Source organism: Drosophila obscura, unplaced genomic scaffold (genome assembly GCF_018151105.1).
Source record: "Drosophila obscura isolate BZ-5 IFL unplaced genomic scaffold, ASM1815110v1 contig_195, whole genome shotgun sequence".
Lineage (NCBI taxonomy): Eukaryota > Metazoa > Arthropoda > Insecta > Diptera > Drosophilidae > Drosophila > Drosophila obscura.
Genome location: NW_024542784.1, coordinates 495,471 through 567,559, shown reverse-complemented (window position 1 = coordinate 567,559; position 72,089 = coordinate 495,471). Strand labels below are relative to the sequence as shown.

At 44.1% G+C, this 72,089-nt stretch overlaps 2 protein-coding genes across 2 annotated transcripts; one reads left to right on the top strand and one right to left on the bottom strand.

Annotated features, from left to right (window-relative positions):
* Positions 1–13,569: 13,569 nt before the first annotated feature.
* Positions 13,570–15,971, top strand: LOC121404382 (serine/arginine repetitive matrix protein 1-like). Its single transcript, XM_041593716.1, has 4 exons — positions 13,570–14,477; positions 14,530–14,802; positions 15,299–15,432; positions 15,775–15,971. Exons 1-4 carry the CDS (start codon positions 13,570–13,572, stop codon positions 15,969–15,971), a joined length of 1,512 nt encoding a protein of 503 aa, XP_041449650.1.
* Positions 15,972–52,927: 36,956 nt separating this feature from the next.
* LOC121404385 lies at positions 52,928–53,635 on the bottom strand. The gene is made up of 2 exons (XM_041593717.1): positions 53,401–53,635; positions 52,928–53,337 (listed from the first exon to the last, which is right to left on the bottom strand). The coding sequence occupies exons 1-2, from the start codon at positions 53,498–53,500 to the stop codon at positions 53,099–53,101; spliced, it is 339 nt and encodes a 112-aa protein (XP_041449651.1). The 5' UTR covers positions 53,501–53,635; the 3' UTR covers positions 52,928–53,098.
* Between the last annotated feature and the right edge of the window lie 18,454 nt (positions 53,636–72,089).

The following is a 72,089-nucleotide window of genomic DNA, read 5'->3' as shown; positions in this document are numbered from 1 at the left end:
GGTCGGAGAAGGAGTCGTCCTCTAAGACTCTCCAACTCTGCATAATGTCTGACAGTTTGTGAGACAATAGAGAGAGGTCAATAACCTCTGGACGGTTTTTTATAATGAATGTGGGGTCATTACCCCGATTACCAATAACTAGGTTGGAGTTTAAGATGAAGCTGAAAAGTGACTCACCCCTTACATTTGTATCCGAGCTCCCCCATTGGGTGTGGTGAGCGTTGGCATCGCAGCCTATTATTAGGCCTGTATCCGACCTTTCGCTGTCGCTGGCTATCTTGCGAACGAGGTCACTGGGAGGATCACTTTCCTCGTGAGCCATGTAGGACGACACCAGGTTCAGGCGTGTCCCCTGTAGCTCTAGGCTAGCCGCCGTGTTGTCGCCATTGCTAAAATTGTGGAGCAGAAAGATATTTAGGTGCTTTCTTGCTAGAATTCAGGTTCTAATTTTACCTTCAATTTGGGCTACAATCAGCTTGTAGTCCTTCGTCGCTAATCCACAGACCTAGCCTCTTTACAGTGGTGGAGATTTATCTGCAGAAGCCTCAGAGACTTCATTAGAGTTACTCTCCACCACTGTTATGTCGGCGTCAGAGTCGTCGAGAATCTCGTCACGACACAACGCCTCAAAATCGTGCATCAGCTCCGTCTCCGAGGAGTAGCTCTCCAGGGCCGGCTCCGGGTCTACGTCGGGTGCCTCGATCTCCGAGGCAACGTCCCGCTCAACTGGGTTGTTGACAGGGCGCGCCTCGGCCGCTGCATCCGACTTGTAGACCTTCATGGTCACCGAGCTTAACCCGAAGTTGAGCTCTCCCTTGGCTGCCTCGATCGGGGCCAGTAACTCCTTATTCAGGATTATCTCTGCCTGGTTAGTGGGGCCTTTCGATGCCTCCACTTTGACCACCTTCCAGTCTGTGGTTGGCAATGTTGGGTTGCATCTCTGCAACATCCTGAGGATCCGCTCGGGCTCCTTAAAAGTGGCCGGCACCAATATGCGAGCCCTTGGTCTACTGGGCACCTCGCTCCAGTCCACAGCGACGAGCTTCGCCCCAGCGTAGACTTCTCCGATTTGCGCTACCGCAGCTTTGTATAGCTTCACGGAGCGTTCATCTTCGCAGGCTACCACTTTGATGCTTCCCTGGAACCATCCCATGTATTTGCAGACTGGAGGTGGCCCGGGATCCTTCTCGAGAAGCTCAAAGCAGCGGTCGGCCAGTGCCGCTTCCACCCACTTCCATTGGCTTTTAGGTATTTTCCCCTCCGAAAGTTAATAGTTTGTGGATTAGAGTTACTTACTTTTCGTCGTAATCATATGCTGTTAAATTCAATCTACACTTTTGACATATACAGCTTGGTGCCCACTCTTCAACAAAACTTTCGGGTTTGATTTTAAAGTTTTCTTCACTCCTTTGAAGAGTTTCGGTAAAAGCGATTTTTATTTCGTTGATCATCATGTACTTACCACATATGTAGCAAAATGAGTCTGCTTGGAAAGCACATGAAAATGATCGGCCAGAGGTATCCATGACAATTGATTTTAATTATTTGTAAGCTGTGTAAACACACGACCGTATTCTGAGGGAAGTCAGAACTACACTAAGATACAGACACTATAGGCACAGAGTTATATATCCATGAATATGATTAGGTAGACGCGAAGAGATCCAATTTGTGAGAATATAAAGGAAACATTTGACCTGAATAGGTATCCTACCTCAGATAACGAAAAAAGTAACTGTCAACAACATTTCATACCAAAGGAACGCGATCAGGTACCAAATGTACAACCTTTTTTCGTTTGCTTTGTTCCCAATTGGCAGTTGGGCCTGCAACCTTCCGAAAGGTATTTTTTTTATAAATTTTTTAATTTTTTAGGTTTGGTTAACGAATTTTAGCTCCACAGTCTCTCCAAAGATTTTAATGAGCGATACCTTAAACGACGCCTAATAAATGCACTTATACATAACGAAATAGAGAACTGTAACGAACCATGGATCCCATGGTTCGTCACAAGCAGATGACGCAGCCAACGCTCCTCCCAGGTGAAGCGATCAACACCCAGCAAAAATGCAAACTCAGCACACGCCAAAAGACAGGAGACCAGCAGAAGGGGCTTACGCAATAAGTACCTAAAATAATATTAAATAAATAAATATTCCTAACAATATATATTCCCGAAGTGCCAACGAAATTCCTTTCCCACGGTACCGGTGCACACCGATCACCTTACCTGGGACATTGGACACTTGTTGGGAGGCGATTGCTTAGGTAACCCTCGATTACCGGGCAAAACCGCCACATGCGCAAGCCAGTCAGCAGTCTCCGACTCTCCTTACCGGGGATATTGGACACTGACTGCAGGGCTAATGATTAGGTAACCTTCTGTTACCGATCAGCCCGTCTGCACGCGCAGACTATAATTCGGCAATATATATTTATGTAAGAACCCTTCCCACATTCTGGAGTAGAAATAAGATATCTGTAAGACATTCATGGGAAAATCGAAGGCCGGCCGATCTATAAAAGGCACTGCCTTGCATGAAGAAAGGGGCAGTCCACCAGCCATCGTCGGAGGCAGTCCACCAGCCATCGTCGAAGTCAGTCAATCAGCCATCGCGAGAGGCAGTCAAAATCACCATCCGCGTCGTAGTACAAGTAAAACCTAACATAACCGGGTAGAATAATCATACGGAAGAATACGGAAGAATAAAGAAAACTATTAAAATTAAAAGAACCAAAAAGTGTTGTGATTTCTATTTCAGTTTTCTGGCAAAGTTCCTGGTTTCCCGATAAAGTCCTCGTGAATTATAAATATCTTGTAATTCAGGACCCTGGACAGACTGATGCATACCTCAGCCTGAAATAGGACATTACAAGTGGCGCCCGAGCAGGGACTTTAAAGGATTTTTCGTGGAAACTTCAAGAAAACCGAAATCAGGGACTTCGTGGATTAAAGACCCACTGCCATCAAAAAAGGAAATTGAATCGATAACAAGTCCGCGCACTTACATAATCCGGGCGCGAAAACAAACGCGAAAGTATACGCAGTGCCGATCCTAAAAGTGCCGTTCAACAGTGACTCAGTGCCAAAAATCAACAGAAATCAACATGGAACATCACGACGATGAACAACCAGAGGAGGTATACCCTGCGGGACACTTTTCCAACCCAGGGGTCAGCACCGGCTGGATCCACAAACTCCGTCGGGACGAACTAGAAGTCCTCGCCGAAGAATTCGGATTCGGCAGCGAAGGAACGGTCGATGAACGCCGAAGGAAATTTGCCGCTCTAGTCGCCGGGCCACTCGCGCAAGAAGCCTGGGTCCGCCTAGGAGAGTTCGAGAGGCACTATGCCAAGCCAGCCTCACGCTCTCGTTCCAAGTCACCACGGCCCACTACTCCTGGACCATCCGACACTCTCCAAATGGATCCTAAGACCGGACTACGAGTCCCCGCAGCCACCGAATACCGCACTCCTGCTGCCCCGTTTCCAAGGCCCCTAGCTACAGAGACCCACCCAGCACCCGTGCCGGTGGAAGGGCACCACTACAACCACGCTGCACCAATGGCGGAACGCATCCGAAAGTGGGGAATCCAGTTTGACGGCCAAGATGACCCTCTATCATTCATCGAACTGCTCGAAGAACGCGCGCTCTCGTATGGGGTGGACACAAACCATCTGCCGCGGGCCATGGCCGAACTTCTCACAGACCGTGCCAGTCGTTGGTTCCGCACCAGCCGCCTACAAAGTTCCTCATGGGAAAATTTCCGCCAGGAATTCTTAACGTTCTTCTTGCCACCACGGTACTTTGAACAATTAGAAGACCGGATCCGAGCCCGAAAGCAATTGGCTGGGGAACTGTTCAAAGATTTCCTCATCGAGATACGTCTACTTATGCACCACGCTGGGTACGACGCAACCAAGGAGCTAACCAGGATCTACGACAACGCCCTCCCAGCCTACCAGATGTACGTGCGCCGCCACGAACTGCAGGACTTGTCACAGCTAACACTGCTGGCCACAGAGTTTGAGAGTATTCAAGAGCGGACCATCCCGAGCACTCTCGCACCACCACGACACACGCCCAGATACGCACGGCCTACGACAGATCAGAGGAGCGACGATTCCAATCGGACACCATTCCGGAAGCCTCATTGGAACTCGGCAGACTCACCAAGAAGACAGCCATCCAACCCAGTGAGTACGGCAAAGCCCGAGGTAGCACATCGCATGATTACGACCCCCATCGCCAACCCACGCGCAGCCTGTCGCCGGTGTGGTGAAGCAGGGCATGCGGCATATGAATGCCAAAATCCCTCGATCCTGTTCTGTTGGGAATGTGGCAAGCGCGGCACCCGGACCATCGATTGCTGTCGCCAGAACACGTCGGGAAACGACTCGCGTCCTCGACTGACACGGGATCAGCCGGGAACGACGTCTGCCCGACCCACGAATAAAAACCCCGCTACACATGAACGAGAACCGCATAGTGGCAATGGTAACCATAGGAGGACAGGCAACGGAAGCCACCGTCGACACAGGGGCATCCCGAAGCTTTATCAGTGCAAACCTCGCCCGACAACTAGACAACAACACCAACCTACAAGATGCATGCGTCCGCATACGCCTGGCCGACGGCTCGGTCAGAGAGATCACCCAAATTCTACTGGCGCACATCAGACTGGATCAAAGAGAAGTTCAAATACCCCTCCTGGTCCTACCAAACATGTTGGATCAAGTTATCGTCGGCATGGACTTCCTATGCGCCATTGAAACAACGATCCAGTGCGGTACCACACTTCTACAATTACGAGATCAGTGCCACACACCACATATCCACACCGTTCCGACCAACAGAGTACAAGGCAACGAACCCCGACACCAGAAACTGAAGCCAACGGCGGCCGTCATACGTCCGCAACCTATCCCAACAATTTCGGCACCCAGCCACGCCAACATGACACCCATACAAACCTCAGCGAACACACGACCACGACCTACCCCAATGAACAAAACGACCCAGATCGCCACGAAGAACACGACACCCAGCCCAGCCCCAGCAGAGGCAAAGCGCCGGCCCACGAACATGAAGCCGAAACCAACAACACGAAACAACAATCAAGCAAACGGGAAAACGAGTCCCACGGTCACTACGGAGCAACCGCGTCCTAGGCCAACCACAGGGGACACATACCCCAAAGAAACTACGAGAATCTCACCCACGAGACAAGCACTAACGCACTGGAACCCGGCGCTCGACACAGGAAGCCCAGGTCCAAGTCCAGCAACAGAGCATGTAAGTACCCTCTCCTCCCAGGAGAAGTGAACATAGAAACACCCTCAGAGACGACAATCAGCCCTGAACCAAGACAACAACATCGACACCGACAACGGCAGCAACAGATCAACAGCCCAGCAACAAGGGAAACAGCCACGCTGACCCCACCCTGGTCGGGGCCCATAATTGAACTGATATCCACAGAGCCCCTCAACGCGGGCCCGGAAACCAGTACGATGGCCCCACGATACACCGACCGCAGCCCTGTCGTACCCACGGCCGACGCCACACCGATCCTCGCCCACACAATGGAGTACCTTCCGCGTACTGACATGATTTTTAGCGTCATGCACCGAGCCATGCCTGAGCCATGTCCGAGATCTTCGTCGCCCATACAAGTCGTTGTTGTGATACCAGAGGCGTCATCGCGACTCACCTGTTCACGTACCTGTCTGGCTGTAGTATAACACGAGTACTACACCCGGCGTGCCAAAACATCATACCCATGGTCGACACCACACCCATCGTCGCCCACATAAGCGACTACCAACGGAGGATCGAAACGCACAGCTCCTTCGACACAACCCTCTTACCCGAAGACCCCAGCCAGCCATTTGACTCCGAAGCCGCCGATCGAACCGAACATGAGCCCGAACCAGTCCCGGAGCCGTGGCCGCCGGACTTGGCCCCACAGACCCAAGCATTCGTCGCCCAAACAAGCCATTGGTCCAACAAGAGAGACATCGTCGAGACCAGCCAGTTCATCCACCAGTCTGGACACAATACCACCCAAGTGTTCCGCCAGAGCTACAAAACAACTCTACCCACGTCCAACGCCTCCCCGATCATCGCCCACATAAGCGATTACCACCGGAGCATCGATCCGTCAAGCACATTTGACAAACCCATCCTTCCGGAAAACCCGAATCAAACCTTTGACCCCGGAGCCACCGAACCCACCGAAGACGACCCAGAACTACCGACGGATCCTTGGCCACCCGACATAGCCCCGCAGATTCGAGAATGCCTGGACAAATAACGACCAAAGAAAACCGCCGAGAAAACCATCGTCATATGGGATAATCGACCCACCAAGCACCAACTACACCAACCACAAAGCACCAACTACACCAACCACAAAGCACCCAGAACAGCAGAAAGGCCACGATCACAACAGCAGTAGAAAATATAACGTTACCGACGCCACGCTAAAGTGACGAGACTAACAGCGACGAATCCGGAGACTCGGCACAAGCCAAAGGACAGGATAACCCGGAAAAAGGCGAACCTCAGCACCCGCCAAGCGACGCCACAAATCTCTCCATCACCCACCCGGAAGAAGGGGGGGTGTAACGAACCATGGATCCCATGGTTCGTCACAGCAGATGACGCAGCCAACGCTACTCCCAGGTGAAGCGATCAACACCCAGCAAAAATGCAAACTCAGCACACGCCAAAAGACAGGAGACCAGCAGAAGGGGCTTACGCAATAAGTACCTAAAATAATATTAAATAAATAAATATTCCTAACAATATATATTCCCGAAGTGCCAACGAAATTCCTTTCCCACGGTACCGGTGCACACCGATCACCTTACCTGGGACATTGGACACTGTTGGGAGGCGATTGCTTAGGTAACCCTCGATTACCGGGCAAAACCGCCACATGCGCAAGCCAGTCAGCAGTCTCCGACTCTCCTTACCGGGGATATTGGACACTGACTGCAGGGCTAATGATTAGGTAACCTTCTGTTACCGATCAGCCCGTCTGCACGCGCAGACTATAATTCGGCAATATATATTTATGTAAGAACCCTTCCCACATTCTGGAGTAGAAATAAGATATCTGTAAGACATTCATGGGAAAATCGAAGGCCGGCCGATCTATAAAAGGCACTGCCTTGCATGAAGAAAGGGGAGTCCACCAGCCATCGTCGGAGGCAGTCCACCAGCCATCGTCGAAGTCAGTCAATCAGCCATCGCGAGAGGCAGTCAAAATCACCATCCGCGTCGTAGTACAAGTAAAACCTAACATAACCGGGTAGAATAATCATACGGAGAATCGGAAGAATAAAGAAAACTATTAAAATTAAAGAACCAAAAAGTGTTGTGATTTCTATTTCAGTTTTCTGGCAAAGTTCCTGGTTTCCCGATAAAGTCCTCGTGAATTTAAATATCTTGTAATTCAGGACCCTGGACAGACTGATGCATACCTCAGCCTGAAATAGGACATTACAGAACACAGGCTTTTTTTCGACGTTTCCTGAGTTTTTAAAGTCAAAATTTCGTAAAAAATACCGCACAAAAATCATAATATTTGGTCCATCCCAACCACCACCACCTACCTCAACCCCTCACCGGTCTCAGCTCCCCACCTACCTCACCCACACGTCATCTTTTATAATTAGTTGTATATTCTCATTATTTTTAGTTCTAAGCCGTCCATATTAAATAGCCATACAAATTTAAATATAGCGCCTATCCTTTATTGAGGGACCAGAACCCTCACCCTGAACAGAACCGGTACCAGAACCAGCACATCGGAACCAGCATAGGAACCAGCACATCGGAACAAGCATAGAAACCAGCACATCGGAACCCGCACATCGGAACCAGCACATCGAAACCAGCACATCGGTACCAGCCCAATAGAACCAGCGCCGGAACCACCACCGCGAGCGAAGAGAAAGATATTAAGAGCAACGACAACGGCACAAAAGAGAGCCAAACCACCTGCCCACCCACATCACCGAGCTTGGACCGCTGCTCACGCCGTAGCGCAAGCGCACGCAACAATGAGTAGGGGAGAAACGCGCAGACTCTCAGCCACAAGCGCGACAGCGACCCACGCCACATGGAGAGACTCACCGACTCCCGTGAATAAGAGCGGAGAGAGCGGAGAGAGCCGAAGAGCCGAAGCGCCAGCAGAGGCTAGCGGCAGAGAAACACAGATTTGGGAGCCAAGGAAGGCACGCACCAAACAGAGGATCGGGCCGGTTGCAAGCGGAAAAAGAAAAAGTGAAAGTGGAAGCAGAAGACGAGGAGCGGAACAGGAGCCAACAGAAGTGGAACAGGACAGGACAGTGGACAGGAGCGGAGCAGGAAGGAGAGGGATAAGCTGGACTCACGTAGATGAGAAGGAGAAGAGAGATAGGTGCGATCGTAGGGATTAGGGACACACACACACTCACACAGACACTAAGCTAGTAGGCAGGAAATAAAGACAACTATTAAAACCTACACACATCTTTTTTATACATACATGGAAATTTGTAGCTTTGTAGTTTCCGTTCCTCTGCCCCGCTACTCAAGCGTGGAGCCGTAATCAACTACCTTCCCGTCCCCCCCCCTCGCATGTTTGGGAAGCCAGCCAGTGGTGTCGTACGCGGATGCCCCGGCATCCACGAACTGGTCTTCCCTCTCCCTCTTTCCTAACCTCTTCCACCCCGATTGAGCATTTGTTGACTCCGTTCCTCCGCCCCGCTACCCAAGCTACCCAAGCGTGGAGCCGTAGTTCGCTACCTTCCCGTCCCCTCCCCATTCCCCCTCGCCTACCCTCCTTCCTCCCGGAGACGCCAGCTAAGTGAGACAGTACGCGGATGCCCCGTCTTCACGAACCGGGCTCTTTCCCCTTCCCTTTTGCCTATCCTCCTACATACCCAATCGAACCCAAGCGCGGCGAGGCGTCCCACTTCGACGGGGTCTACGTCCCACTGGGCGTGCCCTATGTCCTATCGACCAGACGGCCCGTCACCGTGGCCCATAACTCTGGGCCAACGCCGCCCTACGTTTACGTCCTACCCAAGCGGCACCTCGCACCGCCTATATGCCTCCCCGACCCCATCTCTATGGTCTTCAATAAAAATCTTGCTGTATTGAAGGCCGGGCCCTGGACAGACTGAGAGGCTGTACCTGGGCTGGGAAACGCACAGTGGGGACGCACTTTTGATGGCCACGCTGACCCATTGGCATTCATCGAGCGGCTGGAGGAGCGTGTAGAATCCTACGGAGGGAGCACCGAGCAGCTACCACGTGCCATCTCAGGCCTCTTAACTGGCAAAGCTGAGGGATGGTTCCGCACCTTCCAGATGCAAGGACAAAACTGGACTGATTTCCGCAAGGAATTCCTGGATTTCTTCCTGCCCCCCAGATACTTCCAGCGCTTGGAAGACACCGTCCGGAGTCGTGACCAGGAGCCCAAAGAATCATTCAGGGATTACATGATTGAACTTCGGCTGATGATGCAGCGCGCCCGGTACACCCGTGAGCAAGAACTAGACAGGATCCATGAGAATCTTAGACCGGAATATCAACTGTACACGTGCAGGCATGATTTTCGCGCACTCACCGAATTAACGCAGCTCATCGCCGCCTACGAAACGGCCCGGGACCGAGACGCCCTTCGCACCAATGGATCCGGACAGTCAAACCGACCCCGGGCCACGTACTCCGGCAACGGCACGACGGCTCAACGGAGCACCTCAAACGATGCCAACGGAACATCGAACGTCGCCAATCGGGTTATCACCCAGGAGGAACGCCCACTCGATGTGCGACGAGCGTGCCGAAACTGCGGAGAAGAAGGACACTTCAGCAGTGCATGCGCCAATCCACAGAAATTATTCTGTTGGGAATGTGGCCGCCGAGGTGTCAGGACGAACAACTGCTTCCGGAAGACCGAGTCGGGAAACGGATCGGGTCTCCGTTCCAACGGGACACGGACGGAGATACACACCCAGGATCAGGAGCAATCCACCCGTTAAGAATGATAGGAGGAAGGATCGCAGGGCTGGTCACCATCGATGGGAAAGCCTTCGAAGCTACGCTTGACACTAGAGCCACGCGATCCTTCATCAGTCAGCGAATGGCCGAAGAGATCGGGACAGCGATGAACAAACGCGAGGTGAGGACCAGGATCAGCCTGGCAGATGGGTCAAGCAAGGAGATCACTCAGGCGATAAGGTGAAGGTGCGCCTCGACCAGCAGGAAACCCAAGTATCGCTTTTGGTCTTGCCCACAGTGCTGGGCGACCTAATCATAGGCCTTGACTTCTTGGGTGGAGTTCGAGCCAGAATCCACTGCGGACGAGCAAATCTCCAGCTGAACCCATGCCCGGATCCCACCCAACGACAACCAGAAAATGCCATGCTGCCGCACACCCGGACAGTAACCTTCGCCAACCCTCTGGTGACCCCAAGTCACCCAGCAGCCACCCCGATTCCCCAAGCCACAACCGACACCACCGAAACTACGCCCCGTGCCAAGCAAATCAGCTCCAACAAACAACACAGGAAAACAACCCCGCCAACCAACCCGGACCGGCACCCGTCTACGAACCAAGATTTGGCAGAGGTAGCTGTATCAAGCGGGCCAAACCAGGAGTCAACCCCGAAGCAACGGTCACGGACAGAGACTTTGGCAGCGGTAGCCACACCCAGTGTGCCAAACCAGGAGCCTCATGCCCAGACACCTTCACAGGCAGAAACTTTGGTGGAGACGGCCATCAACGGCATGTCGAACCAGAATCCACCAGCAAGAAAACGACAACGAACCAAGACTTGGACAGAGACGGCGACAACCAGCCCAAGCAAAGCAGAAGCCGACTCCAAGAAAACCCAAGGAAAACCCCAGCACTCGCACCAAACGGACAACATCGATACCGAGCCCCGCGCCCGACGCGGCCGGAGAGGCTCCGGAACAACAGGACGCCGGCAACAAGAACCAAAACGTGGACTACAACCTGGAGCCACTGGCCGACGCCAAAGCAGGCCGGGCGAGGAATCCGTTCCGCACCACCGATCGGGACGACTACGACCAATCAATCTTGGCCGCGGTCACAGCCATGGAATTGGAGGACCTCTCTCCCTGGCCACCAGCCCCCGACCACGTAGAGCCTCCCACAGCAGAGGCAGCCAAATTCTTGGAGGAGGAATTGGCCAAATTCGACGGGATGACCGGAATTTCACAGATCGCAGAGCATACTATCACCATGCGGGACGACAAGCCCGTGAAGCAGCGGTATTTCCCCAAAAATCCAGCCATGCAAAAGATAATCGACGCCCAGGTTACAGAATTACTACACGACGGACGAATCGAGCCATCCCGAAGCCCCCACAGCGCACCAATCGTACTGGTGGGGAAGAAGACTGGCGAAATGCGGATGTGTGTGTACTATCGGCAGTTAAACGCCCGATCTGTGCCCGACGCATACCCACTACTACGCATAACTCATATTCTGGAGAGACTCCGGAACGCCTGCTACATTTCCACGCTGGACCTCAAAAACGGATACTGGCAGATCCCGGTGGCCGAAGGAAGCCGAGCTGCACAGCATTCACCGTTCATGGTACAGGCCTCTTCCAATGGAAGGTCATGCCATTTGATAACCTCAAAGAAAAGTTGACCCAGGCGCCAGTCTTGGCGTGTCCCGATTTCAATGAACGATTTGTATTACAAACAGACTACGGCCTCGGAGCAGTGTTGACGGTGCAGATCGCCGGAGAAGAGCGGGTCATTGCCTACGCTAGCCGTCGCCTCCTCCAGGCAGAGGAAAATTACTCTGCCACAGAGGAGGAATGTCTGGCCATCGTCTGGGCCGTCAGGAAGATGCGCTGCTACCTCGAAGGCTACCATTTTGACGTCATTACCGACCACCTCGCGTTGAAATGGCTCAACACGATCGACAACCCGACTGGACGCATCGCACGCTGGGCACTGGAACTCCAACAGTTCCGGTTTGACATCCACTACCGACGTGGAAGCCAAAACGTGGTAGCAGATGAACTGTCTCGGCAACCGGTGGAAACACTCCAACGAACAGAGGAAGACCGACCCACCTGTCCATGGATGCAACGGTTACTCAGGCGAATACAGACACAGCCAGAAAAGCACGCAGAGATCCTCATCAAGAACGGGCAAATTTATAAGCAAACAGTGAGACGATCAGCTGACGAGGACCCCATCCAATGGAAGCTCTGCGTCACTAAGGATCATCGGCGACGAGTTCTAGAGGAATGTCACGATCACCCAGCGGCAGGACATCTAGGAATCCGCAAAACCGCAACGCGGGTGACGCAGCGCTATTACTGGCCCGGACTCCATCGGGATGTCGCACGATACGTGCAACAATGCACAAGTTGCCAGAGATTTAAGGTGAGCCAGATAAAGCCTGCAGGACAGATGCACACCCGCCAAGCCCAGGGACCCCTGGACATACTTTGCGCGGACTTCGTGGGGTCACTTCCCCGATCCAAACATGGCAACACCATGCTATTAGTCTTCATGGACTCCTTCAGTAAATGGGTGGAGCTGGTACCGCTTCGCAAAGCCACAACGGCACTGCTGGAGAAGGCATTCCGAGAACGCATTTTTAGCCACTTCGGGACGCCCAGGAAGTTTGTATGCGACAACGGTACCCAGTTTACGAGCCCCTTCTTCAGAAACTTCTGTAAAATGGCCGGGATGGAATTGCAACACACTGCCCCGTATACCCCCCAGCAGAATCCAACCGAGAGGGCCAACAGGACGATCAAGACAATGATGGCTCAATACGTGGAACAGGACCAACGAACCTGGGATGAACTTCTGCCAGAACTAAGTCTGGCCGAGAATAGCAGCACCTCAGACACGACGGCTTTCAGCCCCGCCTTTCTGATGCATGGACGAGAGCCACGCCTATCCGGAGCACTGTACGACGAGGTGACGCTAGGGCCAAGCCAGACCAGCGAGGACCCACAGGACATGTCATCCAGACTCAGCGAAATCTTCCGAGTGGTACGAGAGAACACCCAGCGTGCTTCTCAAGAGCAAAGCCGAAATTATAATTTTCGGAGGCGCGGGTGGCAACCCGTGATTGGAACTCTGGTCATGCTTCGCCAACACCAACTATCCAAGGCCGCCGACAACTTCCCCGCAAAACTGGCCCAAAAGATTGAGGGACCGTATCGGGTCATCAAGTTCATCTCCCCGACCATAGTACGGCTACAACAACACCCTGGACGGCAGCGGCGAACCGCCGGACTGGCGGATCTAAAAATGTTCCACGACCACAACGACGACAGAAGTGACCAACATGAAGACATCGCAGACGAAGAAGACCAGAACAAAGCAGCCACCTCCCACGCGAGTTCATGAGGGCCAGGGCAGTGCGCTGCCCTAACGTCCTTGCTCCGAAAGGAGCGACCGCGGCAATGCCACAGTAAGCTACGTATAACTCCCCTTATGGGACTAATCATAAGTCATAGAACCAAATGTAAATCGCACCAATAGGCAGGTCAGGGCATATAGACAAAATGGCTAGGCAGATTTTCACCTATCAAGGTTTCTTCCTTAGCAAAACAGCAATGAGTAACACGGGCGCGGACGACGCCCAGCCTTTGGGAGAAGACGGCAGTCAGCCCCAGGACACGGCGCCCAACGCCTCAATCCATAGAGCAACAACGCCCGGCTCACCACGGGCCAACAGTGGGGTAGCTGTCACCGGTCTCCCACCGGTCCAGGCAGCACCACCCCACGCCTTCACCGGGGAACACAGCACCCAGAATGCCGATCTCGGAGGCATCCCATCGCACGTGGCCGTGCACCCACTACAGGAGCTCGCCGAAGGCCCATCCACCTCACGGGTGGCTCTACGACGACTCGCCATCGCCGGCGACGCAACTGTGGCCGCCATCCAGGGAGGACGGCCACACGAAAACATCGGGGAACTCCAGCTCCTACGACGGGAGAACGCAGCCCTCCGAAGCGAGCTGAAGCGTCTGCGACAGCGGGAGCAGGAGCGACGACCCCCTACGGGTGCGTTGAAAGGCGAGCCACGACACCACCAAAGATGGAAGTCACCCCCACCACCACTAGCGGTACAAAAACGCCTCGGCTCCTGGCCTCCTCCGCCAGGCACAGCCCGGAGGACAGTCCGTAAAAAGAGGGACCCAGCACCGCACAGCAGCACCGATAGCGAGGCAGAGGTCTTGCGGGATGGATGCTTTGGAAAGGCCCGGCTCTCCATGGCAACGCGACACCCAGCCACCGAAAGCAGCCACCAGCCCCGACTAAGGGAAGCTTGCCCCTCAGCTGGCAGTGGACATGGTCACGGCCTCGGACGGTGGGCAGTGAGAGAGGAGACGGAGCTGAGCGAGAAGACGGAGCCGAGCGAGGAGGAGGGACCAGGCGAGTCCGAAACTCTGGCCGACAGCGGGAAAGGGTCCGGAAACAACAAGCGAGACCGAAAGTATGGTCCCCAGCCCATTTCCCAGTCGGGGTGACGACGAAAGTACGGAGGAATACCCGCGGACGGAGTCGGGCATCGACGACGGGCGAGACACTCCACCATCAGACCCACGGGGAGACACTCCGCTTCCCGAACCACGACCAGCCACGCCGCCACCAGAACTGCGGGCAGACACTCCGCCTTCACAGCCACGGGCAGCCACCCCGCCACCAGAGCTGCGGGCGGACACTCCGCCACCAGACCCACGGGTGACCAGTAGTAGCAATGCCCAGGAAGAGGAAGACGACCTCTCGATCGGGTTATCCGGCCCAGGAAGCGGAGGAGCTACAAAACCTGTTCCGGGAGCTGCCAGCGCTGGATGATATATAAGAGGAGCGGGATTGGGTGGAGGCACCGGCTGGGTGGCGTGTAGAGACACCCGGTCGACGAATCCCGGCCACCCTGAGGGAAAGTGCGAGCCAGCGGGCGCTAATAATAGGACCCCGGACCCGGGAAATCGAGATCCACGACGGGCAGACCTTCCGCGTGTCGGTAAACCGAGGAGGGGAGGTCTTCATCTCGGTACGTCCCCCGAAGTAGGAAGGGAGTGTGAAGGAACCCTTCCCAACCACCACCACCTACCTCAACCCCTCACCGGTCTCAGCTCCCCACCTACCTCACCCACACGTCATCTTTTATAATTAGTTGTATATTCTCATTATTTTTAGTTCTAAGCCGTCCATATTAAATAGCCATACAAATTTAAATATAGCGCCTATCCTGTATTGAGGGACCAGAACCCTCACCCTGAACAGAACCGGTACCAGAACCAGCACATCGGAACCAGCACATCTGAACCAGCATAGGAACCAGCACATCGGAACCATCATTGGAACCAGCACATCGGTACCAGCCCACCAGAACCAGCGCCGGAACCACCACCGCGAGCGTAGAGAAAGAGATTAAGAGCAACGACAACGGCACAAAAGAGAGCCGAACCACCTGCCCACCCACAAGGGGAGAAACGCGCAGACTCTCAGCCACAAGAGCGACCGAAAGAACTCCCACCCACCCACAGAGCCGAGCGAGGACCGCTGCCCACGCCACATGGAGAGACTCACCGACTCCCGTGAAGAAGAGCGGAGAGAGCCGAAAAGCCGAAGCGCCAGCAAAGGCTAGCGGCAGAGAGGGGTAAGCTGGCATCAGCTAAGTGAGACAGTACGCGGATGCCCCTGTCTTCACGAACCGGGCTCTTTCCCCTTCCCTTTTGCCTATCCTCCTACATTCCCAGGGTCAGCCAGCACCTCGTACCCTGCCCTCGAACCCAAGCGCGGCGAGGCGTCCCACTTCGACGGGGTCTACGTCCCACTGGGCGTGCCCTATGTCCTATCGACCAGACGGCCCGCCGCCCTACGTTTACGTCCTACCCAAGCGGCACCGCGCACCGCCTATATGCCTCCCCGACCCCGTCTCTATGGTCTTCAATAAAAATCTTGCTGTATTGAAGGCCGGGCCCTGGACAGACTGAGAGGCTATACCTTGGCTGGGAAACAATACCTTACAATTTCAATGCTTTTTATTTCCCAGACGGTAAGCTGAAATCACAAAGTGTTTCAGCTTAACTTCTGGCTGTTTTAATTATCTTTTCAAAATAGCAAAGTTCTTTACAACCAGACGTAAGATACTAGAGTTATGTGGAAAAAACAAGCGCTACCTCTGAAAAAAGCTAAAAAAAATACCAGTTTTCAAAAATTCTTTAAAATAAAAGTTCTGCCATAGAAAAAAAAAAATATCATCAAACCATTTCTAAGCCCCAAATCTTTAAGAAAAAGTTGGTTTTGTTCCTTGAGGAAAAATCGTGTCGGGTAGTGTTATCAATCTTTCTTTTTTTTCTACCCTATGTTCCTTTCCTACATCCCTTAACAGTTTTATTGTAATATATTTAAATGTATTGAGCTATGAAATATAAAAAATATAATTTAAAAAAAAAACGCACACATTTAAACATGTAAACAGAGAGCCAAAAAAAATCGGCAATAGGAAAAAGAGAAAAAAACGAACCACCGACCCCAGATTATTGGGTTTTCGCCTTCCTCGCATTCTTCCTCAATTTACTAATATCACCCTAGGAAAGAAAATAAATAAACAATTTATTTAAGACAGGCCTTGAACCGAGGACTCACTACACATAAAAAAGATTTGTTTAAGAAATTTTAAGAATTTTACTTAGTTCTGGTGGGAAGATCGAAAATCAGTACTTTGGCGGAAATCATTGGCCTCACAAATTTGTATACAAAGGCAGGCTCCGGCTTTCACATTCGCAAAAAATTTCCGAGTTACTTTTCAAAACGGATATTTAGGCACTCCCGCATTCGTTAAACGCAAAAATTTTCCGTTTTCAAAACGGCATCAAATTCCTCGCCGAAATTAAAAGTAATCGGTATGCATCAAAACTAATCTTAATTTGCAAAATGACCAAAATAGATTGCTGATAGATGCATTGACATGGATTTGACATCATAACCAGTGCAATTGAGTTTATGCGTGGGTATAACAGCAGTAAATTTTGCGCTTAACAGTACAGGAAGAAATAAACATTACATTTGCAAATGTCAGAGCACCTTGAAATGAAAAGTATGACTTTTGGATGAAAACGTAAAACGCAAAAGTAAGTGAAATCCAGAGCCTGCCTGATAAATTAAAAAAAAATTTATTCAGGTTTTTTGTATTTTAATTTTTATTCGGTTACTGTTGCCGACGAAATTTAAACCTAAAAGAGTAGCGGTGAAATTTAAACCATAACAGCCACGTAGACGCAAATGGCAACGCCACCATGCATAAGCACCACCATTCGGCAACTCTAAAACAGAGAAACAATTGAGGATAAACCAGCGAAGCAAGGACACAAAGTTTTTTAAAGCTTTCTCTTATTATTATTATTAAGCTCACATAATACATTGGAATGCTATATAAATTTGTCTACCATTTATTGCTTGAAATATTCAACACCCGTGCCTCAGCAGGACCAATGACAACAGCTTTCGCTATTGTGATTGAGCTGAGCTTTTGGCGGCTGCTGTAGTTCGGAACGCTGATAGAATTAGTGCAGCTCTGACCACAAACAGAATACACTACTAGACAAAATCAAACTTTTTTTTCCTCAAGGATCCAAACCGACATTTTCTGATAGATAGGTAGGTTAGGTTAGGTTAGCTTAAGGCGGTTGTCGGGATCGCCAGGAACCCGACACACTTGGGCCGGTTATGGACCGTTGTGATGCCGCGTGGATCATGTACTCTTCCCTTGTGAGACACTATGTCAGCAGTTGTCCCATCCGGATGCCCTTATGAAGTTTGCGATCCTTCTTGGACTCATATTAGACATGTCCGATACGTCGTTCATAAAAGGCATTCCCAGGTATTGTAGCCTCCTTCTACTGAGAGCCGGACAGGAGCAGAATAGGCGTTCCACCGTTTCTTCCTAGTCCTCATCTCTACAGCTACGACAGAAGTCGTTGTAGGGGGCACACATCCTGTTAGCATGGGTGCCTATTAGCCAATGTCCTGTGAGGGAGCGTATGATTGAGCTGCACCTTTTTCTGCTGAGCTTTCAGAGCTCATTGGTGCGCTTCTTTGTGATACTAGGCCATGTTTGCCGAGCTATGCGACATTGCGGTACAGTTTGCCACCTATTGTCTGTTAATAGCTTGAAGTTCTCTTTTATAATCATTTGGTGTGGTGCGTAGGGCTCCACTGATAAATAGGGCGGCAGTTCGTTGTACTTTGCCCAGTTGTTTAGTGATGGTCTTTTTTGATAGGGCAGGCCACCACACTGCGACTCCGTAGAGTAGTATTGGCCTAACTATTGCTTGGGTTCATGCCCCATTTCAAGCCAATTGCCTTTTTGCAAGTGTATAGAGCTATCATGGCCTTCTTCACTCCATCTTTGATATTCAGGTTCCAACACAGCTTCTTGTCAATTACCAACCCTAAATATCTGGCATTGCCAGATGCCAACACGTTCTATTTTAGCCTTAAGCCAGGCGTGAGGAATTTTTCCCACTACCGGTATCTTCCTGAAGATGCATTGCAACCAGTTACAGGCTGTGTCTCCGGCTTATTGTAATTCAGCGGGAATGACCTGGTCGGGACCAGGTGATTCGAAGGAACTAAAGCTATTTATTGTCCAGCTAATATTCCGTTTTGTGAGGATGTGCGCCATCGATGTTGCCGGCTCGATGGTTGTGCACCCTGGAAAATGTGTCTTTAGTAGAATATGTAGGGATTCCTCACTAGAGTTAGTCCACGTACCATCCATTCTTTTGAGGTACCCCACCGAGGGGGCTGTTTTTGAGAGGATCTTACGGAGCCTTGCGGCTTCCGACGTCTCCTCAATGTCAGAGCAGAATTTCTGCCAAGAGGCTCTTTTTGCTCTCCTAGTTTCCCTCTTATATGGGGCTCGCTTACTCTTGTAGTTTGCCCAGTGTTCCTCCTCGTTGTGGCTTTTAGCTCTATTGAAAAGAGTCCTGCAGCTTTTACGTAGGATATCTATTTACTCTGACCACCAGGGTTTCTTTTTCCCCCTAGGTTTGGTTGAGGGGCATGCTGCCGTGAAGGCTTTTTTGCATGCTTTTTTGCTTCCGTGAAATTGTCCACTAGACGATTAAGATCATCTTGAGTGTCCGGGCATTTTGGTGCTAAAGGGGGAAGCAGTTCTTTCATTTTTGAACCATATATATCCCAGTTGGCTTTCCAGGGGTTTATGTAGTCAGTGGGCTTAGGGTTTTCGAGAGATAGGACTGTCTCAATATACCTATGATCAGGGAAGGAGTGGTCCTCTAGGACTTTCCAACTCTTAATTATGTCTGACAGTTTGTGAGACACTAAAGTGAGGTCGATAACCTCCTGCCGGTTTTTTATAATGAAGGTGGGATCGCTCCCCCGATTAAAAATAACCAGATTCGATATTAGGATGAAGCTGAAAAGCCCCTTGCATTTGTGTGCGAGCTCCCCCATTGAGTGTGGTGAGCGTTGGCATGAGGCCTGTATCCGACCTCTCGCTGTCGCTGGCTATCTTGCGACCGAGGTCACTTGGAGGATCGATTTCCTCGTGGGCCATGTAGGACGACATCAGTCTTGTCCCCTGTATCTCTAGGCTAGCACCGTGTTGTCGCTGTTGCTAAAATTATGGAGCAGAAAGATATTTAGGTGTCTCTTTGCAAGTATGCAAGGTACGAGTTTTACCTTCCTTTTGGGCTACGGTAGCTTGTAGTACTTCGTCGCTAATCCACAGACCTTGCCTCCAACCACCCAAGGCTCCTGGATTAGGACTACGTCGACTCCACTTGAAACCAAGTGGAGTATGAGAGCAGCAGATGCTGCTTTACAGTGGTGGAGATTGATCTTTAGAAGTCTTAGAGACATCGTTATGGTGGTGGAGATTGATCTTCAGAAGTCTTAGAGACATCGTTATGATCAATCTCCACCACTGTCGTGTCGGCGTCCGAGTCGTCGGACTGCCCGTCCTCGTAACACATAGCCTCGAACTCCTTCATGAGGGTCGAGTCCGTGAGGTAGCCATCCTGTTTCTGTTTCTGATAGATATGGGACTTTATAATTTTTTAAGGTATTATGGTTTTTTCCCATGTCAGAACTTTTTTTTGAAGAGTTTTTGAAAAGTGCTATTTTTTTGTAAGTTTTTTTCAGAGGTAGCGCATTTTATTCACATAACTCTAGTATCTTACGCCTGGTTGTAATTTTTTGCAATTTTGAAAAGATAATTAAAACAGCTAGAAGTAAAGCTCAAACACTTTGTGATTTCAGCTTACCGTCTGGGAAATAAAAAGCATTGAAATGCAAAAATGATGATTTTTGTGCGGTATTTTTTACGAAATTTTGACTTTAAAAACGCAGGAAACACCGAAAAAAAAATTATATCCTGTGTTCTCTATTTTTTTATGTATAAGTGCATTTATTAGGCGACTTTAAAGATAATGCTCATTCTTTACAACCAGAAGTAAGATAGTAGAGTTATATGAAAAAGTAGCGCTACCTCTGAAAAATACTTTACAAAAAATACCAGACTTCGAAAATTCTTTAGGTGTAGCTTACCGTCCGGGTAATTTTATCAAATGATCATGATCAAATATCGACCCTGTCTGAATATATTAAATTAATTCGAAATTGCGCAAATATGCGCTTAAGTTGTTAACTCTGTTTAAAAATACATACAATAACAGTCAGAAACAATCAAAATTTTGACAGGCTTAAACAGCCGACTTTAAAGGTCTACCAAAAAGCCACGGATGGGCCATAAAATTGTTTTTGATATTTTTACGCAGAATGGACATTTATTTAAAGGGAGTAATAATAAAACTATGATAATATTACAACTTAATTCTTGGGTTAATGCCAAAAAAAGGCATTTCCGCCCAATGTGCATTGGGTCATCTGCTGATAACTTTGAAATGACTGAAAAAATTTAATAATTGTGTGAAGCTCTGTTGCTGCTTCTCTGGAGTAAAACGGCCTCGCTTGTGAAAATACGCTTCAAATGTTGGACTGCATGAACTTCTGTAGGACCCCTGACAATTTCTACATCCTTGTGATTGCTGGTTTGATTTGAGTTTTTCAACAACGGATACCGACTGACTGTTGCAGTTTTTAATTACCAGATTATCTTTAGATTATGCTGTGCTGCTGTTTACAGAACCGGCTTCGTTTTTCTATACCGTAAAAGAACACCATCGGTTTTATAGGTTTATAACCTTAACCATGCATCATTGATGTACTCCTTTGAATTTCAATATTACTGATGACCAACAAAGTTTTTATACGTGTCCGATGGATAACAACACGAACCTTTTCGGTTTTCTTCGGGCATTCACGCAATGTATGTACGTTCTCATTATATTTAAAGCACTTTATGGGTTCCTTGCAGTCTTCCTTGCTCCGGCGAGCTACAGCTAGGTTAGTTTAGGTTAACCCGGGCGGCCCCAAACTGGGCTACCCATATGCCAATATGGCCCTTGGTTGTCCGGATGGGGATGTATGAACCTTCTTAAGTGTTGAGGCATCTTCCAGTAATGCCAGCACCGGGGCGCATAAGGTATCTTCTTCTTGCCCGTGAGAGAGCCGGGCAGTTACAGATGAGATTTCCTGCTATTTTTGGTGATGCCTAGTTTACCTGCATGTGCTGCAGCCAGACAGTGAGCTGTGAGTATTCCCATTCTTCCTATTCCCATTTATTCTGCAGTCCTTACGTGGTAGGTGCAGTAAGAAATGGCTGAGTTTTTGAGATTCTGGAGGTGGTGGTGCTCCTCCACCTACTTCTGGCGGTGTAGATGTTGAGGTTTTGAGTCTGGTTCCGACCCTTTTTCCAGTCGTCGGGTCCCATGAATGAATCATCTAAAACTGACCTAAAACTCGTTCAACAAGAATAGACGTGCAAGTGACACGCTCCGTCAACAAGTGCATTTTTCGGTGGAACCGGCAAACAACAACACAACAGCTGCTGGTCAATACAATTATAAGGTGCTTACCAACATCAGAGCACTGTCAGCAGATCACCACTGGCTGGCCCGTGGGCTTATTATTACTTTAAAAACTGGTCATCAAGTAACTCGAAAGTAACTCATACAAGGCAAGGGGGAAAGGAGGAAGCGGGAAACGAAATTTTCACTTAATACTGAGTGGTAAACGTGAGTACGAACGTAAAAACCGAAAGCAACATTGCTAGAGGTTACATTTCACAGCTGGTTGCGATCGATCTGCCACGCGCTCACCAATAGTGCACCAACATTCTGTATAGCCTCTGTTAAAGCTCACAAACAAAACAATGCAGCTTGTTTTAAAACGTCTGCGTGAAAATACTAGAACAAATCTCAAGGGGCCGCGGACATCAGAAACGCCTGCCCCAAAAATCTTCCCGACTCCATCGTTGACCCCCTCCATCATCATTTTCAAGCTGTAACGGGTGTGCGATAAAGCGGCATTACTGCGCAAAATCGTGTAACGAACCATGCCTGTAGCCATGGCTCGTCACAAACAGCGTAGTGTCAGCGCATCCACGCTGGTCGGCAACAATAACACTATTCAACAAAATTGAACTTTTTCTTTAGGCTGGGGACCAAAATGACTTTTTTGATGGATTTCGGGATTTACAAATTTTTGTAGTACTTTTTTTTTATGGTTTAATTTTTTTTTTAAAGAATTGGTATTTTTTTATTTTTTTTTTCAGAGGTAGTGCTTCTATTTTTTACATAACTTAAATATATTAAATCTGAAAAATACCGTCTGGTACATTGCTGGTCTAGTGCCAAAGGAAATGTTCAGGTACCAAAAATTCAACCCTTTTTCGTTTGCTTGTTCCCAATTGGCTGTTCGGCCCGCAACCTTCCAAAAAATATTTTTTTTGTCTACTTTTCAATATTTAGGTTTGGATAACAAATTTTAGGTCCACCGTCTCTCCATAGATTTTAATGAACAATATCTTAAACGACGCCTAATTAATGCGTCTATCTAAAACTAAAAATGCATGCCGACTTTTCTTGACTTTTTAAAGTCAAAATTTCGTGATAAAATACCGCAAAAAAATTATAGAATTTGAAAGCTCAATATCTTCTAGACGTTAAGTTGTAGCTACAAAGTGTGTGGGTCCGATTTATAGCAGCATTTGTCAGCTTTTCAAAACTGCAACCAGATATAAGATACTTAAGTTAAGTGAAAAGCAAAAGCACTACCTTTGAAAACTACCAGATTTTAAAACATTCTTTAAAAAAAATCTAAACCATAAAAAAAACCATAATTCGTTAAAAATGTATAAACCCCGAAATCTATAAGAAAAAATCATTTTGGGCCACAGCCTAATTGTCGTGTCGACTAGTGTTATATACAAAAACAAGAAAAAAACGAGAAGGAACGTGTGAGTCGCTTCTGGGGACGCGACTCTACTTATACCCGTACTCAGTCAGTATATACATTTTTGAGCTTATGATTTTTTAGAATTTAAAAATTAAAAAAAAAATTTTACAAGTTACATTTTTATGCTACATCTACAATGCATATTTCACATCTAACATGTAGATTGTACATGTACCATTTAGATTCCACATCTCCTCCGCTAGGGGTTGCTCGCCCACTGAACGCGGCAGAATGTGCGAGCGAGAAAGAGAATCAGTAGCTCTCTGGGTGAAGTAGACGGGGGAAGCAACTGAAAATTAATTTCTTTATTCTGGCTATAATTATGATCCGATCTAGTTAAGATTCGGCAATCTAGTAGATATGGTCAGTCTCTACGATACTGCGTTTTTAGTTTTATCGTATCTTTAAAAATGTGCCTGCCACAGATTTTCGTCTTTTGCGGTGGCGGAAGGGGGCGGGGCGAAATTTTGAAATACACTTGTAGCAGTGTGATATCACATAAGTCTGGAAACGAAATTTGGTTTCTCTCTTATAGTCCCTCAGATCTAGGCGCTCATCAAGACGGACAGGTGGACGGACGGACGGACAGACGGACGGACGGACAGACGGACATGGCTATATCGACTCGGCTTTTGATGCTGATCAAGAATATATACACTTTATGGGGTCGGAAACGTTTCCTTCTCTGCGTTGCACACATCCACTTTTACCGCAAATCTAATATACCCCTTAACTCTTTTTTGAGTACGGGTATAATAAACGAAACCATATTAAGACGTGTAGAAATGTCAAACACTCTAATTAGCTACATAGGGAAAACAACTAATGCAGGCTTTATACTAAGCAGTACTCTGTCGTGGGATTATCACGTGAGCTAAGCAGTTGGAAAAACTCATGGGATTCTAAGAGCACTTAGATGCATATAGCAAAAGCATACCTAGTACCTGTACTCACTTATGGGATTGCAAAAGTTGAGCGTGTGCTTTAATAATATAGCTAGATTCTAACGAACCATGGATCCAATAGATCCCATCCCATGCATGTGGCCCCGGGCTTTCCGTAGTTGTTAAATGATCCAGGACGACAGTGTTTATTATATTTAATGTTTTATTTGTATTATTTTTAGATATTTGCTCTGGTTACAATGGGTGTATGTTTAAAACGAGGTTATAATATTGGATATAATGGCATGTTTTCGAGAGAAACATTGGCACCGAACTGTCTGGCGTCGATCGTTGAACTCTTGTTCTCTTTATTCTTTCGACTGCCGCTTCTGGTCTCTCTATCTGTTACGGGTGCTGTTACCTTAACAGACTCTGCTGCTCTCTGTGGCTTCTCACCAAATCCCACATTCGGCCCTCCTGACGTTAAGTTCGACCCGAACTCCTTCATAAATTCCGTAACTGTAGAGGTTTTAAAAGGACCTTCTCCTTCTCCCACTTTCTCTACAACATACCGGCCAAGCTTGCGAATCTTGACCACCTTATAGGGCCCCAGAAACTTCCCCTTCAACTTCAAACCAACACCATATTGGGTACGCCTGATCGCAACTAAGTCGTTGATACTATATTCTTTTCATCATTTCTCTTTTTGTCAAAGGCTCGTTTTCTTCTATCGTTTTCTTTTATCTGCATGTTCCTGAACATTTCCTGCAGCACCTAATTTACTTTCTGATCTGAGAACAAAGGACGTGCTATCCCTTGTCACCTTCATGTCTACACTCTCTAAAAGAGTTCTACCCAAGATAGCATCAAAGGCCATATCTTCGTCCGCAATCATATGAAATTCTACTATTAAGTCAATATCATCAATCTGTACAGATATGGTGATGCATCACGAAGAATTTGAATTTCACCAATTCCTGTTAGACATTTTTCACGTCCTGCCAATCTTTCTTTACCGATCCTCAAAAACACACTTCTGCGTAATAGACACAAGTCGGCACCTGTATCGACTAGTCCTTTAAACGCTACTCTTCCATACCTTACCGATTTCAACTCTAATCCGGAAGACGTGAACGTGCTTGATGGCTTAGTCATACTTTTCTCCAGAACTAGATTGGTTGCCTTTTCCTGTCTAACTGTCATCTCGACCTTGCATTGAGCTGCCCTATGTCCCAACTGGTGGCACTTAAAACACCTGTTATATTTGTTTGGACAATCCCGTTTAATGTGCGAATCATCTCTGCAATTATAACCTTTTTTTAACTTTTCAGCACCTTTCACTAACTCTTTTTCTCCATTGTTGATGTGTGAGTCAAACTTCCCTTGCAGTCTCACTGACCCTGACATCTTCTAGTATGCCTCGATTTGCACCTTTAACTACCTCATACTCCTAGCCTGATACAGTAAAGCCTTATTTGCATTAGAATCTGGAATCCCATTAACAAAATATTCGATTAAGCTTTCGTCCTCCATATCGATCGGCTTTGCCAACTCCATCAGAGCGTACAGATACTCGTGCAACGTTTCGTTCTTTTTGTTCTGCCGTTTCCCTAGTCTACGATGTACCTCCGCTGATGACACCCTCACACCAAATTCGTCGATCAATGCACTCTTCAAACCATTCCAATCACGAATATCGCGCTGACTCCTTACAAACAACTTTGCTGCCCCACTGAGCAATTGTTTTGCATAAATAAACACCTGCAATTTGTTCCATTCCACCGTCAGCTCACACTCTTCAAGTTCTTCTATCCATTGATTTACGTCTGGCGAGCTTATACCTGAGAACTGCGACACACTGCCTTCTACATCTTTCAATGTAAACCAGGATCTACCTGAAATAACCATGTCTGCTTGACGCTTTGGACCCGATCCACTTGGATTTTCATCTCGCCTTTCCCTTCTACCCTGCTGTGCAGTATTCGAATCTGCCGTTGTAAAAGATAATCCTTCATTAACGTCATCTTGGATCTCTTCTTCATCACTCACTTCATCGTTATTCTGATTTTTCTGAATACCATAGTGAGCCAGCAGTCTGTCTTGCAACTCAGCTTTCCTTCCGTTTCTGTTTAAACCTATTTCGTCCAATTTCTCACGTAACCCTGCCACAGCCAATGCCAAAATCTTGCCTCTATTCATTTTTACAAACTTTTACAACAATATGAAAGAATAAGAAATGGATCTATGCCATTCGCTCGGCTAAATACAGTTTGAGAATCTCAGCGCTTCTTAGACCTTCATACTTAACAGGTTCCGTTCCTCAAACTTTATGTTAATTATTATGTTATGTTATTGAACATGCAAACTTAACACTATGTTAAATGACTCTGTTAAACAACAGCACAATTGCCAAATGCAATCTGTTATTCTTCCAATACAACAACAACATTTTTGCCTGTCTACTTTTCCAGGTTGTTTGTCGGTTCCTCTTTGTCAGTCGAAATTCGGGAACAGACTTTTCTCGCTTTGGAATATTCCGCTGCCACTCACCCTCACCAACCAATTCCAGAATTTTCGTCGTCCTCTCACCAACACAGCTCCAGAATTGTCGTCGCCACACCAATACAGCTCAGGAATTGTCGTTGGTCTCTGTCTCTCACCAACACCGCTCCAGACTTGTCGTCGCCGCACCAATACAGCTTTAGAATTTTCTCGTCTTCTTCTCGCTGAAATGATGCTCCTGAGTTTTCCAACGCTAAGCACTTGCGGTTTGCCAGCTACTTTCCCTGATCCACGCTTTCTGCTTTGTCCAGATGTCCACCGCCAACGATCCTGCCTGCACGTTGCTGGTCATCCACAAATGTTCGCGTTTCCTCCAGGTTGATTACTGCGTTCCTTTATCGCCCTCGCAGGTCTTGCAGACCTTTGGCCTTGACCAGCCGCCTTTGTCCAGCCCTTGCGATCCACCAGGTACCTTCACTGCTCCACGCCTTCCACTTTGTCCAGATGTCTACCGCCAACGCTCCTACCTAATGCACGCTGCTGAACATCCACAAAGTTTTACGTTGCCTCCAGCTTGGGTACTCGTTTATTTTTGTCGCCTTTTCTGCTGTTCCTCTCGTTCCTCCTGATTCGGTTTGCTTCGGTTTTTCTTCTCTTTGCCGTTGCTGCCTGCCGCCGTCTCGTCCACTCGCACGCTTTTCTGATATTTCTTTGCGCGCCGTAGAGTTTCGTTTGAAAATTTGTTTCCAGAATGTTCCAAGCAGCTCCGAAGCGATTCAATTAATGTTCCAATATATCTTTTTAAGCACACATTCTAGTTTGATGACTTCCCGATTGTAACTGTTCAAATCTCCGACTGAGCCTTCAATGGTTACAATGGGTGTATGTTTAAAACGAGGTTATAATATTGTTTATAATAGAATGCTGCGCTTTTGCTTCTTGCGTGTTTTCGAGAGAAACTTTGGCACCGAACTGTCTGGAGTCGATCGTTGAACTCTTGTTCTCTTTATTCTTTCGACTGCCGCTTCTGGTCTCTCTATCTGTTACGGGCGCTGTTAGCTTAACAGATTCTGCTGCTCTCTGTGGCTTCTCACCAAATCCCATGGATCCCATGGTTCGTCACAAGCTGTCGATGCAAACTACGCTAACCCCAGGTGAAGACATCAACACCAACGAAAGAATGAAGAGCGACAACTCAGCACACGCGCGGCCAATCGAAGGAAAGGGCGCTGACCAGGCTTATATAACCAACCTCCACCTCAGCAAAACAAAGTAACCAAAGCTCTTAAATGACGAGGTCAACACCCAACAAAATGAAAACTCAGGTCACGCACCACCAAAAATCCATGAAAATGGGAACAGCAAGAGACAAAATAAAGAAAAATAAATACTAACCCCAGCACAAGCGCAGCCGGCAGACAGGAAAACCGAGGACTCAGCACACGGGCCATCGAACGTCAAGAAAATACGATCACCCCACGCAGCAAAATACAACCAAGCATGGAAAAGTGCCGATCAACACGCTAAAACGAAACCCGAGCCCGGCTCGGAGCAATGTCCCATACATAGCAGCACCAGCCCTATCAAGAAAGGGAAAACGCTATATACAGTTGTGTTCAATGAAATAGTAGTGCAGCACCTCACTACATTCAAAACTCTTTTTGAGATATTTCTTGTCCTTCAAATTGAACAAGTGATACCTTTACGGAAAGCCTGGAATGTAAGCATTAGAAACTTGAAGAATTCCCGTTACATTTGCATTCCATCTTCTTGTGTTTCATGACTTAAGACAACTACCCATGATATCTGCTGTTCAATGAAATAGTAGTGCTGTGTTAAATTAATTTTTAAAAATGAATAAACAAGGCAAATTAATTTAAATAAGTCACCATCCGCAAGCTCAATTTAGATATGAGCGTTTTCGTTGCCGCGCTTGATCAAAACGGAGCGCCAAGTGACGCGCTACCCTGTTTTTTGAGGGTATATTTTTTTTCGGCTCTCCCATCATCAATGCCGACGGAGTCAGGCGGGATACTCCAAATCAAAACGTTTGATTCATTGCACGAGAGGGTAGGCAACGTGTACAAATTTGTCTTCCCAGGAAAAACAACGGCGTGAGGCAATGCTTTCACTGTTATGAGTTCGATCACAAAAAAAATTACTGCCTGAAGCGACAGGTATGTGTTAGGTGCTCAGGGGATCACTGGACAGGTGCCCCCAATTGCAATGCCAACACAGTTGACGACCTATGCTGCTCGACCTAAGGAGGGAAACATGCAGCATACGAAAGATCATGTAAAATCTACGTAATGATGCTGAAAAATCGCCAATAGACTGTGAATATTGCACCGCAGAACCAAGGAAACACACCAAAAATGGCAAGAAGGGCGATGAATGTCCCCTCGATGGCTGTCCAGCGAGGGATCTCGTTCGCGGATGCATCCAGGTTTAATCAGCACCAGCAAGCATTGCACCAAGAAGGCCAACAGCATTGCTCACAACTCCAATGAACTGACACTATTCTGGCGTGCTCACAATGTCGACGCGATGCTAGTCACAGAGACTCAGCTAATAGAGGGAAGGCATTTCACGATAGATGGCTGCGATGTATACAGACAGGATCACCCGAGCAACAGGGCCAAGAAGGAGCTGCCGTCCTCATAAAGAGTGCAATAAAGCACTACCACCTGCACGCGGTAAGACTAGGGCAGATTCAGCTAGCAGTTGTCATAGTGGACACCCAGCGTGGAGAAATACTGATCGCAGCCGCCTACCTATCACCATCGATCCCTTGGACCAGTGCGGAATTCGACAATTTGCTTAGCCAGCTTGGAAGCAGGTTCATCATTGGGGGCGACATCAATGCTAAGCACAGAATATGGGGCAGCTACAGAAGAGACCGCAGAGAAGCGGCACTGCACGACGCCCAAGTACTAGCGACGGGTAGCCTTACCTTTTATCAAAGTTTTCGCCGTTCCACGCCCTCATGCCTGGACTTTTTCGTCTACAAGTCGATCCCCAGTAACCTGCTCTCAGTCCGTGAGGACCACGGGTTAAGCTCTGACCACTTACCATTAGTCGCGAAACTAACGGCTACACTCCAGATGATCCCTGCCAAGATGAGAATACTCAAGACTGGAACAAACACAGCCCTGTTCAGAGAAATTCTGGAAGGCTCCCTTGACCTAAACACGGAGCTGAGGAAGGGGCCATTGATTCATTTTTGGCCAAGGTCTGCGAGGCTGCTGCAGCTGCTGCCCCACAAGGTCACCAAGTCACTCAACCATCGCGTACTGGAAGTCACAATAGCGTGACGTCGAGTGAAGTAGAAGGACTACAGCTTCTAAAAAAAAGGCTAAGGAAAGAACTCCTTCGCACCAATGACCGCAGGGTGGATAGACTCTTCAGGAGAGTAGCCAACAGACTGAGCAAAAAGCAGGCCTAGTCCGAAGCTACCGACAGCCCATCCGTAAATCGAGCTATCCCTAATCACCAATTTGGGTTCAGGCTGAGGCATGGTACTCCGAAACAACTGAATAGGGTGGTGGAGCATATCCTGGATGGCCTCACAGGAAGCAGTACGTTATAGCAGCGTACGTGGACATTCAGCAAGCATTCGACAGAGTTTGGCGCGACGGATTACTTGCGAAGATAAAACCCCTGATAAATCCCAGCTGTTCCTTATTACACTACTCGACAACAACAACTCTATAACACAACAAGATGCGTAACGAGGAAGAAAAAAATGTATGACAGCAGCACAATTTTAAAAGAAATCTAACTCCACACTTGCGTATGTGTGTGTGCGCTACACAAAATGTATTCTATTTTTAGGATTTCGTTGTTACTCTCGGGCATACACACACATATGTACATATGTATGTATGTGTGTGTTCTACAATTTTTGCCGTCTGAAATTCTGACTCTGAATCCAAATTTCGTATTTCGTCAAAGCTGCACAATTCTTAATGATGAAAACGAAATTAAGGTACTGCAACTGCTTAGGAAAAGAAATACGGACGGTGGTGCAGTGGTGAAAGGTGATGATTTTTTTTTTTTTGCGTTATCTTTATTTTAAAATCAAATATACTTCATAATGAATGCCATGAATAAAACAAAATTCCAAATAAAAACGAGAAGGAACGTGTGAGTCGCTTCTAGCGACGCGACTCTACTCATACCCGTACTCAGTCAGCATATAAATTGTTGAGCTTATGATTTTTTAGAATTTTAGAATTAAAAAAAAATAAAATTTTACATATTACATTTTATTTTGCTACATTTGCTATCTACATCTACATATACAATGTATATTCTACATCTAACATGTAGATTGTACATGTACCATTTAGATTACACATCTCCTCTGCTAGGGGTTGCTCGCGCACTGAACGCGGCAGAGTGTGCGAGCGAGAAGGAAAATGAGTTGTGTTGTTGTCGGCAGGAGGGGGCAGGGGAAGCAACAGAAAATTTCTTCATTCTGGATATAATTATGATCCGATCTGATTCAGATTTGGCAATCTGGTAGATATGGGCATTCTCTACGATACTGCGTTTATCGTATCTTTAAAATTGTGCCTGCCACAGATTTTCGTCCTTTGTGGGGGCGGGGCGAAATTTTGAAATACACTTGTAGCAGTGAGATATCACATGAGTCTGGTTTCTCTAGCTTTTATAGTCTCTGAGATCCAGGCGCTCATCAAGACGGACAGACGGACGGACACCCGGACATGGCTATATCGACTCGGCTCTTGATCAAGAATATATATACTTTATGGGGTCGGAAACGCTTCCTTCTCTGCGTTGCACACATCCACTTTTACCACAAATCTAATATACCCCTTAACTCTTTTTTGAGTACGGGTATAATAAACACGCTGAAAACATTAAAAAACATTTGTGTGTGTTAAATAAATTAAGTGATACTTATTACAATGCTGATATGCGGCCCATGGCCTATAGTTTCTCGTTGCTTTTCAGACTGTCGGAGTCATTGTCCAGCTCATTTACCGCAAGAAAATACCCCTTTTGTGAACTTGTGTTGTGATGATCCGTTGTAAATATAATTGTTATTATGCTACTGAAAGTGAACAAATGTGGATGGAAATGCAGTCGTCCGTAAGTAGGCGAGCTCTTTGTGGGTCATACGGTTCTTTATCTGCGAATAAATTGCTTTCAGCCAAATTCTAAACAATAGTTGTTTTATTTCGCCGAGCCTAACGTAGCGCCTAAGACGCGTCCTTTATTAGTAATCCTCTTTATGTTTAGCTCACTCTGCCCTGTGTTGCGTCTACTTACTCTTTTCTCTACCTTCTTGTTATCTTCTTGTCATCCACACACCGCACACACAAATCGCAGACGGAGTAATCAAGTTTATACACAGCCAAAAGAAGAACGCCCAGCTAGTGGAGGAGTACATTGAGATATGTACATCGAACCCAAAGATATCACAATACCTGAACAGCAGCAACATCAGCATCATGACAGCCAAAGATGGCAAGGAGTGCAAGCTGTTTCTGCCAGCCTCCGAGGCAACGCAAATCGAAACTGGCCGAGCCCGATGTTGTCGAAGAGGAGGAGGAGGAGCACCAGCAGCCCATCACTGAGCAAGTAGTGGAGGTCGTCAAGCCTCTGCAGCATCGTCATTAGCTCAAGATTAAGGCACTCTAGAAGCTAACGGAGCTCGTATTATTCTCGACATACTAGTTTAAGCCTCTTTTAAGATCTTTTGCATTCGCGTTCGTATTTAACCTTAGATTAAATTAAATCCGCAAAGATGGGCTAGTCCAGTCACTTCCGTCTTAAGCCACGATCCTTACTAATTATTCCCCATCCTCCCCATTGCTGGCCACCGACATACCACCATCTGCCACAGCCGCAAGAGCAACAAGGAGTACTATCGCTGTCACAACTACTCGAAGAAGAAACATGAACAGCGCAGTCGCTCACGCTGTGTCCTGGAAAATGAAAAGCTGAAGAACATTACGGGTGGCGGTCAGCGATGCGGGTACATTGGAGCTGACAGATATAAGCTGATGCACGCCTCAATGATGCTCATTCACGATTAAATTTGGTAGTTTAGCAGTCCACCTGGTCCCAGCAGTGCAATATAGTTACTAAGTAATTAAGTCAAATAAAGATACAAATCAATGTGAATCGACACCCGCCCATATCTTGTCCCAGACATATGTAAGTGTGACCCGTTCTATAGCTCACTAATGGGATTGTTTTCCTCTGTTTTGCAGTGTTCACCTTCACCTATCGAGGGCAGCTAGTCCACGAAGGTTACACCTACAGCTACACCTACACTCCAAGAAATTGGCCAAGTGCTTGACCTTTTATCGTTCTGCCATGTATAGGAGGCTACAATGTCCCTCACGATTGACCACCAAACAAAAGGGTAAAGTGGCACAGCATGGTGCACATAACCATGAGCCGCCCAGCTATGTCAAGACATTTGTGCCCAGGGTGTCCGATTCCAGTTTAATTCCATGAAGAACAAAGCTCTCGAGAGCCCTTAGAATAATTGAATTAAATAAACATTAAATTGAAAAACAGCTTCGACGAGTGCTTATATATTTTTTTATATTTGTAGCTATTATTTCGAATGTGAGTTAATCATTTTTCCATTGCAGCATCACCTTTGTCCACTCCTAAGAAGATGACTATGCGCCGCCCTTTTCTTGAAGCAGCAGTCCCGAAACGAAAAATAGCCTTTTATCTAGATGAACACCAAGGTATGTTACTTCGGTGGTTTGTGGAATGTTGATATTGTCCAGACATAATGGAGGGCAAGTTTGTCATTTGCATGTATCCGCCAGTCTGCTAGCCATTTTTCTAAGGCCACGAGATGAGATGATAAGTGTTCAGTGGCCCTTCTTGGGCACTTGGAGCGACTTAATATGGCAGTATCATCAGCAAATGTCGAAGTTGTTGTTAGGCTGTTGGTCGGTAGATCTGCTGTGAATATGATAAACAGTGTCGGTCCAAGCACGCTGCCATGAGGTACCCCAGCTTCAATTGGATGATATTCAGAGAGGAAATCTTTGCATCGTACTCCGAAACTTCTTTGCTGTAGGTATGACTCCAATATTCAATGGATGTTCTGTGGAAGTAATATTTTGATTTTGTGGATTAAGCCATCTAACCAAACGCGGTCGAAAGCCTGGGCGACATCCAGAAAAACAGCGGAGCAATACTCCTTTCAAATGCATTTCGTATCTCAGAGATTATACGTTTTTCGCGAAATCCAAATTGGTGAGTCGGGATGGCACCGTTGATGTGTAGATGTTGTTTGATACGATTCAGGAGCAGCTTTTCAAATATCTTTGATAGGCAAGGCAGTAGGCTGATAGGTCTATATGATGATGGCTTGGACTTTTCCGGCTTCATGGATCATTGTGATACTGATTTCCTCCATTCTTGAGGAAAATAGCCCCATTTTATCATGCTGTTGAATATCAAAATAAGGAAATACACTGCACAGCTCAGCAATTCTATGATCATTTTAGGGGAGATTTCATCTCCGTGGCCCGGAGCTTTCTTTTGCTTTGAGATTTGGTCTTTAATGACCCTTGTGACTTCTCCTGATTGGATTATGATAGGCGGAGTAGCTTCAAGATTGTTGGTTGGTGGGAGCACAAAGCTATTTGTTGCTGGGTGTGGTTTGAAGACGTTTTCTAGATGGACGGCAAATGTATTTGCCTTCTCTTTGTTGCTGCGAGCCCACTCTCCTGTTTGTGTACGCAAAGGTGACGACTGCTGTTGGAAAGTTTATTAGATGCTAATATTGGTGTTGAGTGTTTTGCCGCTAGTGACATTGAGGATACCAATGCTTCGACTGACCTAACAATGTCATCTTTACAATTAATGATTGGGCAGCTATCAATATGAGAGCTTATGTACTTCCTGTATTTGAGCCAATCTGTTTTGCTAGAAGTTAGAAAGAGTGGGCGTTCTGAAAGCTGTGGATGGTCGTAATGGTGAAGTAGAATGGGCGAGTGATCCGATGATAGATCTGTTAAGTGATCTAAATTAATCTGAGCTTGCAGCACCCTTCGTGTAACTGCAAAATCAATCAAGTCGGGTTGCTTGTTTGGATCTGTGGGCCAGTATGTAGGCTTGCCCGGAGAGATAAAGGCTATCTTGTTTTGTGCCGTTATTATAGCGTTATATAGTTGTCTTCCTTTTGGGGTGGTAAGTCGAGATCCCCAATGGGCGTGCTTGGCATTGTAGTCACCAGCTGCTATAAATCGGTCACCTAGAAAGTCAAAGAATTTTACAAATACTGTTTCGGAAATGCAGAAGCGCGGTGGGCAGTATACAGCGGCTAGGTTTAGGTAGCCGCTCTGAATTTCAATATGAATTGATGTTGCCTGTAGATAAGGTGTAGCAAATAAAGGCATTGAATAATGCGTGATGCGATTCTTGATCAGAACGCCAGAACCTCTATGTGCCTTACCATCGGGATGATTTGTCGCATAGAACTTATAGCCATCGAGGTGAAAATAGTTTTTATTTGTTAGGTGAGTCTCTGATATGAGCATGGCGTCAATGTCGTGTTGAGCGAGGAACTGTAAGAGCTCGCATTTGTGCTGCGAAATGCCATTTGCATTCCAGAAACATATATTTAGACAGGCCATTTAAACAGATTTCTATTTGAATAGGAGCTCCAAGAGGAGATTTTGGTTGCGCATAAGCTTCTGCATCGTTGGTTGTATTGCTACCATTGTGTTAGTTATAGTTACCAGCATTGACTCAATTCCACTAGGCAATTGGTATGGATTAGCAGGGGTATGTTGGGCAGAGATTTCTGGGATTTGATTTGATGACTGATGCTGCATTATTCCAGTTGTGGTTGGTTGAAGTGTCGGCTTAGAGACTGAAGCGTATGACCCGTTGTTTTAGCTTAACGCCTGAGCAAAAGAAACTCCAGGAGTCGTAGTTGATGGTATATATGGCGATTTTTCAATTCTTTATAGACAGGACAACCTCTATAGTTGGCAGTATGGTTTCCCCCACAGTTGCTACATTTTTTGGCAGATGGGTCCTCCTTATTTACGGGGCAGGCCTCAGTGAGATGAACATCACCACAGGCAACGCAGACTGCCCGTAGAGTGCAATAGGTTTTCGTGTGTCCATATTCCTTGCAATTTGTGCATTGGACAGGTCCATTTCGTTTGTGTGGTTCCTCAACGGTGATCCTACGGTGCAGTAGATATTGAAGCTTGTATATTGGGTGAACTTTATTTTTACTTATATGCATACTTTCAGGTGTCAGTTCTACTTTGAACATTGGCTGGGGAATTTTATTTCTATTTATTATGTTCATAGCCATTTTGACTTCGAAGACCTTATCGTTAAGTCCATCTATTATCTCATTGATTGGGACTGTTGGTTCGATTCCTTTGATAACCACTTGAAATCCTTTGCTACTTTTAAGTTGGTGTAGTGTAGTGTAGTAATTCATTTTTTCATTTTCGAGGTATTTCGCAACTGATCGATAGTTTTGTTCGTCATTGACTTGTATTTTTGTTTCATTTATGTTACCCCTTTTTATGGACGTGACATAGAATGTGTTTGCGCCAATTGTATCAGTTATTTTTTTGACTAGTTCAGCACAATTTGCCTGTCGAACATAAATAGGTGGCGGTCTTAATTTGTTGGCCTTGGGTGTTTGGGCGATCTCATCTTCATTTGGGACACTTAGTATCGCAAATTGTTTGCATCAGTGTTCTCGGTTATTTTAGTTATTTTAGCTCCATTGTTGTTCTTCACATGTTGTGGGCTCAAATTTCTTTTGATTTGCATATAGCGATCTAGCCCAGTCTGAATTAACTCTTTTTTGAGTACGGGTATAAAAATAACAAATATAATAGCCACTGAAAATTAACAAAAAAAAATACAGAATAATCAAACAAAAAAAAAAAAGTTATAAGTTATTTCAAATGAAAAAATCTGGGGCGGGAAAAAAAGGAGGGGCCCCCAAATTGATGGTTGCCTAGGGCCCCGTTGAGGCTTGATCCAGCCCTGCCCTACTCCGTTTAAAAGATATTCAACAAAGTAGATTTGGAAGGCATTGTTGAAATGATTTTTAGCGTCATATTTTAGCGTATATTAATTTTTGTATATTTTGGGAAAATTAGTTAATTTTTAGATAGAGTTGGTTAAAGAAAAAAAAAAAAAAAAAAAAGATAAAAATAAATAAACTTGCACTGAGTGAGGCTTAAACTCGCTTAATTTCGCTTTGCAGTCAGCCACTTAGTACGCTGCGCCACGGGCTTAGGAGAAAAAAAGTCGTCAATATGTCATGTTGATTCCTCTGTTGCGACAGAACATACGAAAAAATGCACTCACACAACCAAGCGCTCAAACACGGACAAGGCAACGCACACATAGACAAATCGAAAATCCACATCGAAAATCCACGCTAAAAATTTCGTGTGCTTTTCAGCAGTATGGTCGTTACGCATCTTGTTGTGTTATAGAGTCTTTGTCCAAACCAACCTTTTCTGATAGATATGGGACTTTACATTTTTTAAAGAATTATTTTTTTGCAGTCAGCCACTTAGTACGCTGCGCCACGGGCTTAGGAGAAAAAAAGTCGTCAATATGTCATGTTGATTCCTTTGTTGCGACAGAACATACGAAAAAATGCACTCACACAACCAAGCGCTCAAACACGGACAAGACAACGCACACATAGACAAATCGAAAATCCACATCGAAAATCCACGCTAAAAATTTCGTGTGCTTTTCAGCAGTATGGTCGTTACGCATCTTGTTGTGTTATAGAGTCTTTGTCCAAACCAACCTTTTCTGATAGATATGGGACTTTACATTTTTTAAAGATATTTTTTTTTCTATGGCAGAACTTTTTTTTGAAGAATTTCTGAATTCTGGTATTTTTTTGTAAAGCTTTTTTCAGAGGTAGCTGTTGAGCTACTGAGCATCTTCAGTAGCGTTGTATTGCGATATTATTAAAAAGGAGATGATTGTTCAATATAAATATTCACAGTTTATTGTGGTGAAGTTAATAAGCGATACAGAGCCGAAAGGATAGTTAGCTGGATTCCAGACGGGGTCAGATTGAAGACGCGGGGATCGGTTCAAGACGGTGTCGGATTGAATAGCTCGATTCCAAGACGATGTGCAGTGATTTCAAGATCAAGACTAAATCAAAGGGCAGGAGGGCCGAATTGCCCGTGCCCTAATGCGAGCGAGAGAGCGACAGATCGGGAGAGTGATAGCGAAAGGCGATAGAAAGAAAGGTGTGAATTGAAGACGCTAGAGAACGGCTGCATAGGCTGCATAGGCTGCTGCCGTGCGGGAGCATGAAAATGTAAATATGTATGTAGATGACAAAGTTAAGCAGTGGGCAGTAAAAATGCTGAACAATAATAGATATTTACTCCACTGCTGCACCACTGACTATGATCTACTGATTATTTGGCTGCTTAACCAAACAGTAGCGTTTCTTTTATTCACATAACTCTAGTATCTTACGTCTGGTTGTAAAGAACTTTGCTATTTTGAAAAGATAATTAAAACGGCTACAAGGTACGCTTAAACACTTTGTGATTTTAGCTTACCGCCTGCGAAATATAAAGCATTGAAATGCAAAAACTATGGTTTTTTTTGCGATATTTTTAACAAAATTTTGACTTTAAAAACTCAGGAAAACTAGAAAAAAAGTATATTCTGTGTTCTCTATTTTCTTGTGTATAGGTGCATTAATTCGGCATTTAAGGTATTGTTCATTAAAATCTATGGAGAAACTTTAGAGCTAAAATTCGTTAACCAAACCTAAAAAATGAAAAAAATGAACAAAACATACCTTTTGGAAGGTTGCGGGCCCAACTGCCAATTGGGAATTGGGATCGCGATCAGGTACCAAATGTAAAACCCGTTTTCGTTTGCTTTGTTCCCAATTAACCAGACGGTAAGCGAAAATCACAAAGTGTTTAGGCTTACCTTGTAGCCGTTTTAATTATCTTGTCAAAATAGCAAAGTTCCTTACAACCAGACGTAAGATACTAGAGTTATGTGAAAAAAGCGCTACCTCTAAAAAAAGCTTAAAAACAAAAACCAGCATTAAAAAATTCTTCAAAAAAAAAATTAAGCCATAGAAAAAAAAATATATCATCAAACCATTCCTCAGCCCCAAATCTTTTAGAAAAAGTTGGTTTTGTTCCTTGAGGAAAAAATAGTGTCGAGTAGTGTTATTGGAAGCTTCCTACAGGACAGAACGTTCCAAGTCGCACAGAGCGGAGCACTTTCCAAGGTGAAGGTGATTGAAGCCAGAGTCCCGCAAGGCAACGTGCTAGGCCCAACGCTGTATAGCCTTTTCACGCATGATATGCCTAAGAATAGCGTTAACAATACGTCCCAGCCAATCGATGTGAAACTTGCCACATTTGCCGATGACACGGCAGTCCTGTCAAGGGTCAACTGCGTTTACGACGCCACGGACAACCTCCAGCGGTACCTTAAAAGGCTTGAGAACTGGGCATGTAGGTGGAATATCAGTGTGAACCCTGCGAAGTGTGTGGTGGTGACACACACGCTTAGGAAGGGAACGTGCCCTGGAGTATTTCCCCATGGCGAGCTGTTGGAGCAGCGGAAGGAACATAAGTACCTGGGAATCACGCTGGACACCCGCCTGACCTTTTCCAGCCACACAAGGATGGTCAGAAGCGCCTTGGAAAGCAAGGCAAGAAAACTCTACTGGCTTCTTAATCCTAACAACAAGCTCAGCCTGGCCAACAAGATCCGCATATATAAGGTAATCCTGGTGCCTGCATGGAGGTATGGCATCCAGGTCTATGGTATCGCAGCGAAAACGAGTCTGGACAAGATCAGGGTGTTTCAGAACAAGACCATCCGAAATATCTGTGGTGCTGAATGGTATCCGTATCCGTAATAGAGACATCGCCAAAGACCTTGGAGTCCCCTCATTCGGTGACATTATTGCCGAACAAGCCACAAGATACTTGAAAAATAGAAATAAAATAAATAAATAAATAGAAAAATGGCACAAGAAAATAAGTCGGTTCTCGATGACTTAAAAAGTAAGCTCAAAAACCGAGTCAAAAGCATTCGTCGGTTAGAGGATCGATTAGAGCGTGAGTCAATTCCATTGCAATTGACAGAGCTACAATGCAGACTCGATGTTCTAAATTCTGCTTTTAACAAGGCCAACCTATTGCAGGAGCAAAAAGAAGAAATGAAAGATGAATTTGGAACCGAGCTGGAAGAAATGGCCATTGTAACCAATGCAAAGATAATGTTAGTTATCGATGCCTTCAAGCTAACAAGCGATATGATATCAGCTTATATGGCCATAACTCGTGCTCGACTTCCGAAATTGGCCCTACCAAAATTTAGTGGTAAATATTCGTAGTTTAAAAATTGTATTAGTCTTTTTGAGACTCTTGTTCATAATGATGATCTCGTTCATCTCGTTTGGAACAGAGTCGAACAGAGTGACCAGACAGAAGTGGGAAGAACAGCTTGACTTCGAAATGTTGCCGCTTTGGTCCGACTTTGAAAAAGTTTTAAATCGTCTGTTCGGCTAAGCGCCACACAGTGGCTCGTTTTTCAAAACACGTTGCAAAATTAATAACTTTTGAACCCGGCTAGGCATAAACCTGAAATTTAATACATATATTTTTAATACTTAAAATAAATTTTTAAAAGAAAAATTAAAGTAGGCGTGTCACTGGAAGGGGAATAATTAGCGGTCAAACTCCAACTTTCATTTTTTTACCCTAAAAACCATCATAAAAATATAAATAAAATTGAACAATGGGCAAATTTATTTTTTTACTACAAATCTTAAATTTTTATAAATTTGTACAACCTCTATAGTTGGCAGTATGGTTTCCCCCACAGTTGCTACATTTTTTGGCAGATGGGTCTTCCTTATTTACGGGGCAGGCCTCAGTGAGATGAACATCACCACAGGCAACGCAGACTGCCCGTAGAGTGCAATAGGTTTTCGTGTGTCCATATTCCTTGCAATTTGTGCATTGGACAGGTCCATTTCGTTTGTGTGGTTCCTCAACGGTGATCCTACGGTGCAGTAGATATTGAAGCTTGTATATTGGGTGAACTTTATTTTTACTTATATGCATACTTTCAGGTGTCAGTTCTACTTTGAACATTGGCTGGGGAATTTTATTTCTATTTATTATGTTCATAGCCATTTTGACTTCGAAGCCCTTATCGTTAAGTCCATCTATTATCTCATTGATTGGGACTGTTGGTTCGATTCCTTTGATAACCACTTGAAATCCTTTGCTACTTTTAAGTTGGTGTAGTGTAGTGTAGTAATTCATTTTTTTCATTTTCGAGGTATTTCGCAACTGATCGATAGTTTTGTTCGTTATTGACTTGTATTTTTGTTTCATTTACGTTACCCCTTTTTATGGACGTGACATAGAATGTGTTTGCGCCAATTGTATCAGTTATTTTTTTGACTAGTTCAGCACAATTTGCCTGTCGAACATAAATAGGTGGCGGTCTTAATTTGTTGGCCTTGGGTGTTTGGGCGATCTCATCTTCATTTGGGACACTTAGTATCGCAAATGGCACAGTGTTCTCGGTTATTTTAGTTATTTTAGCTCCATTGTTGTTCTTCACATGTTGTGGGCTCAAATTTCTTTTGATTTGCATATAGCGATCTAGCCCAGTCTGAATTAACTCTTTTTTGAGTACGGGTATAAAAATAACGAATATAATAGCCACTGAAAATTACCAAAAAAAATACAGAATAATCAAACAAAAAAAAAAAAGTTATAAGTTATTTCAAATGAAAAAAGCTGGGGCGGGAAAAAAAGGAGGGGCCCCCAAATTGATGGTTGCCTAGGGCCCCGTTGAGGCTTGATCCAGCCCTGCCCTACTCCGTTTAAAAGATATTCAACAAAGTAGATTTGGAAGGCATTGTTGAAATGATTTTTAGCGTCATATTTTAGCGTATATTAATTTTTGTATATTTTGGGAAAATTAGTTAATTTTTAGATAGAGTTGGTTAAAGAAAAAAAAAACAAAAAAAAAGATAAAAATAAATAAACTTGCACTGAGTGAGAGGCTTAAACTCGCTTTTTCAGAGGTAGCTGTTGAGCTACTGAGCATCTTCAGTAGCGTTGTATTGCGATATTATTAAAAAGGAGATGATTGTTCAATATAAATATTCACAGTTTATTGTGGTGAAGTTAATAAGCGATACAGAGCCGAAAGGATAGTTAGCTGGATTCCAGACGGGGTCAGATTGAAGACGCCGGGATCGGTTCAAGACGGTGTCGGATTGAATAGCTCGATTCCAAGACGATGTGCAGTGATTTCAAGATCAAGACTAAATCAAAGGGCAGGCGGGCCGAATTGCCCGTGCCCTAATGCGAGCGAGAGAGCGACAGATCGGGAGAGTGATAGCGAAAGGCGATAGAAAGAAAGGTGTGAATTGAAGACGCGAGAGAACGGCTGCATAGGCTGCATAGGCTGCTGCCGTGCGGGAGCATGAATATGTAAATATGTATGTAGATGACAAAGTTAAGCAGTGGGCAGTAAAAATGCTGAACAATAATAGATATTTACTCCACTGCTGCACCACTGACTATGATCTACTGATTATTTGGCTGCTTAACCAAACAGTAGCGTTTCTTTTATTCACATAACTCTAGTATCTTACGTCTGGTTGTAAAGAACTTTGCTATTTTGAAAAGATAATTAAAACGGCTACAAGGTACGCTTAAACACTTTGTGATTTTAGCTTACCGCCTGCGAAATATAAAGCATTGAAATGCAAAAACTATGGTTTTTTTGCGATATTTTTAACAAAATTTTGACTTTAAAAACTCAGGAAAACTAGAAAAAAAGTATATTCTGTGTTCTCTATTTTCTTGTGTATAGGTGCATTAATTCGGCGTTTAAGGTATTGTTCATTAAAATCTATGGAGAAACTTTAGAGCTAAAATCCGTTAACCAAACCTAAAAAATGAAAAAAATGAACAAAAAATACATTTTGGAAGGTTGCGGGCCCAACTGCCAATTGGGAATTGGGATCGCGATCAGGTACCAAATGTAAAACCCGTTTTCGTTTGCTTTGTTCCCAATTAACCAGACGGTAAGCGAAAATCACAAAGTGTTTAGGCTTACCTTGTAGCCGTTTTAATTATCTTGTCAAAATAGCAAAGTTCTTTACAACCAGACGTAAGATACTAGAGTTATGTGAAAAAAGCGCTACCTATAAAAAAAGCTTAAAAACAAAAAACAGCATTAAAAAATTCTTCAAAAAAAAATTTAAGCCATAGAAAAAAAAATATATCATCAAACCATTCCTCAGCCCCAAATCTTTAAGAAAAAGTTGGTTTTGTTCCTTGAGGAAAAAATAGTGTCGAGTAGTGTTATTGGAAGCTTCCTACAGGACAGAACGTTCCAAGTCGCACAGAGCGGAGCACTTTCCAAGGTGAAGGTGATTGAAGCCAGAGTCCCGCAAGGCAACGTGCTAGGCCCAACGCTGTATAGCCTTTTCACGCATGATATGCCTAAGAATAGCGTTAACAATACGTCCCAGCCAATCGATGTGAAACTTGCCACATTTGCCGATGACACGGCAGTCCTGTCAAGGGTCAACTGCGTTTACGACGCCACGGACAACCTCCAGCGGTACCTTAAAAGGCTTGAGAACTGGGCATGTAGGTGGAATATCAGTGTGAACCCTGCGAAGTGTGTGGTGGTGACACACACGCTTAGGAAAGGAACGTGCCCTGGAGTATTTCCCCATGGCGAGCTGTTGGAGCAGCGGAAGGAACATAAGTACCTGGGAATCACGCTGGACACCCGCCTGACCTTTTCCAGCCACACAAGGATGGTCAGAAGCGCCTTGGAAAGCAAGGCAAGAAAACTCTACTGGCTTCTTAATCCTAACAACAAGCTCAGCCTGGCCAACAAGATCCGCATATATAAGGTAATCCTGGTGCCTGCATGGAGGTATGGCATCCAGGTCTATGGTATCGCAGCGAAAACGAGTCTGGACAAGATCAGGGTGTTTCAGAACAAGACCATCCGAAATATCTGTGGTGCTGAATGGTATCCGTATCCGTAATAGAGACATCGCCAAAGACCTTGGAGTCCCCTCATTCGGTGACATTATTGCCGAACAAGCCACAAGATACTTGAAAAATAGAAATAAAATAAATAAATAAATAGAAAAATGGCACAAGAAAATAAGTCGGTTCTCGATGACTTAAAAAGTAAGCTCAAAAACCGAGTCAAAAGCATTCGTCGGTTAGAGGATCGATTAGAGCGTGAGTCAATTCCATTGCAATTGACAGAGCTACAATGCAGACTCGATGTTCTAAATTCTGCTTTTAACAAGGCCAACCTATTGCAGGAGCAAAAAGAAGAAATGAAAGATGAATTTGGAATTTTTTAAAGAATTATGGTTTTTTTTCTATGGCAGAACTTTTTTTTGAAGAATTTTTGAAGTCTGCTATTTTTTTTTAAAGATTTTTTCAGAGGTAGCGCTTGTTTTTTTCACATAACTCTAGTATATTACGTCTGGTTATAAAGAACTTTGCTGTTTTGAAAAGATAATTAAAACAGCTTTGTGATTACAGCTTACCGTCTGGGAAATATAAAGTATTGAAATGCAAAAATGATGATTTTTGTGCGGTATTTTTTTTACAAAATTTTGACTTTAAAAACTCAGGAAAAGTCGACAAAAAATACCTTTTGGAAGGTTGCGGGCCCAACTGCCAATTGGGAACAGCAACGCGGGTTGTACATTTGGTACCGATCGCGTCCTTTGTTCCCAATGGGGGGGGGGGGGGCGGCGCATGTAAAAAGTCATCATTTTTGCTTTGCTTTGTATTTCCCCAGACGGTAAGCGAAAATCACAAAGTGTTTAGGCTTACCTTGTAGCCGTTTTAATTATCTTTTCAAAATAGCAAAGTTCTTTTACAACCAGACGTAAGATACTAGAGTTATGTGAAAAAAACAAGCGCTTCCTCTGAAAAAATCTTTAAAAAAAAATACCAGACTTCAAAAATTCTTCAAAAAAAGGTTCTGCCATAGAAAAAAAACCATAATTCTTTAGAAAATTTTAAATCTCCATATCTATCAGAAAAAGTAGGTTTGGATCCTTGAGGAAAAAAAAAGTTCGATTTTGTCGAGTAGTGTAATTAGAGCACTAGTCACTAGGTGTCACATTAGTTTGGGATTAAACTTAGATCTAAATGAATCTATTAATATGACATACTAATAAGTGGTTACATATATTGATTTGTTTTCTTATGCTTATGTTCGTGTTATTTTATTTTAAATTGAATTTGATTTCTAAATCTTAGTCTAGTGTAAGGTGGGCACCTAACTGTGTTTTGAATTGTGAAAGGTTTCGTATTGTTTTCATGTGATGTGGAAGATGATTCCATATGCGAATAACATTCACAAAGAAATGTCTCTCAGAGTTTAGTGTTCTATATCGTATGGTGATAATATTGTTCGTTCTTGCGGAATTGGTAAATCTTAATTTTTCATACAGATATTGGGGTTGTCTGGTGAGGATTATTTTATGTAGGAACGTAAGCATCTTATAGTCAATCCATTTGAAAAGAGTCATGTCGAAAATTTTATATGAGAATGCAGAGATTCTGTCGCTGCGCCTTAATCTAAATATGTATCTAGCTATATTATTAAAGCAAACGCTCAACTTTTGCCTGTTTTCGTAGCCACAGTTTCCAAATGCCTCAATCCCATAAGTGAGTACAGGTACTAGGTATGCTTTTGCTATCTGCATCCGGATGCTAACTGGTATAAATTGCTTGGTAATATTAAGTGCCCTTAAGATCCCATATGTTTTTCCAACTGCTTTGCTCACATGATCATCCCACGACAGAGTACTATTTATTATAAAGCCTAAATTAGTTGTCTTCTCTATGTAGCTAATGGGAGTGTTTGATATTTCTACACGTCTCAATATAGTTTCACTTATTTTTTTCTTGTTTTTGTTTATAATCAAGCATTTTGACTTCGTTGGATTGAGGCATAGACGATTTTTGGTTGCCCACGCACTAATTTTCTCAAGCTCTCTATTGGTAACATTTATACACTCATCTATTCGATTTAACGGTCGACTAACATATAATTGGACGTCATCGGCGTACATGTGCACTTTACAGTCGGACAATACTATTGGCAAATCATTTATATAAATGGAGAACAATATCGGGCCAAGTACTGATCCCTGTGGGACACCACACTTGATTGAGCGAAGAGGCTTTCGAAGTTCCACCGTTCAGAATCCCAAATTAAAGACGTTAGGCAGTTCCAATTTCTTCTCGTATATATTTCGGGGTTGTTCTGGGCTTATATATATGCGTGGTGAAAATGCGCGCGAGAGCGCGTCGCCGGAAAAAAGCACCTAAGCGTGAGAGCGAGAGCGAGGACAACAGCTTGCGTATCTGGATTGCTAACAGTGGTGTGGCTGGAATGCCCACAGAGCTGTTGCCCCGCCAGCGCCGTCCTCACTCTAAACATTCTCCCCCCCCCCTTGCAGGATTGCAAAGACTCTATATGCTCCGATTTGGAAGCAAGGAGGCTGCTGCTGGATTCGGAATTCCTATGCCGGGGCGGCTCACAGGAAGAGAGGGCGCACATCGACGCTGTACGCTGAAGATGAAGGCGGCGGTGCCGCAGAGGAGCCAGATGGGCGCCGAGACTCGGAAAGGTGGAGTAACGTGTGGTGGCTCCGGTTACACACCTTACACCGATCACCGCTTCGGCAATCGTGGCCGGAGTGTCGGTGAGCCAGGCAATTGGTGCAGTAGCTGAAGTGGAGGACAGCTTGGAGCCTCCTTTCGGAATCCAGGCGGAGAAAGCGGCGGCATTTCCGTAGAGGATGGATTTCAGAGCAGACTCGGCATTGGTAAGACTTAGTACCTCGGGAACGTTTGCTCTCCACGGTGCGGTCGAAACGGGATCGAGCAGCCATGTCTGTATGTGGAAGGCTAGGGCGAAATGAAAAAGTCGAAAAAGCATTAGAAGTGAGCTTGGAACGGATTACGGGCACATTTGGGACATTGGAAGCTTCTCTGGAAACTTGACAAGAAAAGGATGCAACTTTATGGCACGCCGTATCGGACACGGGACCAGTGAGCACCCATCCGAAAATTGTTTCTTGGCCGAGAAGAGAGCCACATATGTTGGGCTGTAAGCCGCTCAGCATGACTGATGGTAGGATATCGGCTCCAATCAGGACATCGATTGGTGAGCTCTCGAAGAATGTAGGATCCGACAATGGAAGACTCGGCAGATCTTTCAATAAACTTGGCGAGATAGGATGCAACGGAAGATTCCTTGCCAATTCCGGGATAACATAGGCCGAAGCGTTTAATTGTAAACCCGGCCTTGTTGGGGAGCGCATGGAAACTTGACAGAGCTTATCGGAATGAGCGGATACTGTCTGATTGAAGCTGGAGATCTGTGTCTGAATACGTTGGAATGGCAATTGAATCGTGTTTAAAAGGCGTTCCTTAATGAACGTTGCCTCGGAGCCCGAGTCGATCAGAGCGCGGGCGCGGAAATTTTTCCCAAGGTGGCAAATATTAATAATTGCCGTGCCTAGAAGGACAGAGCTTGTGCCGGATGCGAAATACGTCTGAACGTTAGGATGAGGTTCGGAAGAACTTGAATTTTCTGCGGAAGGTACTGGTCGATTGACGTCTGGCCAAGCTTTCGAATTGGGTACGGATGTGGAATGTGACTCGCTGGAAGCTGGATTGCCACGATGCAGAAGCGTGTGGTGTCGTCCTCCACAAGTGTTGCAATTGTGGGAGCTTGAGCAGTCGCGAAGCTGATGGCCTCTTGCGAAGCAATTTAAGCAGAGCTGATTTTGCTTTATGCAGTTGGAGCGGATATCCACGGTCATTTGTAGGAAATTAGGATATAGTCGGATTGGGTGATTCTCCTTGGAACAGAGATCACACGTGCTCTTGCTCGGATTCACGTGGCTTTGGAACGAGTGCGCTGTCCTTGGAACAGGACTGCCTTGGGAACGGCACGGATTGGACTGGCTTTGGGAGGATGGCGGATTCTGATTGCCTTTGCCTGGTGCCGGATTCGGAGCGCCTTGGGAAGTGGAGGGGTCGCTCTCGATAGCCTCTAGCGTTAGGTATCGCTGAGTCAGGAAAGAGTCGATTTCCTTCCAGGGCGGCACCTCCTTTTTGTCCGTTACGGACGCTTCCCATAACGCCCGGCTTAACTTTGGCAATTTGGAAGCGCAGATGGTCACTAGCAGACTATCCCAATTGTCGGTACAGACGTTGGAGACAGCTAGTGCATTTAAGACCCCCTGCATAGTACTTTGTAGATCCTTCAAAGCCCGACTGCACTCGGAAGTTACGCGGGGCAAGAAGAGGAGGATGTTTATCTGGTTGGTAACAAGAAGCCGATTATTTTCATATCGGCTGCGGAGAGCCGACCATGCGGACTCGAAACCGTCATTAGTGAGGGGGGATTTCTCTACGATGGCCTTCGGATCGCCCCGGGTCTTCTCGGTGAGGTAATACAGCCTCTCTACCGGAGACAATCTAGGATTGTTGATCACGACCGCAGTGAACAGATCCCGGAATGTGGGCCAGCGGACGTAGTCCCCTGTGAATGCCTCAATATTGACGGGAGGCAGTCGACAGCCGCCCTGTTGGACTGGCTGTGAAGGAGGAAGAACTGTGGATGTGGCCAGTTGGGCATTGAGGTCACTGAGGCACTGCTCAAATACCCCATAGCATTCACCGTATGTGTCACGGATGTCCGCTTGGCTCCTCGTCAGTCATCACCGCGGAGCAGGCCTTATATTCGGCCTCGACGTCCGTCCACATGCTGAGGATTTGGCCTCGACGGACCTCGGACAAAGAGGCGGATGGGGCGGCGGTGATGCGCTCTGCCAGGTGCGACAGTCGGCCAATAGCGGCGGCCAATTTGGTCCGAGCGACTGAGGTGGCGGATTGAGCCATTGTGATGCAGTGGCGGGAGCTGACGGGGCTGCTGACGAAGGAGCCCTTCGGATCTTGTTTGGTCACAGCTGGAACCTTAAGAGTGACAGGAGACGGGAACAGAACCGATTTGGTCCTTGCCGCAGGGCTGCTACTGGCTGCTCTCGGAGTGAGGGGTGCCTTGATTCTCTGAGTAGGCGTAGTTCCGGAGGCGGACGAGGTGCGTAGCCGGTTGGAAGAGGTCGCAGGCAGAATCTGGTTGCCGTCCTTGTGACCTGTTGGTATATTCCGAACTCACACACGCACAGAAAATCGGAGTGAGTGGAGTGGAATTCCAACAGAGAGACGCCAGGAAACAAATATAACCCACTTATGGAAGGCTGTCAGGAAAAAGGCCTCGAGCTTGTTGGAAAACAATAGTCGGGTCGACTCGGATTGTTTGAGATCACGGTGAAGTGAAATTTCTCAAACAATGAGTGACTTATATTGCGCTGAGCCGAGGAGAGGACCGGTTACACTGATTTTGGCAATATTTTGCAAATATTGTTAGTGCGGCCTCCTCCGTTTACCTCTTTGACGCAGTCATGATCAGAACTGGGTTATTTGCGGATGGACGGCGGACGGAATGGCATTTATATCCTCGATAGTTGATTGGAATGGGCGATAGTTTGCTCTTGGTGTCGGTTTGGATCGACAAAGTGCAGATAAACCTAGTCGCCGTAAGCGTTACCGGAAGCTACAGTCAAGAATATGACTGCGGAGTGGGCGCTGGAGAACTATCGGGAGAAATACCGAAGGAAAACAGAAAATATCGGAAAAAGGAGGACGAAACGGTTTAAATAAGAAATCGTGGATCGTTTAATTTATTTCTTGTAGTGTCGGTGTGTTTGTTTGGAAATTGTATTTTTATTTTTTATTAATTTATTTTCGGTCGAACGCAAGACTCGATTACGATACCGATATTTTTGGATTGCGCCACCTCTGATGCACGGAACAAAAAAAAAACAACAACAAAGGACCGAAACACCAATTTGCCAATTGGCAGTGGAAATTGCCAAATAATTACTATAAGTGCGCCGTGCCTTGGTCGCGAGTAATTTATTTGGAAAGTGGAGGATGTTGGAGTTGGGGTAGCGATCGTGAAAAGTGGATAGAGTGCACGAATTGTACGGAATCGCGAATTTTATATTAAAATTGGCACTTGCGCGGAGCGCGGTATTTTTCTACGGGGAGTGGTATTTTTATGGTATGGAATTATGTATGTTATGTATATAGCTGGCAATATATTGCGGCCAACTATGGGAATAAATGTATGAATGTATGGAAATAAATATATATGTGTTTATAGGTATGGTATCACTCGATGTGATTGTAGTTGCACTCGGAGTGTGCCAAAGTATATTTTATTGGGGTGGGTCGTGCTGGAATGCACCTGTAGAGACACGGATGTAGATGTGTGTGTATGTACGCCGCTCTTATGGGCTGGAATGTACGTACATACATATGCTCGGAATGCACTTTTTTTTTGGTTTAATTTTTAGTTATTTAATTTGTCCGCAAGTAATGAACAGACACAAGGAATTGAAGAACTACCGTATCACTGGTATTTGGAGATGAACGAAGGGAGAACGACCGGAATTGCCGATAATATTGCGGTTTCGAAAAAAGAAGAAACGGATAACGGATGGCACAGAATGAAGAAATAAGTACATATATAAGTATATATATATGTACTTATATCGCGGAACTCGGACTTTTCGGAATTTTGGAACACAAATCGCGAATGGAAGGGATTTGTGGCACACGAAAACTGTACTTATCTTGGGATCCTGGTGGTGAAGGCGATGCCGTGTTCGAAGGCTGGATATGGTTGGGGAAGGCGAAGTATATCCGGCTCGAAGGACCAATGATTGAGCGAAGAGGCTTTCGAATTTCCACCGTTCAGAATCCCAAATTAAAGACGTTAGGCAGTTCCAATTTCTTCTCGTATATATTTCGGGGTTGTTCTGGGCTTATATATATATGTATTTGTATCGCGTGCAAAACCGGCCGTTTGCTTGTGGGTGAAGAAGCGCATTGAATAGATCGGTGGCACTCCAGCTGCCGAGGGCTGTCGGAGGCGAGAGCGGGAGCGTGAGCGTGGGCGGGAGCGCAAGCGTGGTGAATATGCGCGCGAGAGCGCGTCGCCGGAAAAAAGCACCTAAGCGTGAGAGCGAGAGCGAGGACAACAGCTTGCGTAGCTGGATTGCTAACAGTGGTGTGGCTGGAATGCCCACAGAGCTGTTGCCCCGCCAGCGCCGTCCTCACTCTAAACAATAGGCAAAGGACGACATTTTCCCTTCAGCAACAACAGCCTGGTTCCTATTTAGCAGATAGGATGATAGCAACCGTACTGCAGAGTCAGAGAAGTTGTAGGATTCGCGAAGCTTTGCGATGAGGATGCGATGGTCAACTGAGTCAAAAGCTTTAGTGTAGTCAAGAAGAGTTAGGAACGTTACATTTCCGTCGTCTATTCTTTCACGGATATCCTCTACAATTTTTATCATTGCAGTTGTGCAACTTCTATTTGTTCTGAATCCAGATTGATTGTTGTTTAGTAATGTGTGCTCTGTAAGGAATGAATTTATTTGTTTAGCTACCAAGGTCTCGAACGCTTTTGACAGGGTCGGGAGTATGGATATTGGCCTATATTCTGCAGAGTTTGCTTTTGGGATAGGGATTATTTTAGCCTCCTTCCACTGTTCCGGGAACGTTGATGTGGTAATGGCTGTGTTGAAAATGTGAGTAACGTGCATGATGATTCTAGGGAGTATTATTCTCAAAAATTTCGGGTTCATATCGTCTAGGCCAGTAGCATTTGATTTAATCTTATGAATGGATTCTAGAACATCACAAGGACTAACACAACAGAAACTAAAGCTAGGAACAGTATAATTATAGGGCGTTGATGTCAAGTTCAGGGTTGGTGGTGGGTCCGGTACAACTAATTGCAAAAATTTGTTGTTAACTTCATTTACGTCCATGTCAACTAGTGAGTTTCTTGCTTTTTTGCCAATTCCTATACTTTTAATCACTTGCCATTTCTGCTTGCTACACAGAGCGTTGTTAAACTTTGACGAGTAGAAGGCGGTCTAAGCAGAGTATATTAGTTTAGTTACGTCTGATCTTAATGATTTGTACATATTAAAGTGGCTTTCAGTCTTATATCTTTTAAATTTTTTAAAAGCCTCATTTCGTTTGATGATACCCAGCTTTATCTCCGGGTTGAACCATGAGTTATCTGTTCGTTTGACTGTCTTTCTCTTAATAGGTACATGTTCACAGCAAAGATAGTCAATGTTTGATTGAAGTTGGGCAAGCTGAGAATTTACAGACAACATATAATGTATTGACGTCCAGTCAAGGCTGCTAATGTCAGTGTGTAGTTTTTCAAGGTCAATGTTCTTGAAGTCTCTGTAAAAGGTATCGTAGTCAGGATTAAAATCATAGGTCAAGAAAATAAGGTCATGTTTTGAATACCCTGGTGCTGTGAGTTGGTCATATAGTAGCATTTTGTCAGTACTGTCGACAAAGAATAGATCTAGTAGTGTGTTTCTTGTTTTTGTAAAGTGTGTGGGGAGCTGGTGGTTCACTATATTTAAGTCAAGGCTCAACATGCTATCTGCTAATGAGGATTCTCTAAGAATATCACAATTAAAGTCACCTGCTAGGATTACGTCTGTATAAGTCAAGGAAATGTCAGTAATAAGTGATGTCAGGTCTGAGTAGTCAATGTTTCGATTTGGTCGATATATGCAATCAAGAAGCATCTTTCTTCTATTGATGGTGATCGTTAGAAATATGTATTCTATGGCACTATCTGGTCCTTGCTTACAGAGGATTTTTGTGGATATCTTGTTATTTATGTGTATTGCAACGCCCCCGGCATGCCCTACACGATCAGAACGAAATACATTGTATCCTCTACATTCAATTAAGGAGTCACTTAAGTCGGGGACAAACCAAGTCTCGGACACACATATAACATCCACACCAGAGTCGATAAACATATGTCTGAATTCGTCAATTTTTTTTGTCAAGCTTTGTGCATTGATATGGCAGATTTGCAGACCCGATTTTTGTTTCACCAGAATTCGGAGGACCTGAGATGTATTCACATTTGTTAGTTCTAATGAACCGTCCATATCAAGTGTGTTTTAACACAACGAAAAATTTCATTACAGTAAGTACAGTTAAGGGCCCACTTAAAAATAAAATACAGGAAAGTGGTTAGATGGGTAATACTTATAGCTAACATGAAAAATTTGCCTATGGTTATATTATTGACGAAACGAGCTATTCTCGTCTCCAGCTGCAGGGCTCTCAGTAGCAGCTTGCATCTCCCTCAGATCCTCAATTTTGAGAACTTCCCAGATCTCACTTTCTTGGGTCACTTTGACGTGAACCATACCCCTGCGCGTAAACACGGATTGCAGCTTCCGATGCTTCTTCATTTTCAGAGCTTCTCTAAAAATCTGGTAGTTTTCCCTGGTAAGCTGCTCGTTGACATATACTGGGGCTGGTGAGTTTAGGCCGAGTAACTGCAGAGTTAGAGGCTGCTTGGTTTCCCGCCTGTACATACCGATGTTGCGCAGTAATGCCGCTTTGTCGCGCACCCGTTCCAGCTTGACAATGATGATGGGGTGAACGATGGAGTGGGGAAGATTTTTGTTCGGCCTCATACGATAGATATCCCTAATAGCAGGCGCAGGCGTGTGATTTAGGCTGAGGCACAAGTTGTTGAAGATATGTTTCAGCTTTTCACCTTCGACGTACGGAACTCCATGGATCCTCAGGTCGCATGCGATATTGGCCTTAGCCTGTGTTTCAACAAAAGCTGGGCTTCCAGATCCTCTACCTTTTTTGTAAGGTTTTGAGTCTCACCCAGCCTACTTTCTAGAAACTGGACTCTCTGTGTGAGATTCTGGATCCCACCAACCATACTATTAAGCTTGCCTGTTAGCAAACTTAACAGCCGCTTGTACGGTGAGGTTTGTAGCTGTTCCGCCGAAAATTAGGCACTGCCTGTCGAACGCTGCTGATAATTCTCTTTGTTAGCGGATGGAGGGTGGCAAGCAAGAGAAGAGAATGCACGGAGACTGCTTAGACAGGTCAACGGGAGCTGAGAGAATGAGAGCGGGTTCGAAGGCGAATTTCGAAGAAAGAGAAGGTAATAAATAGAGGGCATCAGGACGCCATTATGTCATTTCCCATCGAGATCTCCATAGATAGCGTATTATAAAGGGAAAAAAAAAAATTAGTCCAAGTTGAAAATCTTTCTAAAGTGCCAGTGAAATATACATATAATACCCTTATATTACTTGGATGCCATATACCGCACCATCGGACAACTGGTCAACTTTCTACGGATCAGCCGTTCGGGTAAGCAGAACGAGAGCTAGCAGCAGCTAGGCAAGTACAAAAAAATATATATATATGCATATGTATGTATGTAGGCTAGCGGTTGGAGGAGGCTCGTCAGCCACATCGACACAGCTGGAGCAGCGAATTCGCCGGAGCTTTGGCGCTCGCATAAGGCTGAATTGCGATCGACAGAAGAGGCGACAAACTAGTACCCGGCAGCAGCCTCTTCAACGCGAACCGCGGCGTCGCTTCAGAGCGGGACGGGAAGAGGGAGAACGTCAACTATAGAAAATTATAAACTAAAACGGGGATAATTGTCTGAACACTCCTAATTACAATCCGAATTTCGCCAGTCTCATTCTATTCCCCTTTCTATCCATCTATTCTTTTTTTATCTCTATCACTCTTTGTTTCTCTCTGCCTCCGCTGCTGAGGCCGAGCCCTCAAGCACCGGTAATCCAAAGTACCGGTGATCAGAAGAGAGAGGAGCAAATCATGACGGTGTAAAGAAGAGATAGAGAAGTTACTTAAACAACCCCAAACCGATAGCACCGGTAAATTTTTTTGTATGTGTCATGCGAACTGTGTGTGTTTCTTTGTTTTTTTTGTTTGTTTAGTGATTTATTTGCAGTGACTAAATCGGAAGCGCTTCATCGATGGAGGTCTATTGTAAGTAATTTTTGTAGTGTTTAATTTTATTGGCGTCCACAATTTATGCATTTGTTGGCCTAGGCTCAAAAGAGAGCCACCAAAGGGCATGACATCTCTTTCGCATGCGCACACCCGAAAATTAAAGGGTATTCAAATTTAGTATACATATGCACATAAGCATTTTTATTCTGTTTCTTTTACCTCCGCATACCGTCCCTCTCTCTTCTGATGCCAATGGCTCATGCCCATTTGGGTTTCTGTTTTATTTTCTACCTTTACGTTCTTTACCTTTAATATATTTTTCTCTAGTTATTTAAGTCTGAATATTTGTATTTATTAGTAATTAATTTATATTTAGTAACCTGGGGGAAAACATTACGGGATTATTTGAAAGGGTACAGAATGAAATGTTAGAGTTTTAGTATTAAATAAATTATTATAATGTGTGAGTAATACAAGATAGATTGATCTCCAGCGGAATGCCCCTGTAGGCCCCTCAAACATAAAGGGGTCTTGTAAAGATTCGGTGAAATGGCACATACAAGACCAAGGTAGGGTGGGGGAAGTGTTCCTCAAATACATCAGAGGAATGTTGTCCGTTTTCCCAAGTGTAGTTATTGTCTTTCGTTTTAGGTGTTGTGCTTTCCGTCCGGTTATTAATGGCTTAGTTATTGTGCACGCTTTACAATTTTAAATTAATAATAGGGTAGGCCTTAGCTTTGGACAAAAGAACACCACACTCGTAGCCGACGAGCCAGCAGCCGGAAAAAAATGAATTAGCGTGCCGTCCAATAGTTAAGAGTGTCATCTTGCCTACACAGTGGGTTAACCATTACATTTATTATTATTTTTGGCGCCCAACGTGGGGCCACACTTTTGGGTGGGAATTCAAAAAAATTTTACTTATTGGTGTGGTTCACGAACAATGGCCTAAAACAAACTATCTCTAAATGAATTTTCTTTTTTTTATTGTCTTTTCGTTTATCGGCGGGTAGGAAGTAGGAAAATTTAACAAGTCTTCCGCGGTCGTTATGGTAGATGAAAAAGAAGAAATCAATAAAACATTTCCGCTGTCATACAGTTCTCATCCAAGTCTTGGAATACCGGAAAATAACTTAACCTTAGGGTATGTTCCGGGCCAGGATTCTGTGGGTTCTGAGTGAGTTCTCTTTGTTTCGGTACAGATAGCCAAACTGTCCTGATTTTTTTTGGAATACTACAAGAATAGCTTTAAGAAGCTGTCAGTTGTCCAAGTCAGGTCAGTTTGAGATGTTGGTACTACTTAACTGAATGCAGGCTGCATGAGAATGTACATCAAGCGTTTGGGATTTACAGGTGATGCAATTTGAATAAGAGCACTCCTGGCCACGGCTGATGTCGTTCTATACTCAAGCTTGTATTTTCTCTTCTTTTTTTTCTTGGCAACTTGGAGTAATGCTTCTATTAGAAGTAAAATATTAGCCGAAATTGGATGCAGATGTGCAGAATTTTATTCTGCCTCTGCCCACGGCTTATATGTTCGTACTTGCCAAGATTAGCTTTCCTCTTTAGCCATACTTGGTGAAGTAATTCGGAAAATGATGAGAGGCTTTGAAGGGAGCTAGTCTAACAGGGAGATCAATAATCTTTTTGTTTTGAGTTATTTAAAAGAATTTCAGTATTTATTTTATTGTTTTGTTAAATTAAGCAAATTTTTTTTTGGAATAGGTTTAGAGATTGAGATCAAGTTTGAGAAAAATTAGATAATTCTATGGGTTTGGATAGATCTCCACAAAAAGAGGTTTCTCCTCGTGTCGTTAAATGCAGCTTATGTAAAGCAGAATTAAGCACTGGGGAAACTTATAAAACAAAGTGTGATCATCGCTTTCATAAGGCATGCATAAAAAAGCATTTCACAAGTAAAACGACATGTCCGATTTGTGATACCGTTTGTATATCCCAAACAATTTCAAATCCCACTAGCACATCTCTTCTAACGAGGCAGCAAGCAAGACTCGCGACAATTCCGCGATCAGAAAGCCAGCTCAGCTTGGCAGAAACAGCAAGTGAAGATCAAGGTACGAGTGGTAATCCATCCACCAGCGAGATGAGCCAAATGGCAGCAGAAATTGCTGCTGCTGTCAAAGCAATGCAGAACGAGCTGTTAACGCAATTGACAGAACAAATGGCGAATCTTATTCATACCAATGTAGAGGCACATATGAATTCGATAGAGCAGCAAAGGCAGACACCAAATCCTAATACCAGTAGGAACACTTCTTTAGAGCAGCTGCTAGGAATCAATGGGCAGCAACTAGATCCAATAGTACCGCCACAGCGTAGTCCCAGTTCCAGGTCTGTAGGTTCGGAATTGGCCCAAAGGCCAGACAAAGTAGGCCACATAATGACAAATTGGAAGCTACGATATTCTGGGTCCACCGATACTATAGGCATAGATAACTTTATTTATAGGGTTGAAGCCCTCACCCACCAAACCTTAGATGGGAATTTTTCACTTCTATGTGGAAACGCTAATACGTTATTTGAAGGCAAGGCTTCTGATTTCTTTTGGCGCTATCACAAGTCAGTAGGAGTAGTACGGTGGCAAGAGCTGTGTGCAGCGCTAAAGAAGCAATTCCGAGACTCCAGAACGGATGTGGATATTCGTCAAATGATTAGGGATAGGAAGCAGAAGGAAAAGGAAACTTTTGAAAGTTTCTACGATGCCATTCTAAAACTAACGGATAGACTCGACCAACCGCTGAGTGAAAAAACCCTGATAGAGATCGTAAGGCGTAACTTGCGGGCGGAAATTCAACACGAAATACTGAATATTCGAGTAGATTCTATGGAAACCTTGAGGGACATTTGTAGGAATAGAGAATGCTTTATGGAAGAGGTGCGTCGGACTCAAGGCTACCAAAAACCTGCTCCATTTCGGAAGCAAATCTCCGAGCTAGTGGACGACATCTCAGGAGATGAGGCCGAAGAATTCTTGGAATCGGAGTTTGGGGAAGAAATGGCAGCGATATCGTTGGTTTGTTGGAACTGCCGAAAGGAGGGACACCGGTACCACGACTGCGTATCCAAACGGAAAATATTCTGCTTCGGGTGTGGAGCGCCAAACACTTATAAGCCCTCTTGCAAAAAGTGTTCAAAAAACAGCAAGGAGAACACGTCAGACTCTCGTCGGCTGACCAGTGTTCCGCAGAGGGGGGCGACGAAACAAGACTAGAACTGGAAAATTGTGAAATACAAGAAGAGTCACCTAGGGATATTAGGGAGGCAGACACACCGATGGTAGGATGGCATAGAATACTAGCAGAGGCTAAGAAGAGCGCACCACCACATGAGATCGTGAAGTCAAGGAGATTTACAAGAAATGCACGGCGCATAAAGACCCATTTTAAATCCATAAAATACATAAACGAATTAAGGAAAAAGAAAGGAGATAAGAGGCCTTATGCCGACGTTAAGTTACTAGATAAAACTGTATTAGGATTGCTAGACACTGGCGCTGGAATGAGTTGCGTGGGTGGTCAGTTAGCAAAAGAAATAATTTGTAGTAAAATACCATTTAAATTGCTGTCGTCAAATGCTTTCACGGCAGACGGGAAAAGGCAAGAAATATTAGGAAAATTAACAACTAAAATAGAGTATCGAGGGGAGGCTAAGATAATAGAGTTATTTATAATTCCTAATTTAAGTCAAGATTTATATTTAGGCATTGACTTTTGGTCACTTTTTAATTTATTACCTTCCGAATTTAAGATTTCAGAAATAAGCGAGGGCTTTGATATTCACATTCTTACTTCTGCTCAGGAATCGGCGTTAAGTCAAGTTATTTCCCGTTTCCCATCCTTCTCTGTTTCGGGCCTGGGCAAGACAAAAATGCTTACGCACATCATTGACGTGGGGAATGCTAAGCCCATAAAACAGAGACATTTCCCAGTCTCACCGGCTGTCGAGAAATTGCTATACGGCGAAGTAGATAGGATGCTGAAGTTAGGTGTGATTGAGGAGTCAGGGAGCGCTTGGTCTTCCCCTGTGGTGCTGGTTCAGAAACCAGGAAAAGTCCGGCTCTGCTTAGACAGTCGGAAGGTCAATGCTGTGACCGAAAAAGATGCGTATCCGTTGCCGCAAATTGATGGCATCTTGAGTAGATTGCCAAAAGCAGAATACATAACTAGCCTAGACTTAAAAGATGCGTTTTGGCAAATACCCTTAGAGGAGGCATCAAGGGACAAGACCGCATTTACCATACCAGGGAGACCGCTATACCAATTCAAGGTCATGCCTTTCGGCTTATGCAACGCTTGCCAAGCCATGTCTAGACTCATGGATAAGGTAATACCCTCCTCTCTCCGAAACCAAGTTTTCGTCTATCTAGATGACTTGCTGGTCATTTCAGACACGTTTGACTCACATCTTGAGATACTGCGTTTGGTATCAGATCACATCCGTCAAGCGGGATTGACAATAAATATAGAAAAGAGTAGATTCTGTAGGCGATCCGTAAAATATCTCGGTCACATAATTGGCGAAGGAGGGATTCGAACAGACCCGGAAAAGATCTCCGCTATTACTAAGTTTCCTCTGCCAAAAACTCTCCGAGCCCTTAGGAGCTTCCTTGGAATGGCAGGGTGGTATAGGAAATTTATAAATAACTTTGCTTCATTGTCTGCTCCGTTAACAGACTTGCTGAAACAGAAGAAAAAGTTTGTCATGTCCCAGGAAGGGATAGAAGCTTTCGAAAAATTGAAGGAAACTCTATGCACGGCTCCAGTTTTGAGAAGTCCTGACTTTGGGAAGCCGTTCTATATTCACTGCGATGCGAGCAATACAGGAGTAGGGGGTGTACTGGTCCAAAAGACGGAGGAAGGGGATGAGAGCCTTCGTATCGAAAAAGCTGAATAAAGCCCAGCGCAATTATACAGTAACCGAGCTAGAATGCTTGGCGGCCTTAGTGTGTATAAAAAGGTTCAGAGCCTTTGTCGAAGGTCATCAATTCACAGTGATAACTGACCATGCCTCGCTGAAGTGGTTGATGTCACAAAATGATCTACATTAAAGGTTAGCTCGATGGTCACTCAAGCTGCAAGGCTTTCGGTTTAGCATCGAGCATAGGAAGGGATCCCAGAATGTTGTTCCCGATGTATTGTCAAGGGTCCACCAGGATGAGATCGCGGCATTGGATACAAATAATGGCCTTCTTGTGGATCTAGAATCTCCTCACTTCAAAGCGGTAGAATACCTCGAGCTAGTGAATCGAGTAAAAAGCAACCAGGAGAAATTACCGGACGTAAAAGTTGTCGATAACTTTGTTTACCGAAGAGCTGAGCATGCGAACGGGGACTTGCTTCATGACTCGTTTGCCTGGAAGCTATGGGTGCCTAGGGAATTGGTCAGCGTGATCTTAAAACAGTCGCATGATGATCCGCTAGCTTCGCATGGGGGTATCCATAAGACTTTGGAGCGAGTCCGTCGGTACTACTTTTGGCCGGGATTGGTTAATGACGTTAAAGCGTACATAAATAACTGCAGTGAATGCAAAACCACAAAGGCGCCTAACTTTACACTACGACCACCTATGGGAAAGGCGGCACAATCACAAAGATTCTTCCAGAGATTGTACATAGACTTTCTTGGTCCGTATCCGAGGTCGCGAAGTGGTCACGTCGCTATTTTTATCGTATTAGACCATTATTCCAAATTTGTGTTCCTCAAAGCCGTGAAGAAGCTGACGGCGGATGTAGTCATTAAATACTTGCAGGAGGATCTTTTTCATACTTTCGGGGTGCCAGAATCCATAGTGTCGGATAATGGATCCCAATTTAGAGCTGAGAAATTCCAAAACCTATTAAAAAGTCACCGTATCTCACATACCTTGACAGCGGTGCACGCGCCACAGGCTAACGCCTCCGAGAGAGTCAATCGCTCAGTGATTGCTGCCATCAGAGCGTATGTGCGTCCAGATCAAAAAGATTGGGACGAAAACTTAAGCAGTATTTGTTGCGCGTTAAGATCCGCCATTCACTCAGGAATAGGCGCGACGCCTTATTACATGGTATTTGGTCAGCAGATGATCACATCGGGGGCTACTTACTCCCTTTTGAGATCGCTAGAGATGCTAGAAGATAGAGCGGCAACCTTCACCAAGGAAGATTCGTTGGAGTTGGTCCGGAAAAAAGCGCAGGAGGTAATGGAAAAGCAAAATACGCGGAATGAAAAACAGTACAATCTGAGGTCGAGAGAGATAGTGTACCAAGTAGGACAGGAAGTTTATAGAAGAAATTTCAAACAAAGCAACTTTCAAGCTGGTTATAATGCAAAACTGGGACAGGCTTTCGTGAAGGCTAGAGTTCGGAGAAAAATTGGAAATTCGATATACGAGTTGGAAGATCTACAGGGCCGAAGCATAGGGAAGTATCATGGAAAGGACATCCGTCAATAACAGCTACAAGGAAGTCATCCTTGTGAACATTCTGCATCCCAAGTCTGATTTTGGCAGGGGGGAGTTGTACGGTGAGGTTTGTAGCTGTTCCGCCGAAAATTAGGCACTGCCTGTCGAACGCTGCTGATAATTCTCTTTGTTAGCGGATGGAGGGTGGCAAGCAAGAGAAGAGAATGCACGGAGACTGCTTAGACAGGTCAACGGGAGCTGAGAGAATGAGAGCGGGTTCGAAGGCGAATTTCGAAGAAAGAGAAGGTAATAAATAGAGGGCATCAGGACGCCATTATGTCATTTCCCATCGAGATCTCCATAGATAGCGTATTATAAAGGGAAAACAAAAAATTAGTCCAAGTTGAAAATCTTTCTAAATTGCCAGTGAAATATACATATAATACCCTTATATTACTTGGATGCCATATACCGCACCATCGGACAACTGGTCAACTTTCTACGGATCAGCCGTTCGGGTAAGCAGAACGAGAGCTAGCAGCAGCTAGGCAAGTACAAAAAAATATATATATATGCATATGTATGTATGTAGGCTAGCGGTTGGAGGAGGCTCGTCAGCCACATCGACACAGCTGGAGCAGCGAATTCGCCGGAGCTTTGGCGCTCGCATAAGGCTGAATTGCGATCGACAGAAGAGGCGACAAACTAGTACCCGGCAGCAGCCTCTTCAACGCGAACCGCGGCGTCGCTTCAGAGCGGGACGGGAAGAGGGAGAACGTCAACTATAGAAAATTATAAACTAAAACGGGGATAATTGTCTGAACACTCCTAATTACAATCCGAATTTCGCCAGTCTCATTCTATTCCCCTTTCTATCCATCTATTCTTTTTTTATCTCTATCACTCTTTGTTTCTCTCTGCCTCCGCTGCTGAGGCCGAGCCCTCAAGCACCGGTAATCCAAAGTACCGGTGATCAGAAGAGAGAGGAGCAAATCATGACGGTGTAAAGAAGAGATAGAGAAGTTACTTAAACAACCCCAAACCGATAGCACCGGTAAATTTTTTTGTATGTGTCATGCGAACTGTGTGTGTTTCTTTGTTTTTTTTGTTTGTTTAGTGATTTATTTGCAGTGACTAAATCGGAAGCGCTTCATCGATGGAGGTCTATTGTAAGTAATTTTTGTAGTGTTTAATTTTATTGGCGTCCACAATTTATGCATTTGTTGGCCTAGGCTCAAAAGAGAGCCACCAAAGGGCATGACATCTCTTTCGCATGCGCACACCCGAAAATTAAAGGGTATTCAAATTTAGTATACATATGCACATAAGCATTTTTATTCTGTTTCTTTTACCTCCGCATACCGTCCCCTCTCTTTCTGATGCCAATGGCTCATGCCCATTTGGGTTTCTGTTTTATTTTCTACCTTTACGTTCTTTACCTTTAATATATTTTTCTCTAGTTATTTAAGTCTGAATATTTGTATTTATTAGTAATTAATTTATATTTAGTAACCTGGGGGAAAACATTACGGGATTATTTGAAAGGGTACAGAATGAAATGTTAGAGTTTTAGTATTAAATAAATTATTATAATGTGTGAGTAATACAAGATAGATTGATCTCCAGCGGAATGCCCCTGTAGGCCCCTCAAACATAAAGGGGTCTTGTAAAGATTCGGTGAAATGGCACATACAAGACCAAGGTAGGGTGGGGGAAGTGTTCCTCAAATACATCAGAGGAATGTTGTCCGTTTTCCCAAATGTAGTTATTGTCTTTCGTTTTAGGTGTTGTGCTTTCCGTCCGGTTATTAATGGCTTAGTTATTGTGCACGCTTTACAATTTTAAATTAATAATAGGGTAGGCCTTAGCTTTGGACAAAAGAACACCACACTCGTAGCCGACGAGCCAGCAGCCGGAAAAAAATGAATTAGCGTGCCGTCCAATAGTTAAGAGTGTCATCTTGCCTACACAGTGGGTTAACCATTACACGCTCTTCTGCCTCATTCATCTTTGCTGAAATGAGACTGACTTGCTCCTCAAATCGTTGGTTCAAAAGCTGAACCAATTCCGGGGCAGGCGTTTCTGATGTACGCTGTCCCTTCAGATTTGTTCCAGTATTTTCACGCAGACGTTTTGAGACAGGCTGCATTGTTTTGATTATGAGCTTTAACAGAGGCGAGGCTATACAGAATGTTGGTGCACTATTGGTGGGCGCCCTCTAGCGCGAGCTTTTGCAATATGCGTGGCAGGTCGTCGCTAACAGCTGTGTAATGTCACCTCTAGCGCGGTTGTTTTCGTTGTTTACGTTCGTACTCACGTTTCCCACTCAGTATTAAGTGAAAAATTTCGTTTCCCGCTTTTTCCGTGCCTTCCTTTGCCAAGTTTGAGCTACTTTCGAGTTACTCGATGACCAGTTTTTTAAAAACAATAATAAGCCCACGGGCCAGCCGGTGGTGATCCGCTGACAGTGCTCTGATGTTGGTAAGCACCTTATATTTGTATTGACCAGCAGCTGATGTGTTGTTGTTTGCAGGTTTCACCGAAAAAAGCACTTGTTGACGGAGCGTGTAACTTGCACGTCTATTCTTATTGAGTGATGTTAAAACAAACTTTCAAATTCAAATTTGACTTTAAAATCTCAGGAAAAGTGCATTTTTAGTTTTAAATAGACGCATTAAATAGGCGTCGTTTAAGGTGTCGTTTGTAAGAATCAATAGATAAAGTTGCAGCCGTTTGACCATTTTACCTGAAAAAATACCGTCCGGTACGTTGCTGGTCCAACTGCCAAAATGGGATTGCAGGAAACAAAAAAGACCTGTAATTTTGGGTTTGACCGAATCCTAGGTATGTACAGTTACTTTTACTCCAATGCTATGTAAAAAACCAGTGATTCACGGCTCTGAATGTTTCTTTTGTTCATTCAAAATAACTGGAATCGGGAGATCCATGAAATGGGGTCAACCGAAACAGCCAAGTCAAGGCTTTACGCTTTCGTACACCTCCTATAGAGGAAATACCGCCACTAAAACGCAAAAAAGAGGAGATGTCGTCTTCGTCGCATTGAACAACGGATTCAAGTAATGACCAATATAAATATTGCATGCCTCTTTCACAGTAAAAATTGAACGATTTGGTGGGGGTTGACAGCAGAAAGGAAAGTTGAAAGGCTGTTTTGTTACACAATGGAAACACAATGCTTCCTTCAGGAAACATATCAAAAACAATTTTTTAAAAATATAAAATATAAAGAATTCCAGTGGAAGAATTAAAAGTCGTAGCCATTTTAACGGGATTGCAAGTTGGTTACACAAAACACTGCTGCTTCCTGTGTCTATGGGATAGTAGAGCTAGAGAACAGCATTACTCAAGAAAACTCTGGCTAAAACGGGAGGAACATACTTTGTAAAATTACAACATACAGAATGCAGCTCTCGTGAAGTTTAAAGACGTTATTTTACCACCATTACCCATTAAGCTGGGACGTATGTTAAAGCACTGGAAAAGGAAGGCAAATCAACCTAAAAGCTGTTTTTCCACGTCTATCGCTGGCAAAAGTGAAAGAAGGAGTATTTGATGGTCCCCAAATAAGAAAACTACTAAAAGATGATGAATTTCCAAATATTTTATGTAAGAATGAAAAAACAGCCTGGAACTCATACCGAATGATAGTAACACACTTTCTTGGAAACAGCAAGTCTGATAATTAATTCAATATCGTCCAAGAGCTAATTAAGAATAATAAACAAATCAGGGCATATATGTCACTAAAAGTCAATTTCCTGCACTCCCACTTGTACTTTTTTCCGACAAACCTAGGCGTCGTTAGTGATGAACACGGAGAGAGATTTCATCAACAATTAAAATCTATGGATCAACGTTGTCAAGGTGTTTGGAATGAGAACATGATGGGCGACTATGTGTGGAATCGCATAAGAGAATCTGGTTCGAATAAAAAAGGAAGACAGTCAGAAAACTTAAATTATTTAAAAAAATTTTTTTTTAATTTTAAAAATCTGCAAGTTCTGCAAGTCCTAGTCTGCAAGTCCTAGAAAAAAAACCATAATTCTTTAAAAAAAAAAGTAAGGTCCCATATTTATTAGAAAAAGTTAGTTTTGATCCTTGAGGAAAAAATAAGTTCGATTTTGTCGAGTAGTGTTGTTAACGAATTTTGAAAATATTTGGAAATAGACAACATATGTAACTTCCACAGCACATCACCACCAGACATTAGGAACAGTAGAAAGAATTCATATAATTTTTAATGAGTACATACGTTTGTATATATCAGTTGATAAAACTGATTGGGACTTATGGCTTCAATAAGTAGTATTTGGTAAGCCAAATAATTTACCAACATATTTTAAAAGGATAGATAGTATCGCTCCTATATATAACATAGAAGATAACTCTAAAGAGAGTAAATATAGATTAAAAGTAGCATATAAAAGAGCAAGGATTATGCTCAAGGAACATAAAGCAAAAACAAACAGCTACATGATTTAAAAATTAAAGATTTAGATTTAGCAGTAGGAGATAAGGTTGTTTTGAAAAATTTATCAGGATATAAGCTAGATTTTAAATATGCAGGTCCCTATACTGTAGAAAACATCGGAGAAAGTAACATCATAATCTCTGATGATAGGAAAAAGAAACAGAAAGTAAATAAGGATATGTTAAAAATGTTTAATTCATAGCCACTTTTGGTATGGCCATACTTAAGCACAAACATATAGAATTTTATAGCCTATTCATATGCGTATTTCTTTTTAATTTTATCAAAATAATTTCAATTTATAAAAAAAAAAATTTTTAATCTCATATATATGTATCAGTCGCGATCAAACACTCACCGAGTTAAGACGTGCCTAAAAATTTACGCGGAAGCTGCGCTAGCGCTAAAGCTACTATTAACAGTTATTCGATTCACAAAACAAAAGAAAACAAATCAGTGGTTGCTGATAAGCACTAACAAAGTCTTGTTGTTATCATGATCGACGACGAAGACGACACAACGGGTTGGAGATGGCAGAGAGTAAAACCGAAGCCAAAGGCATTCAAGAGACAAAACCAAGTCTCACCGATTCTACTAAAGAAAAAAATCGCTCTGGACTTTGCACCCAGCACCAGCTCCAATCAATACGCCCTCCTAAGCGACAGCACGCCAAATAACGGAAATAAAGACGAAAACGAAGCACTGGACATGATAACTGAAGACACCTTAGATGATTCTGCCAAGCCGCCACCTATATTCTTATCTGAAGTCAGTGATATAAAAGGAATGCTAGCTTATCTCGAGACTAAAATTAAAAAAGAGCTTTTCTTTTATAAAGTACAACGCGATGGTCATGTGAGAGTTATGGTAAAGTCTATTGAAGAATATAGGAAACTTGTTAAAAATCTTACTACAGAGTTTGTCAAATTTCACACATACCAGCTTAAACATGGGAGGGCATTCAGAGTTGTTATTAAGAATTTGCACTTCTCAACGGATATCGACTTAATTAAACAAGATGTGGAGTCCAAAGGTCACGCTGTTAGAAACATTAGTAATATTAAAAGTCGTGTAACCAAAGAGCCATTGAATTTGTTCTACTTAGACATTGAGCCCAACAATAAGAACTTAGATATATACAAAGTTAAACTCATTGGTAATGCAGTTGTTAATATAGAACCACCCCGTAAGACCAAAGAAATCGTTCAGTGCTATCGTTGCCAGGAATTTGGACACACAAAGTCATATTGTGCCAAAACTCACAGATGTGTGAAATGCTCTTTTAACCATCCTAGCAACGAAGATCATGCTGCTAGTTACAAAGGGTGTAAAGTCTATCAGGAACTTATATCAAAAAAATTTGTAAGCGGACGCAACCACCAGAAAAACACCAAAGATGACAATAATAAAAATGACCTTGCTACATCTCAATCATTTGCTCCTCTTAATAATTCGACCCAACAACCCAAAGATTACCAATCATACGCTCAAGCTGCTGCAGGAAATAGTATCTCGAACACGTCTCTAGAAAGAATAGAACAGCTTCTAGAAAAACAATCCCAACTTACCAATAATTTACTTAACATGATGTTGTTACTTGTAAATAAGCTATGCAAATAAATCTTAACTTAGGAATATGGAATGCCAATGGGCTTTCCAACCATGTAAATGAAATATCTTTATTTTTAAAAACGAATGCCATTGACGTCATGCTTATTTCAGAAACACACTTCACTAGAAAATCTTTTTTTAGAGTTATTGGATACGACACAGTAAGAGCTGACCATCCGTCAGATAGAGCTCATGGAGGTGCTGCAATTATTGTCAAGCAGGGCCTTAAATTTCAAATCATGGACAGTACTAGGGAAAACGCTATGCAGGCTGCCACCATTGAGATTAAATGTATGCACTCAGATGTATCAATAACAGCGATTTATCTCCCACCAAGATTCACAATAAAAGAACTCGATTTTAAAAACTTTTTCCAAGGACTGGGAACAAAGTTTATCGTGGGAGGCGACTTCAATGCCAAACATCCATGGTGGGGATCCAGATTGACTAACCCGAAGGGATCGGAGCTATACAAATGCATACGAAACAATAACATAACAACTTTGTCAACTGGTGTGCCTACATACTGGCCAACTGATAGTCGAAAAATTCCAGATTTGATTGATTTCGTAGTATTCTCTGGAATCCCACAATCACACATGCGAGTAACGGAGAGCTTTGACCTTAACTCAGATCATTCTCCAATAATAGCAACTTACAGCACAATAGCCTATATGTTAGAAAAGCCCTATAAAGTCATTACAGCCTCTACAGACATTAACGCATTTAAAAGCTATTTAGACTCAGCTATAAGCCTGGACATTTCGTTAAAAACAGGAGAGGAGATAGACTATGCTGTGGAGCTTTTCACAAATACAATTCATAAAGCGAGCTACAGAAACACGAATCATGCTCTTAATTATCAACAACCAAACCAATTGTACCTTTCAACCGAACTTCGACAAAAAATACAAAATAAAAGGAATCTGCGAAAACGCTGGCAAGAAACTCACTACCCTGCTGACAAAAGATTATACAACAAGGCTGCATCTGAGCTTAGACAACTGCTGTCGAACTTACGCAATGAATCTCTAGCTGCGTATCTGAGAAACTTAGATCCTTATTCCTGCAACAATGAATACAACCTATGGAGGGCGACTAAATACCTAAAGAAACCAGCTAAAAGAAACATAAAAATTCGCAAAAGCAATGGAACTTGGTGTAGGTCTAATAATGAACAAGCGGAAGCATTTGCACAACATCTGCATTCTGTATTTCAGCCAAACGATATAAATAATTATATAACAGAGACTGAAGTAGAAAAATTCCTTGAGTCACCCTGCCAAATGAGCTTGCCTATTAAAAGCATCAAATATGAAGAAGTTGTGACAGAAATCAAATGCTTGAACAATAAAAAAGCACCAGGCCCTGATAAAATAGACGGCATCACCCTAAAAAGTTTAACACCAAAATGCATTCGGTTTCTCACTCTTGTGTTTAACGCGATTCTCAGACTAGACCACTTTCCAAGTCAATGGAAATGTGCAGAGATCATTATGATCCTAAAGCCAAATAAAATAGAAACGGAATTGACATCATACCGTCCCATTAGTCTGTTGACAATATTCTCGAAAGTGTTTGAAAAAATACTATTGAAGAGAATGTTGCCAATTTTGGACGAGCTTTCCATCATTCCTGAATACCAATTCGGATTCAGGAGAAGTCACGGGACCCCTGAGCAATGTCACAGGGTCATTAATGATATAGTTTCTGCATTTGAAAACAAAAAGTACTGCACTGCTGCATTTCTTGATGTTCAACAAGCGTTCGATCGAGTCTGGCACAATGGTTTATTGTACAAGATAAAGAAATGGCTACCTGGTCCGTACTATTTATTAATCAAATCATATCTGACTAAAAGATGCTTTTACGTGCAGCAAAAAAATGATACATCAACACTACTTCTCATCAACGCAGGCGTCCCACAAGGAAGCGTATTGGGACCAATTCTCTACACCCTATACACGGCCGACATGCCAGTTACAAATAACTGCACTGTTGCAACATATGCTGATGATACAGCCGTTTTAGCCACAAGCACATCTATAAATGAAGCTTCCGAACTCCTGCAGTGTGAGCTAAGCCTAATTGAAGACTGGTTCCTTCGATGGAAAATTAGAATCAACTCCCTGAAATCCGTCCAAATAACTTTTACATTAAGACCAGGTAGCTGCCCAATTGTTACACTCAATGGCTCACCAATTCCACAAAGTACCTGTGTGAAGTATCTCGGCTTGCATCTCGACCGCAGATTAACATGGAAAAACCACATTAAAGCAAAATGTCAACAACTCAGACTTAAAACTTTAACGAGAAGGAACGTGCGAGTCGCTTCTGGGGACGCGACTCTACTTATACCCGTACTCAGTCAGTATATACATTTTTGATTCGGCTCGCAACCTTCCAAAAGGTATTTTTTGTTCATTTTTTCCATATTTTAGGTTTGGTTAACGAATTTTAGCTCCAAAGTTTCTCCATAGATTTTAATGAGCGATATCTTAAACGACGCCAAATTAATGCACTTATATACAAAAAAATAGAGGACACAGGATATAATTTTTTTTTCGACTTTTCCTGAGTTTTTAAAGTCAAAATTTCGTAAAATATACCGCACAAAAATCATCTTTTTTGCATTTCAATGCTCTATATTTCCCAGACGGTAAGCTGAAATCACAAAGTGTTTAAGCTTAACTTCTAGCTGTTTTAATTATCTTTTCAAAATAGCAAAGTTCTTTACAACCAGACGTAAGATACTAGAGTTATGTGAATAAAAGAAACGCTACTGTTTGGTTAAGCAGCCAAATAATCAGTAGATCATAGTCAGTGGTGCAGCAGTAGAGTAAATATCTATTATTGTTCAGCATTTTTACTGCCCACTGCTTTACTTTGTCATCTACATACAGTATGTCAACTAATTGTTTGTAAAATGAAATAAGTCAGACAATTTCAACTTTAGCATTAAAAATATAAATACAGACATTATTTGGGAAAATTTTGTTTATTAATTATATTATATATATGTATAAGCTATAGGTAGGACAAAAAAAAACGAGAAGGAACGTGCGAGTCGCTTCTGGGGACGCGACTCTTTTTATACCCGTACTCAGTCAGTATATACATTTTTGATCTTATGATTTTTTAGAATTTTAGAAAGAAAAAAAAATTTTACATTTTACATTTTTTTGCTACATCTGATATCAACATCTACAATGTACATTCTACATCTAACATGTAGATTATACAATGTACATGTTCCATTTAGATTCTACATCTCCTCCGCTAGGGGCTGATCGCGCACTGAACGCTGCAGAGTGTGCGAGCGAGAAGGAATTATGGCTATAATTATGATCCGATCTGATTTAGATTCGGCAATCTGGTAGATATGGGCATTCTCTACGATACTGCGTTTTTAGTTTTATCGTATCTTTAAAAATGTGCCTGCCACAGATTTTCTTCCTTTGTGGGGGCGGAAGGGGGCGGGGCGAAATTCTGAAATACACTTGTAGCAGTGTGATATCACATGAGTGTGGAAACCAAATTTGGTTTCCCTAGCTCTTATAGTCTCTGAGATCTAGGCGCTCAACAAGACGGACAGACAGACAGACAGACAGACGGACAGACGGACAGACAGACATGGCTCTATCGACTCGGCTATTGATGCTGATCAAGAATATATATACTTTATGGGGTCGGAAACGTTTCCTTCTCTGCGTTACACACATCCACTTTTACCACAAATCTAATATACCCCTTAACCCTTTTGAGTACGGGTATAATTACGAAATTCCAAGCAAATCGTAAAAGAAATGAAGGAAACCAAAAAACGGCATTTTTGACGCTGTCAATAAATTCTTTGCAAAATGCAAACAATAATACTCAAAAATTATATATCTTTGTAACAACAAGATATAATTGGCTAATATTTTGTATGCATAACATTAGCATCCATAACTGCCCTGAGGCGACGCGACATCGACGATATAAGTGCCTCTATATCGTAATATTCAGATATTTTTCCCCACTCCTCATTTATACACTTTATCAAATCAATTTGTGAACTTGGGGCGACGTTTGGCCATCCTTTTCTTGAGCAATGCCCACAAATTTTTCATAGGATTGAGATATGGACTCTGGGCGGGCGTGTCAATAACTTTACTGCAATTATGAAGCACCCAGGTGCGACTCAGCAGCGATTTTGGCTTCGGATCATTGTTTTGGTAGAGCTTGTATTTGAGTTTGCTGCTGTTTCCTGGATCAACAAAGCCAAACTTTTGCGCACTTTTGGTCAATTCATTTTTTAAAATGTCCAAGTAGAACTCCTTGATCATTATATCATTGAAAATGCGCAGCTCTCCAACGCCTTTAGATGATATACAGCCCCACACCAAGACTGAGAGCTTGCCAAATTTGACGGTTGGCACAATGTTCTTGGCCTGGAGTGCTGTGTTTGGCTTCCGCCAAACTTTTCCTGGTCCTTCATTATAATACATCCATATCTTTGTCTCGTCACAAAAAATGACGTTCCAATACTCCGGCGAATTTCTAGAATTAAATATAGCGAAATTCAAGCGCTTTCAATGTTAACAGAGGATAGCAATGGCTTCTTCCTTGCAACATATGATGAGTACTTGTGTCGATTCAGTACTTTTTTTTCTTTCTCATGGCATATGGTCTTATTGCAAAGTATTTTAATGTCATTCGTCAATTCTCTGAGGCTTTTTTACGGTTTAATTTCAATTTTTTTTTAAACTTCTGCACTGTCCCGCCGAGA

Coding starts and splice junctions, on each gene's coding strand:
- LOC121404382 (XM_041593716.1), top strand. CDS start 13,570: ATGGCTAGGCAGATTTTCACCTATCAAGGTTTCTTCCTTAGCAAAACA. Junction 14,803..15,298: donor GAAGACGACCTCTCGATCGG/GTTATCCGGCCC, acceptor CACCCTGAACAG/AACCGGTACCAGAACCAGCA. Junction 15,433..15,774: donor CCGGAACCACCACCGCGAGC/GTAGAGAAAGAG, acceptor CTACATTCCCAG/GGTCAGCCAGCACCTCGTAC.
- LOC121404385 (XM_041593717.1), bottom strand. CDS start 53,500: ATGAGGCCGAACAAAAATCTTCCCCACTCCATCGTTCACCCCATCATC. Junction 53,338..53,400: donor GGCATTACTGCGCAACATCG/GTATGTACAGGC, acceptor TAAACTCACCAG/CCCCAGTATATGTCAACGAG.